This window comes from Lampetra planeri, unplaced genomic scaffold (genome assembly GCF_965212315.1).
Source record: "Lampetra planeri unplaced genomic scaffold, kcLamPlan1.2.h2 scaffold_458, whole genome shotgun sequence".
NCBI lineage: Eukaryota > Metazoa > Chordata > Hyperoartia > Petromyzontiformes > Petromyzontidae > Lampetra > Lampetra planeri.
Genome location: NW_027615281.1, coordinates 1 through 52,638, shown reverse-complemented (window position 1 = coordinate 52,638; position 52,638 = coordinate 1). Strand labels below are relative to the sequence as shown.

The 52,638-nt window shown below is 39.9% G+C and overlaps 1 protein-coding gene across 1 annotated transcript; it reads left to right on the top strand.

The window, feature by feature from the left end:
* Positions 1 to 3,752: 3,752 nt before the first annotated feature.
* LOC144741188 (AF4/FMR2 family member 2-like) lies at positions 3,753 to 44,876 on the top strand (the record flags this gene model as incomplete). The annotated part of the gene is given in 25 exon segments (XM_078623801.1): positions 3,753 to 3,797; positions 7,371 to 7,388; positions 7,390 to 7,458; positions 8,684 to 8,720; positions 10,296 to 10,356; positions 14,050 to 14,104; positions 18,761 to 18,798; positions 26,409 to 26,526; positions 27,376 to 27,481; positions 27,585 to 27,735; positions 27,936 to 28,151; positions 29,271 to 29,412; positions 31,387 to 31,971; positions 32,294 to 32,425; positions 32,507 to 32,622; positions 34,770 to 34,986; positions 35,499 to 35,632; positions 36,953 to 37,016; positions 37,524 to 37,660; positions 38,822 to 38,893; positions 39,752 to 39,845; positions 40,868 to 40,920; positions 44,101 to 44,219; positions 44,222 to 44,326; positions 44,755 to 44,876. Coding segments are annotated over 25 exon segments (3,006 nt in total), but the record flags the coding sequence as incomplete, so codon positions are not given.
* Between the last annotated feature and the right edge of the window lie 7,762 nt (positions 44,877 to 52,638).

Genomic DNA, 52,638 nt, shown 5'->3' with positions numbered 1-52,638 from the left:
GACTGATTCAGGTGAGGTAGGAGCAGGGTGACATGGAAAACCTGCAGGATAGGCGGCCCTCGAGACACCCCTGGTTGACAGCATTTTTACATTTCTTGACCTCAGCTGTCTGTAAGTAACCAAGTGATAGTTTCCATTTCAAAACTATCCCAAACTTCTCTTACCACATTAAGATCTGTGTGTTTTCAAACACTCAAGGTATATGCTGATGTAGATTTATGTCAATATGTATGTAAAATGTTATTTCAGCTCATAATTAGAGACTCTACATAAGAAATAAAAAGATGACACATTTCCTGACTATGAGAAACCAACTGGAGAAATAATAGGTTTACAAGGTTTACTAACAATATTTGGTCAGCAGGATCACACTCACAAAGTGGTTTTGTAGCCATGGCAATAACTTCTATGGATGGAAAAAAAATATTATGTACCCCAGTGGTGCACCAGCCCATTTTTTTCCCACTGGTGTGTTCAGGGAGACAAGAGGGGTCGCAAACAGACATACTCTCACAAACATTTGGTTAACTTACAGTAGTTTAACTTTATTGTCCCCAAGGGGAAATTAGTTATGAGGCAGGCTTCCACACAAATACATAATGACAACATAAAAAAAACGAAGCAACAATAATTAAAAAAAAAAATCACACAGGAAATGGAATTTCAAAGTGAGATCAAATCAATAATACATACATAAGTACAAATGCAAAATGCACAGTACAAAGAGATAAGAGCAACGACACAGTCAGTACATAATTACTATTATACATATCAATGACACTGGGGATGAAAGATGCATGGAGACTTTTAGTCCCTGAAACACTCAGGCACTCTCTCACTCAGATACACTGACCAGAAGGCTACAACTCAAACTTCCTGAGGGAGGAGTGGATGGTCTGGACAGACGAATTATGGTGAGAGTCGACATTGGTCTGACTCCTAGCTGCGATTTTGTTGACAGTTAACAAGACTGTTTCCAAACCAGGCAGTAATACAAAAGGAAAATAGAGTCAATAAAATATAAATAGAAATCTCTCTCTCTCTCTCTCTCTCTCTACATATATATATATATATATATATATATGAAATATAAATCATAAGAAATAAAGTATTTGCTGCACCTAGCATCATTTGTGTGGCACAGTTGCGCTACAGATCACACATTTGGATGTTGTGCATGACCAAATATTTGTATATATTTCTCAACATGACAGGGGGCTTGGTGTTGATCTACTAAAAACAATCTCATATCTTTCATTTATATAAAGGAAAGGCACATCACACCAAGCCACTAAGTCACTCACCACAGGCCTGTGATCCTGCTCAGCATAAAGAAGTCTCCCAACTTGACATTCCTGACACTCATTAGTGCACATAAATGTGCAGGAAGGGAGAGAGACAACAATCCTGAGGGAACAGGTGGATGAGAAGAGCTTATTTTAGAGGATGCCCTTAGCTCATACACACTGTGACCTATAGAAATAGTGAATGAGCCTCTGTACAAGCATGAATGGCTAGATGTTTTGCATGTGATTACTAGCTTTGTTTCCATTTTGTAATAGTTTTTGTTAGATGGTGCAAATGGAGCACATGTGTGTTATATAGTCAAAGGTGAGAGCAAACATCTGTGAGATGAGTTAGAGTCAAGCCTCAGGTCTCTAACATCTTCACTCACCAGCTCTGATTTCCTGTTGACTCACTGTCTAATAATCTAATGTTGATGCAGAGTAATGTGCTCTTGTGAAGGCATAACTCATGTGCAGAAACCACTCAGATGGATATTTCATTAGTGAGTTCAAGCAGAGTTGACTACATGTGCATGCGCAGGCACACACACGCACACACATACACACACAGTCTTGCTGCTGTTGTTTTGACAGTGTGTGATTTGAGGCTGAGGTTGATGTCATTGTGGTGACTGGATTTTTCTTCTGTTCTTGTTGGTGCTGTTAGTAATGGTGTTTGACAGAGGTTATTGTGTTGTAAAATGTTAGACATGAGTTCATCAAGGAATAGCTCTCAAAGGCTCTCCAGCTTTCATCTCTTACAGCGGTTTCTCCATTTCTTCCTCCTTCATTACGGAGCTTGATTGTTGGATTGGTCGGAGCCAAGAACCAGCCAACAAACTGCTCTATTTAGATTTTAATGATTATAATTTAGCAGTGGATATTAATTCTTGTGTTATGCAAGTTTTAGGTAAACCACGTGTTTCCAGCAATGATGACTTGACATAAATATTAGAGCTACTGACGTGACAAAGAACATTTTTACTTCTAGTTTCTATTCAATTCAGCTTGTGTTTCGCATTTGCATGACTTCTGGTGTTATTTCCTCAACTTTTATGATCATGGCACTGAATGATAGGTTTATTTCCAAACCTGGTGTAAATTCCCATCGATAGGACTAGATCCTATTAAAAAAGTATTGTATTGTATTGACACATTAACACAAATTAGCAGCTTCAATCTGAGTAGTTTCATATGTCTCAACTGAAAGTGCATTTTTTTTTCCCTTGAATGAAACTCCAGTCAATCCCATAAATTGTACAGTTGAAATGGCCCAGTGGTTAACATGTCACATGGGGCAAAACCCTAGGCATAAAATAATATAAAATACAAAAATTATCTTTACAGACATTCTGCAAAAGATACCTTTCCACCATATCCATATGTGTAGAACAGTAGAAGCATAACGTGGTCATGGAATAATTGATGAAACTGCATTCATCTATTTAAGGGCTGCATAGTTGTGTGTGGCGTTTTGTTTTGTAAACTTAGCGATGGATGAAGTTTGATGGACTGAAGTTTGAATTGATTATTATCTGCAGTGATGTGTAAGACACAGTCACGCCAGGCAACTAGGTTTCCTGCCAGGGCAGTAGCTGTTGTTGTTTTCAAGACCAGTGGGTGCATTGTTTACAGAAATGTGAACGGTGCAGTGTCCTGATCGTCCCCTGGTGGAGACTATATGAGGTATGGTATGGTTGTATTATATTGTATGGCATGTAAAATACCATACAATTCAATACAAACACCAACATTTTTTGTCCACCTGATATATCATTCAAGTGCTATACTTTATTTAACCACTATTATGATTGATTTTAAGTAGGCATTTGATGCTACAAAAAGAAAAATATGATTGACCCTCTCTTGAGATTCATAGGAAAGGCAAGAGGGAATGTTGAGCACCAGCTTTCATCAGTCATAATGGTTTGATCTGTGACAAAATGAGTCTGCTCTGCAGTAAACTCTTTGTTGACTATAAAGGTAGATGATACCCCTCAATACCACAGCTCCATTTCCCCAATCACTCATATACAGATGGTTCTGAATGACACTTTGTGTGAATAATGTGCCTGCATACTGAATTATTTCTAATGAATGTTCAGACATAAACATACACTCAACACAGTAATTCAATTATTATAGTACTAGGCAGCACAGGCAAGCTGTGTGATATGAATATATATATATATACGTATATATAAATTCAGTAAGAATAAATGTGTGTTTATAAAACTTTTCAAGGAAAGAAAAAAATAGCTTTTTTCCAAGGTCCAGTTTAAAATATCACTCAGTCTGAGTTCCCCTGCATATGCAAGAAGAGAAATTTCCGCTTTTTGTTTCTCTGTCGACAACTATTCTGTTTCTGCCCGACTCCTTTTTGTTTTATGCCTCACATGTAACATGTTGGTGCTGTAAACTACTGTTGAAGTCATGTCTCCTCTGTTTCTCCTTTGTTGTCTCCAGGTCAGCCTTTCAAATGACTCCAGCTGTGTTGAAGAGATTTTGCGGGTATGTTGCGCATGCACACACACACACACACACACACACACACACTGCACTGATGATCAGCTGTTTTCTGTTTGCTCACGAAGGCCTTCGTCTCTGGAGGGAGACTGATTTTAGGAAGGAAAAATGGGGAGAGAGAAAAAGAGTAACAAAGGGAATTAGACGGTGTGTGTGTGTGTGGGGGGGGGGGGGGGGGGGGGCTGGCTGGGGTTCAGTGATTAACCAAGTTTTTTTTCTTTTGTTGGATGACATCATGCTGAGATCCTTTTCCACAGATTTCTCTTCACGAACCTTTTCTATCCTTTTGTTTTTCTCTATCTGCAAATTACGATCAACCCCCCCCTTGGTTCTTGGTTTTGTTTGTCCATCCATCCATCTATCCATCATCGTCCCGCTTATCCGGGGCCCGGGTCGCGGGGGGCAGCAGCCCAAGCAGGGACACACCCAGACTTCCCTCTCCCCAGCCACCTCCTCTAGCTCTTCCGGGGGGGACCCCCAAGGCGTTCGCCAAGCCAGCTGAGCGACATAGTCGCTCCAGCTTGTCCTGGGTCTTCCCTGGGGTCTCCTCCCGCGGCTGGGGCATGCCTGGAACACCTCCCTCGGGAGGCGTCCAGGGGGCATCCGATACAGATGCCCGAGCCACCTCAGCTGGCTCCTCCTCGATGTGGAGGAGCAGCGGCTCTACTCCGAGCTCCTCCCCCGGGTGACAGAGCTCCTCACCCTATCTCTAAGGGGAGCGCCCGCCACCCGCCCTGCGGAGGAAACTCATTTCGGCCGCTTGTATCCGAGATCTTATTCTTGGGATTCTCATGACCATAGGTGAGGGTAGGAACGTAGATTGACCGGTAGATCGAGAGCTTCGTCTTTCGGCTCAGCTCCTTCTTCACCACGACGGACCAGTACAGAGACCGCATTACTGCGGCCGCTGCACCGATCCGCCTGTCAATCTCACGCTCCCTTTTTCCCTCACTCGTGAACAAGACCCCAAGATACTTAAACTCATCCACTTGAGGCAAGGACTCTCCTCCAACCCGGAGGGGGCAGGCCACCATTTTCCAGTCGAGAACCATGTCCTCGGACCGCCCCAGCGCATGCTGAAGGTCCTGACTCGAAGGAGCCAACAGGACAACATCATCCGCAAAAAGCAGAGATGAAATCCGGTGGCTCCCCAAACAGGACCCCCTCTGGTCCCTGGCTGCGCCTAGAAATTCTGTCCATAAAAATAATGAACAGAACCGGTGACAAAGGGCAGCCCTGCCTGAGACCAACATGCACCGGGAACAGGTCCGACTTACTGCCGGCAATACGAACCAGGCGTATAGAGATCGTACAGCCCTTAGCAAAGGGCCCCCAATCCCATACTCTAGGAGTACCTCCCACAGGATGCCACGAGGGACACGGTCGAACGCCTTCTCCAAGTCCACAAAACACATGTGGACTGGTTGGGCATGTCAACACAATTGGTGCACTGTTGAAATTAATTTGTTGTTTTTAGGTTTGTCAAACGGAACGATCAGGGAATTCAAAATGTGAGGTGAGGTGATTCAGACCTCAATTGTGCAAATTCACTTAGTTACCGTAGAAGTAGCTGCTATAACTGGCATGATGCTATATAGATATTGCATTTGCACACTACCCAATTAATGCAGAAATTTCAATATATTCTTGAATCCACTTTTGCAACATCATCAACCACCAAGTGGAGTATATATTATAATATATACTATATGTAACAATGCTACTACTACTAGTATTACTACCACTGCTAAGAATAAAATTTCCTGCTGACCATACTTTAAATCATGTTCCTATAATGTATCTATCTCCCTGGCCATAAACAGATGCCCTCCCTTTTCTTACGCAGATGTGATAGTTGCTTCACTGATTTTTCTGTGATTAAGCTCTAATTCTGTACCACTACAGACTGTCTGAATCCATGTAGCCACAGCTTATGGGTAACTGGTAAATGGCTGCATATTTATATCAGGCTTTTCTTAACTTTCACAATGTTGCCTTACTTACCTATTTACAGGCACACTTGCTGGCAGAGGTTGCTATAAGTTCTAAGCTGCTAACACACATTCACAGACTGGACAACCCGCTCTACCTCCTAAGCTACATGTGCCACACCCTGGCACATCTTCAGTTAATGACCACAACTACCACCCTATTCAGTATTCTATTTCATTTTCTTTTATTGATGTCACTTCTAAATAATGTGTTAGACCTGTAAACAATTAAATACAATTAAGATGTGTGTGATGCAGACATAGTTGTCCCTTGTTCCAGTTTTTATTTCTAACTTACAGCACTTCCTCAACTGACCTAGAAGGGGGACCTCTGCCGAGGTGACCTGTGGGTCATTGTATTTGTCAACTGTGTGAGGGTGTGAATGGGTGTTAATACTCTCAGAGTGTATTTGCAGTTTTTTTGTTGCACTACACATACTTCATTGCTATATTTTGATGTGAGTCTGCTGTTTGGAAACTAAGGGGAGACTATTGTTCCAACTGGAACAATTCAACGAAGAAGTCTATGAACAAATCAGCCACTTACTACGTGGCCTTGACATCGCTCCCACCCAGTTTAACCCCCATTCACACCTTGACTCGAACAACACTTACACAAACGACAAAATAATAACGGACATGTAACCTTCACAAACAACCCTTTCGAGGTGAAATTAATAAACCAAGCCATTCAGAGGTGAATTTTCAATGAAAAAATAAATCAAACACAAAGATCAGTGAGGTGAAAATACACAGAAAGAAAGTCTCACAATGAACATTGATGGTAATTGTACAATTTCTTTGTATTTAGGTTTAATTAATAGTACTGGCACATAATGGATAATGATTCAACATGACGATAAGCTGAGAGTCCCACTGATGTGGATGTGTGTCTGTGACTGCCTGAGATAATCACATCCCATGACATCAGGAACACATTTAGACGCAGCATACACATACATCCAAATGTATGAACACACGCCTTCAGGAGCGGCGTCTGTCAAACATGGGAACTTGTCTAATAGTGTCATGATGATGTCAGAGAAGAGCTGCCTAGCAACATATCATGTGTTGCAGGCCAAGTATAATACATACACACTCAAACCAGGAATTCTTCCGTAATGCTAACACACACACACACACATACACACACACACACCTTTCCAAGCTTACAGAAAACATGAGTCATCTACTGGAGGGGATGAGGAGAAGCACAATGGGACTTGTGATGTCAATGACCTTTAAAGCCCTTTGACTTAGTAACCAACAGTGAGTCACACAGCACGTCTTGAAGCTTAGATTTTGAAACTGAAAAGTCTTCGATTAGTATTATGAGGGATGCCGCTGCAGTGCTGCATCAAGCTACTTCTCTCTGGACATTCAACTTTTCTGTACTATGTTCTCGCAAGTTTAATCAAAGATAACCAACCAACTAAATAACTAACTCAGTCCCTGCTGACTCCCAACATGCCTCCCACCTTATAGAAAAAGTCAATTGTGCCAGTTCTTCAGCATCACTATTCTTTTCAAAGTCATAGACAAAACAAACCTGCTTGTGTGTTTTTAGGAGATGACCCATTCATGGCCCCCCCCCTCTCACAGCTATACACACCCCTGGAAAGGCTGAGCAGACAAAGTTTGCCATCCCAAATAAGGTTAGTAAGAGTTTCTTCCTTCACCACACCAACGGAAAAGCTGAGAATATCTGCATTGTTTGAGACACTTGACCAGTAAAATATCCTGTTTTACTTGTCTGACAGTTAAGAATGTTTCACTTTAACTCCCACATTTATTACAAGTGAGTAACAGCTTTCTCTCACTGCAAAATGCTAATTAGATCCATAAACTCTCTGTTGCTGTCATAGAACTTGATTACTCGTGCAATTTAGTGGCGCAGATGACAGCCAATAAAATTACAGTTTTTATTGCACGTTTCATTCACATCCTCACTGAGTTTCTAGAGCTGCATGGAAGTGAACATGCTGCAACAAATAACATTTTCACAGCTCCATACTAGATTGTGCAACACCAATATCAATTAATGCATTTTTGAGAAATATTTTTTGAACTTGTTGATTAGTGAGTAGTGGTAACATGTCAGAAAGCTAACTATCTTTGCTCGATGGCGAGCTCGTCATTGTTAGCGGGTAAGCTTAGAGCAAAAAACACCCCGAGCCAGCATGCTTATTAACAGTAATCTGACATCACTTGTCTGACATCACTGAGGAAGTGATGTCAGTTGGTATAAACAGAGACGCCTGTTAATGCAAACTATGTACTCACACATGTTGATATAGGATATGAACTGGGCCATAGCTGTACTCTGAAATAAACTGAAAAGAGAGAATGTCATCTACTTGGACAGTCACCATCGGCAGTCAAAAACTGGGGCAAACTAAAAGAAAAGATTCAAGTGTTGGGTAGAGAGATGGTGGAAAAGTTTCACTTCAAAAAAGGCTTCGTGACACATTGTTATGTAAATAGTGTGAATAAGTGTCACATAAATGTTATGTTGTTTAACACTCATCTCAGAAATGTCAGTAATATTCTGACTGGAACAGCAGGTGGTATTTCTCTTTCTCCACAGTGCTTTTATGAATCACATTTAATACGAAAAGCCTCTGATTGGTGTCGATGTCAAAAGAATGAAAACAGGTATACACAGAAGCAGTAAATCTAACCTACTATTTAATGAATTAGACTCGACTGCTTTAGCTCTTTCAGTCCCCAGCATCACCCTAATCCCTCCAGAGAGATCAGAAGATCTGAATATTGTGTAATGACATTGCTGCATTGCTGTGAAATCAATAACGACATCTGTTGGTTTATTCATTCAACACATCTCCCTCTGGCTTTTTCTATCTCGCCCCATCACTCTAGGAGTCACAGCATGTGACCCCAGGCTACAACACCCAGAGTAAGTTTCCCAGCATCAACACTCACATACACGCTCCATGGTGATTAACACCAGTGAGGCTGCAGAAGCAGAACCACCCACGAGAAATGTGGAAAAGCTGCAAATGATTTTGAAATGAGCAAATACCCTCAATGACAGTCAGGAACGCTTTCCTTTGATCTTGCTTTGTACATCTGGACAAGTAATTAGACAAATGTGTACTCAATTTGTTCATCTGATTGGGGATTAGAATCCGTGTTACTTTAGATTCGTGGAAATTTATGGAAGTCCACAGACATCTTGGAACCTCTCAGTTAATCCTCCATCATGTTAGTCAGTCTGTACTGCATGTGTGATCATATGATCAAACTATATCATCATATAATAGTTCTAAGAAACTCAATGAAAAAGATGCAATCATTGGATGGTGAGGTCTGTCTGAGACACTTGTGGGGTCTGTTTGGAGACTTTTGAATGCTGCTCGAAAACACAGCATAGACCAGGATACCAGGACCACCTTAGACATATTTTCCATAAAAAGGCCATATTCCCTCTGCATGAGTAAAGCTCAATTTAATCACATTATTTTGAGAGCTTTGGTCAGCGTTTAATTGGCATATGCCTTTCTAAAGTAACTTTCCGATCAGGAAGTCATTTATTGTAATAATATATTTTTTTTCTTTCTATGTAATTGAATGAAGCAGAAAATATAATCCAAACATAATAATTTTGAAAAGGTTTGAAGATAGATACATATCTGAAATAATGGATAAAACAGAAACTGAAGGTTTTACTTTACTTATTTTACTTAGTTTTACATTTCTTATGGACAAGGAAACTCAACAGAGATGACAAAAGAAGAAGAAATGATGAATAAAACTGAACATTCTGATTGTGTAAGAATAACACAAATACTTCTATTAAGTACATGAACAGCTGTTATCTTCTCAGTATTTTCTCACACAGGGGTCACCTAAAAATGTTTTTTAAAATATAGAATTCTTTTCCTGTGTGATATTTTGTGAGGAAATAACTTGAAAGTTTATTTGTTTGTGTTTATACTTTGAAGATTTAGTACCTAAATACACAAAATACCGTTTCATGTAGCTGATCTAAATCTCCTACAGGTGTGGTCTGGATGTTTCATGCTACTTGTTTTTTACTGGGTGAGACAATAATTCAGTTCAGAGACACTGTCAAACTCTGGCTTGCATTGACATTAATTAGTTGTTTGTTGTGTCAGAATTCTGGAAATACATTTTAAAGATTCCCTTTCATCTACCCTTTCTCTTCTAAAAAGCCTCCCCTCAAGTTTACATTGTCTTTGAAGACTATGGGGCAGTTGGAGGTTATTTCTGTCACTTTGAGCAAAATGTCTGTGTGCTTAGATGGTTACAAGGAATACAGGAGGAAAATTCAGCTACATCCTCTTTGAATTCTGCCTTTTTGTGCAATTCTGATTACAGACACATGCAAATCTAATAACATAAGTACAAATCAAAATACCCACTGATGACATCACGAGACGTCTCTGTGATACTGATAATAATAAACTGTCTGCATGCATAATAGTCACTGTCGTCTGTTGTGTTGCAGAGCGATGTACTGTATCAGCTAACAAGCCTGCCACCAAACCACCAACTGCACCACAGAAGTCGTAAGTAACTATCTCTATACCACACTCAGAACTAAACACACACACAAACACACACACACACACACCTTCATGATTTCATCATGTTCTTAGACTTTGGCCTCAGCAGGATTGACAGAGAAAGAGTCATTCAAAAAGTGTGCTATGGTCATCCAGAGGCATCTACCTGCTATAAAATATGCTCATACTCAGCCTCTGACACTTCCACAGCAGATACGATTTGGTCTCTTAGTGAAAATTGGATGCCTGGAGGTGTATTTTAACCATCTTATAGTCAAGCGCAGAACTGCTTTGTTTATTAGTGTGAAATAATTATTTGCTAAAAGGAACTTCTGCTTTACCACAGCGATTAAGGTGTTTTATACAGTGGAGCTCAACAATGTAAAGTGCTCAGGATAATGAATAGGTCCACCTCGTCTATATTCAAGAGAAACTGTGCTACTGAGGATAATTGATATATGTTTCACTGAATGTTTACATGGTCTTACTATTACTGAAAGCTCAGTACTAATCATCTCTTGTACGTACAGATGTGCTTCAGGGTAAATGCTGAAAAAGCATAGTGTTACAGAAAATACTATATTGTTCTGCTCGATGAGGCTCTCTATAATCTGATGATGATTAGTGATTTACAGAGAATGACATGTACAGTTTGAGTAGAAGTATCTGCTCCAGTTACAATGAGACATGTGCTGAGAAAAGATACAAGACAAGATAGACACCTTATACAGATACTTTAGAAATCCCAAAGCATATTGCTGTGTCAGATGATGATTCTATTTTCAACAGGTTGAAAATACAAAAATCACACCAAAAGTGGATTTGTAAAAAGTATCACAAATACACAACATGGAACATATGGTGTCTGGCCCAAATACAAAATACTGATAGCAGTACCTAGTGGTGGCTGTCTATAAATTATAGCAGCAGGAATTGCAAATAGTAAAATGACTCCAAAGTAATTATTTTGCGAAGGAACTGTGGGCAGCCTTTGCCTCAGTTGATTCATGATCTACGTGAGAGCAGAGACAGCCTGTTCACAGAGGTAGAGGGCTGGGAAGTGAAACATGTTGATAGCGCTCACAGATTTAGGGATTTTCCAGCTTCACATGCTACCAGAATATGTCCACGGACAGATCATGGGGTACAGTTCAGTTGAAGTTCTGTAAATTCATCCTGACTCTTTTGTCGACAAAATCTTGAGGTATAGTTCTTACTAATGCCTCCCAATATCCTCTCGACAGCACCATTGATGTACATGCAAACACACACACATGAAATAATATATTCACTGTCTAATCATGTGATTTCATGAAACATCTCATCTAATTCAACGGTTTTCTTCTCTGACAGTTGGAAAAGTGGTAGACACCATTGTTACTCCATCAGTTTTGCTACTTTGACATATCAGACATCATATTTACTATTGTAGTCAAGGTATTTTGCTGCATCCATTGACGGCACAGGTGGCAGAAACCCCTTGGAGAAAGTCTGGTGTAAAACCTGGTTTGAAGCTCGAGTGAGCAGGAGGAAGACAGTCCTGACTTTTAACTGCTAAAATGCAGTGAGAACGCAAAGGGAATATTATGGAAAAACGTGCCAGTAATCACTCAACACATGCTAATTACAGGTTTGTAATGAGTCACTGGCGCTAAATCCAAAAGAAGTAGCTGAATAAGCCTTAAGAGGAAATAGTGTTGATGATCTGTGGGTTTGTTATGGCACTTTTCACTTTTCACATACAATCACATTCTCATGCAGCGACAAAACACTACCTCTGACTGAGAAAACAGCTTTACATCTGGTAGATTAGATAGATTATAGTACATCTGTCATTGTCTATCAAGTTTCTCAGTCATACAGTTTGTGGTATTTTTCTGGGTTATATTCATAAGCAACTCATTAACTAACAAACAAACTACAACAACAAACTACAAGTCCAGTTACCTACAAAGTAACCCAGCAAAATAGTTCTAGTATTATATTATCAAGATCTATCTTTCTATCTACATTACACTCTCATTTTCTATATTGATATCCATCCATAACAAATATGTGAGGTTTGTCACAAGTGCTGCAGGTCCAGAACAGGTCAAATAAATAATACATTAGTATATTGTATGTATAGTAGATGGACCTTAGAGGAAGGATTTTGCAGACTATTACTGTATGAATGCAACACAACTCCCAGCTGTTCACAATTCATAGTGTTGGAGTTATGTCAGTTTCCTTCAAAACACTTTTTGCACATGCGAATTTAAAGTATGATGTGGAGCGAGCAGTGGAGGACATCGGCACTTAGTGTGAGGGGAAACTGACGTTATGAAATGGTGAAAGGAGCATCACCCACAGAGGCTCAAGCAGCTTTAACAGAAAAAGAGTGTTTGCTGTGAAGCTGATAAATGAGGTTACTTAGACGCCCTCTGGGGAAAACAATACATTAACGGGCCCGACAATGGCTGTGTGTCTTCACTGAGAAAAGTGTCAGAAAGCATGTTGTGTCAGTCCAATGATGGGACATGGATATTACATTAAACAAACTCTCACAAGTAATGACGCACAGCTTTGCTGTTGGAAATAAGTCAACTCTTTTGAGAAAGGCAATTAAGAACGTGCACCTTTAAGAAATCAGATCCTTTCAAAGCTTCACCTGCTTTCGTCTTTGTCTCACTTATATCTGACTGCATCTGCACTGCACTTATTCTCACTTACATTCTGTTCCCTCCTCTTTCTCTTCTCAGCACCCCCTTCATTATCATTTCCATCTCACTTGCTATCTCCCTGTCTCCATCTGTCCCTTCTTATGAAGTAAAATAGGAATCCATTATTCATTCATTCAAACATATCTATCATCGCAGCACGCTGTACTGTGCTGCAGCGTGCTGCACTGTGGCCTTATCTGCAAAGCTTTTCTTATTGTGCTTCAGTCATACGACTCACATGGTCCCATCTGAAAACGCTGCAACTCTGGGGAGTGTTTTTTAGCGGCGCCAGCACTGACAAGAGTGGTTGGAGAGGCTGTACAAAATCCCCTTAAGGGGATTCTCCTGTCATAACAATAGCAGTACTATCTTAAAATAACAGCTTGTGTTGGAAGGTGTACATATACGTATAAAGCGATAAGACACAGGAAATTGTCGATCCACAGCACATAAATACAGGATAATTTGTGTGGTAAGGTGAAGGTAATGCTGTGAGGGGGGTCATGTTATCAGCGTGTGTTGTATATCTTGCTTTGCAAACTTAAACAAGCACATTGTTGGTTTACAGTATCTGAATTGTTGGACTTCTGCCTCTTGCGTGTGGGGAGCAAAGAAAACAATTAGACCAAACAGGTTATTGTTCTGATTAAGAGCTCATGTACAACGCTCAGCGAGGGACAGAGAACACTGTCGAGGGTCCAAAGAATTCTTGGCTGTACGAAAGTTTCCAGGTGAAAAAAACAATCTGGCTTTTTTTCTCTGAGTCCTAAAAGCTGAACATCTGGTAGTTTTTTTGCAGCCCAGTGTTCCATCCACTGTCCATTTCCTCATTCCCCCAACATGAGCCAGCAATGCTTTCGCTGCGTAATTAATCCATTAGCCAAGAAGGTTCTTCAAAGGGAATTGCAAATCACAGCACACTGCACATTAATCCTATTGCAAGCAGACAGGAGGTCACGGCTCCAATAACACATGTTCCTTTGTCTCTGTGCAGAATGTTGGAGGATGACCTGAAAATCAGCAGCGACGAGGAAGAGGCTGAACAACAGGTGAGCTCCCTCTGCAGTCCATTCATTGATTCATGGCTGCATATCTTCACTCTATCCTTCAGTAATTCATTGAAATACAGAACCTTGATTATACATCACATGATATAACTGTGCAAGCATCCATTCACAATTCATTCTTTACCTTATTATTTTTATTATAATTATTATATCTGTATATATGTATATATATATATATATATATATATATATATATATATCTGTATATACTGTGTATATATATATATTATTATTATTATTATTATTATTATTATTTTTTTTATCCACACAGTTCTTTCTAGTTCCCAGGATTTATTTTGTTTTGTGTAAACCAAATTATATTATATTTTAAACCTGTAGGAGAAAAATGTCTTTTCCACACAAATATAAAACTATAAATATCTTATCTTATTCTATCACTTCAAAAGATACAAAGAAAATGTAACAAAATATACAATGACTGGTATGTCACTGGTATGCATATTCACATGCCCCGTGAAATACATTTTAATAACTGTTCCCACATGGAAAAGGTTTCATAAACTCTGTGTTTTTATATCTCTGAGGTTCACATGCTCAGTGACCAATATCACCACCAGTGAAAACAAGACAGGGGCTTTAAAGAGTTTTAAAAATAAAAGTAAATTAAATTTCACATTCAGTACATTCACCACATGTGGGATGAAAGCATCTCTGAATCCTGTCATCTGAACCTCTTCTCCCCTTGTTTTTTAGTAGGAAAATTGGCTTAGGTGCCCTGCACTCCACTAATCACTATCATCATGCGGTCATAATATTAGAGAGGAGTTCAAAGCTGTTGGGGTCAGCACCCAATACACACACACAACCACGCAATTCACACTATCGCTCATTAAAGAGTCCATCAAATATTTTCTGCCAATAAAGTCATAGAATTTCTCTCATCCTCTTTTAACTGTCCCTTTGATTGAATAATTACTGTGATGCAGATGATATAATTATGAATAATGGCAGGTCTTTATGATGATTTTTTTAGTTATTATAATTATGATGAAAGTAGATCCTTTAATTACAGCTTGTGATGGTAGTTTTACTGCCAGAAGCAGGCTAGAAATATTACCATCCCACTCTGAAATGTTGTATTTTTGGATATAAATTTATTTTGATCTCACTCATGAGATGTCAAAGATATTGAACTATTTCTTTAAGCCTCCAACACAACCACCCACAATGGATATAGACAGCGACGGGAAAGAAAGTAGCCTGCAAACAAGCAAATAACTTTGAGGGAGAAAGACGTGCTGGGAGAGACACAAACACAGACTACAAGAACCAGAAGGAAAAGAAGGGAGAGAGAGTCAGAGAGGAAGAGAGGGAAGAGAGTGAGGCCAAGATGAATCTAGTGGTATTTTTCTGTGCATGCTGTTAACAGGCTTATAGCAAATGAGTGCATGGTGTATTATCAAGCTTTTATAGCCTGAAGTAAAAGACAACACACACACACACACACACACTCTCTTTCTCTCTCTCTCTCTCTCTCACACACACACACGCACACACACAAACACACACACACACACACACACACACACACACAGTGTCATTAGTATTCTGTAGCGCGGCACAGTGAGGGCAGCAGAGGAGTATGATGAATATGTTTTTGGCACAGAGCACAGACGAAGGAGAGGAGGGAATTGAAAGAGTGAGCAGAGGAAAGAGGGATGGGTGGAAGAAGAGAAGAAGAAGCAAGAGACAAAAAAGAAGAGAGATGTTCCTAATGACCTTACGAACTAAGAGAAAAACAGCAACCCAATTACTACCGCACGACTGTCCTTTGTCCACTATCTCCTTGCATTTCTCCCTGAAGCCTGTGATGACAGATCACCTTGGTGTGAGGAAGGTCAGCCTTAAAAGCTTTGTCTTTCTATACAAGTGCAGTTAGGAAAAAAAGACCAGCAAGGAAATGCAAGTTCACTACAGCTCAGCTAAAATATCCAACAGTGTTGCTTCACATTTCACATGTGGAATATGCATGCACTCCTGTGTCTGTGTGGATTCCTTCCAGGTACTCAAGCTTTCTCCAGCTTCCTTTCTCCAAAAGCATGCTGAGGTTAATTTGGCTCTCTAAATAGTCCGTGGGTGTGAATGTGTGTGTGAATAGATGTCTGTAGTTTCTTTAAAAATGTTGCTCTAATACTTATGAAGTTTGTTTGTTCATCATCTTCTACTTGCTCCTGTTAAAGGTTGAGGTTCATGCTGGCGCCATTCCCAGTTATCACTGGGTGAACACCCCAGGTACGACCTGGACAGTTCACCACATCACAGGGTTAACATGGTAGACAACCATTCACACTCACTCACATTCACAACTACGGGTAATTTAGAGTGACCAGTTAACCTCAGCATGCTTTTGGAAGTGGCAGCAAGCTGGAGTACCCGGAGAGATCTCACACTGACATCAGAAGACCATGCAAACTCCACAAAGAAAGATCCTCAGGTCAGGAATCGAACCAGGGAGGCAAAAGTGCTAACCACTGTCACACCGTGCCACCCCAAATATGAAGTTTGTTTCATAAAATAAAGGTTAACGCTGCTACAGCAGTAAAACATTGTTGTAGACAATCTAACAAGATTAATGCAAGAGGAAAATCATTTTTGTCATGCACAAAAGATTTGGTCTCTGATGCTTAGACCCTCAGTTCAAAGTGAATTAGAGTCTTCTGAAAGGATGAAAGGTTCAGCTCCATCTTTTCACCAGCATTGGTGGTGACAGGTTGGAGCAGAAGCTCTGGTGGTGCTGATGGGGAGTTGATTTCTTGGAAGGGCATCTGCTGCTTGGAGGGTTTCATCGGCGCTGGCCAGACATCTGTCTGTGGTTGTGTTGGTGAAGGTGGGTTGTGATGCCATTGCAGAGCAGAGAGAGAGGGCTTTCATTGGCTAAAGAAGACGGTGATGCATTGTGATTGGATGAATGTGCAATAAATGTAGAGAATGTGCAACTGCAACAAAAAAAGATCTTTGCAGACTGAACTTTTGTTTGAATTCACAGAAAAAGCTTTACAGTGCATGTCAACATGTTTATTTTTGCGGTTCAGTGGTTCACAATCATAGTGTCTCTCTTCTTCTACATGAGTCATTGGTTCCACCCTGCTGTTACAACTCATGAACATGTTTCCGATATGATGTTGATTTCCCAGAAAGACAAATACGCTTTGACTTCACTATAAAGAAGTAAACTGCTGATGATTATGGACCTGAACAATGCATGAATGCATGCTTTTTATCTATACAATCATCTATTTTACATAATGCAAAAGGTGTTTCTTATTACAGCTAATGATAACACTGCAGGTCACCTCAGGTCAAATCAGAGTACAGCGCTCTCTCCCGGAGGCATGAAGCAGAATTTATCCAGAGATAAGTAGAGAGCGGCGGCTTTCTAATCGACCTTGAAACAGAGAAAACTTGTAACAGATGGTCAGAGCAAACTGGACAGTCAGCACAATACAGCAAGCGTGTGTGGGGCCTTGACCAACAAGTTCATTACTGAGTAAATGCAGGCAGGACTATAAAGCAGGTGAACAAACAGAGAAATCTCATATCTTGGTTAACACGGGAAAGGAAAAGTAGTTTACTTGTCTGTTATCTGCTGCACAACCAATGCATGATCAAGCGTGCTAGAAAATATGATTTGGCTCTAGCAGAGATGAAATGGAAGTTGCTTCTTCAAGGCGCAATATGTGTCACCACGTATAAAAGTCTCCAGCAGACCAGTTAAATTCAACAGCTGCAGGAAATGTGAGAAATTTTCTTTTCTCTGCACAAGTGAAAAATCTAGTAGCTGCTGCTTTTTATACAACGCAAGTTTTGCAGAAGAGTTGCATCAGAAATTTAGGAGTTTGAACCCCATGTTCGGTTGCTGGAAATACTTTATCAAGTCTCTCAAACTAAGTTAAGCTACGTTGTGATGTCAAGAGAAGAAATTATTGTAGTGTCAGGGGTTGTCAATAGGCCTGATGTCAAACACTGGCAAATCACAAGATTGTGTACAAAAATGAGAATGAAAATGATCAAATTATTTAAAATAATTATATTACATCTAGATTGGGTATGGCTGTCAGGAGAAACAGTTCATGTCTCATCCTTTGGGATAATGATTTGTTGCTCTTCATTTAATTCCTAGTAAAGCTAAAAATATTCACACACAGCTCATCTCCATGAGCCCTGCAAATCTCCTAAAGCCAGAGATCTGAAGGGGTTTGTTGTTCAAGCCTGCAGCTACACATCGATCTATTGGAAACATTACTGGCCTTGGTAATCACCTTATTCCTTGAGACACAGAGAGGCAGAAAAGCAAACTAAAAGGCAGGATCTTTTAAGAAGTTGATCTGTTCAGCGTTAATGTAAACTGTCAATGAAGATCATAAACTGATTTATAGGATCAGTAAAAGCACATCTATGTTTCATCATTACTTTGTTCATACCTACTCTTAATGTTACTTCTTTTTCTATGACTTTCACATTAAGTAATTTAATTCCAGTTAGTCTTAGTTCTTTTGTCAAAGTTCAGTATTTTCTGCCTCAGAAACATTCTGTAAAAAATGGTTTGTCTATGACACAATTCACACATATTTAATGAATATTCAATAGTATTTAATAAATGTGTGTATGTGTTGACAGGTATCTGATAAGCCCAAAGCCAGAGCTACACCCTTAAGGTAAGACAGACCTTCTTTCTCCACAGGGATTATTTTCATATTTATATCTGAATCGGTAGTGTTTGCTGTCAAATTGAAAACCTAATTGCTGGTAAGCCCTCTGGAGTACGGTGGCACTAATTGAGTGTAACAGTTGTGATGGCAGGTGTGTATATATATACAGTATGTATACACACACACACACACACACACACTACTGTTCAAAGTTTTCACGTCATCCAGACAATCCCAGTTTTGTATCTTCTCTAATCAAGAGTTTTCATGTGTGCAAACATAATTGCGCAAAGGTTTTCTCATCACACAGGAGTGATGGTTGATGGAAAAGGCCTCTGTAGGTGTAGGTAGATATTCCATTAAAATCAGATGTTCACAGCCTAGAATAGTCATTGACGAGTCTGAATCATGAAACATTGTCGTCACTGAAGTCAACCAGGCACAAAATAAAATGTTACATTTTGACTGACGTTGACATTTGTTGACATTAATATTTACATCAAATTTAAACATGACTATGAATGGACATGCTATTACTTGCGGCGCTATATTTACATTGTGCAATCCAAATGAACAGTTGTCAATCTGCACATAACTGCTTAAATTTCTGACAGCGATAACCATGTCTTACATTTACTGTACATGTTTTGCAGCTGCACACAGAGCTGCCTTATTGCTGATTTAGGCACAGAAATAATTTTTTATGTAAAAAATATTCAGCTGTTGCTTGGAATTCATTGTGAAACCCAGACTAGTGCATAAGAATATCAAAATCTTTAATATATGAGGCTTGTTGTGTTAACACACTGAGGGTGTTAGTGTGCAAGTCTGTGTGTGTGTTAAAGAGACAGAGAGAGAGTATAAGGGAGAGAGAGAGAGAGAGAGAGTGCCCTGCGACTGTATGCGCCTCAGGCCATGTGTTACTCTGCTGCTGCTAATGAGGCAGTTCACTCTGCAGCCCAATGTACTGAACACCACACACACACACACACACACAGAAATGTATCCACTGGGACTGAAGATGCTGCAAGCGATATACTGGCTATATCCCTGATGGAAAGCAGCACACACACTTCTTCCCGGCCACCCACACTCCTTGCACCATGCGAACACATACACACAGATATATATGTTGAGAAATATTATATTGATCTTGGTCAAAAAATCCTTGTAGTTTGTATTGGTTGTTTTTTTATCTATCAGCAACAGAACTCAGATCCAAGACATCCATTGAACCTGATGAAGGGGGAAAGATCCACATTTTGGGGTAAATCTAAACATTTTGAATAGTCACCCAAGACTTGTTATATAAGTGTAAATAGAGAGTAACTGCCCTTTAAATACTCCTTGTAATGTGCTCACGCAGTGCAAGTCATTGTCCCGAAGGCACACAAAATGACAGAACTCAGACACAGACAAACAAACTTACACTTTATTATTTTGGAAAAAAAAAAAATCACACAAGGCTAGACATCAAAAGGCGAAACTAAGGATTCAAAAGGGGAGAACAGAAAGCGACACTCACAAGGAGGTGAAAAAAACAAAAAGATCTATATCCAAAACTGAAATTTCCCAGACGGGAGCGGGGGTAAAGGCAATTTAGTCAGGCTGAACAGAAAGCGCAAAGCTAAGGATTGGCTACACAAAAAGCAAATGGTATGAAACTTTTAGCAAGATAACTCAGGTACTCACACAAGGAAAACTTGACAGACTATGACTCTAGAATGCTTTCACGTACTCAACAGTAACGATCTGGCAGCAGACTTAAATAGCAGAGAGGGACAGGTGAAACAAATCAGGCAATCAGGGGAGAACGGGCAAGGTGGCAGGAATGAACACAAACAGGGATTATCATAATAAAACAGGAAGTGGCAAAACAAAACAGGAAGTCGACACATGGAATGACTGGAAACTTGACCATCATGACAGTGATGATTTGGAAGGACTGAGACGCAAAGCACCAATCAATTCATAACTGCTGTGATCATTTTATACATACTCTATGTGTATGATAGAAATCCATAAAACAATACCACAAAATGATTGGTTTTGATTCACCATCGATGAATCATCAATGAGTGATTTCATGGACTAGACGGACATAACTTTATATCTGGGCAACGCATTTAATACATGTCACACATCTCTGGCACCCAAAACATTCATTTAAAATAAGCATTCGACCAGCACATCATTTTTAATTATAATGACAACCTTGAAACTGTGGTGCTGTTTCCTTTGCTTCCTATCTTCAGCTTTGTTACCCAGGTTTTCTTCTTCAGATATATATTTTTTTGCTATTTCATGCTTCTGCCCAACCCTTGTTGTGATTTGTTGCCCATTGTTGGTTTAAAGCATATATACAAAGTGCTATGAACCACATTTTACATCATGCAAAGAACAATAAACCATGGTGAAATCCAGTTATCTCCGGTTTAATACCACGAAATTCGGAATGTAATTTGGATTGCAAATATCAGTATTACATCTACATTATTATTTGATCAATGATCAGGATCATAATGAATCATTCCAGCTATTAAGTCGACATAGTAGTAGACAGTGGTCCTTTTGAAATCCATAATTACCAACCTGAAACAAGCAAGAAGTGGTGCTGAACTCAAGACAGTGACAACTAACAAATGTTGAACATTAGAGAATAATTTAGCTATTGGAGAGGTAAATGTCCCGCTCTAGTTCAGCTTTAATACTCGTCGGACGTCAATACACTCAGTCCTGACACTCATGATGGCATGACGCATCACGCATATTAAACGTATGCGTGATGTTATTTTTGTTGTAATTACACACACACACACACACACACACACACCCTTGTTCACTGGGTCAAATAGCTGCTCATGTTTAGTGGGAGAAACACTGTAACTGCAATTACTGTACATGCAAAAATGACTTCCACCCACACCACAAACACTGATGAAATGCACACATGTGGCACACACTCATACACACAGAAGAGTGAGAGAATGTAAAGCCAGCTGTGTAGTGAGAAACTCCAGCAGTTGGAGGGACGAACCAGCAAGTTGAAGGCAGATGATGAGATGACGGATGATCTGAGTCCAGATGGCCTCCACATCTTCACTTTACAATCTCACAATACCGTGAGGACGCTGCATATTTTCGCTGCTTTTGTTGGACATTTTAAGAGGTTCTATTTACCTCTGAGGACTCACCCAGCAGGATCCGCTTACATCTCTTTTCTGTTTATCTGAGCTATGGCCTGTCTGGCTCTAAGCCATTTGCTTCATTGTCAAAGGCTGATGAATTCCGTTTTCCAGCAGAAGCGATAGCGGAAAGAAAAATACACCAAAAAAGGCTGCAACAGTCCTTTGTCAGTTGATTGTCTTCCTTATGTTCACTTCCTGCTGGTTAATTAATGGTGTCACAATCAAAAGTGAATTCAGTGTAACACAGATGGACCCTGGAGGCTTTCATAGACCGCCTGGAGAAAAGAATGATGATGAGAGGATGCTCACATCCTCCTCCACTGATATTATGTGAGGAACAAGACAGCAATGTACGTGTAAATAATTCAAACAATATTTATAGCAACTCCATTTAAACTGTGATATTACACAGCCAACTATGATTAAAATTTATATATGCAGGGCTCTAGCCATACAAGTACATTTTTTAAATTCATTTTATCCCTATCCAGTTATACCATATTTACAGCATATAATATAGGCAGATATGTACAATATAGATATGTATTAATTCATTTATAATTGAAGAATAGATACAAATTACACACATAGAGGATTGGCTTGAGGTCTCCTTGTAGAGTGGAGCTTCACAAACCTACCAAAAGATGAATGTATTCATAAACATTTAAGTGGTTATGCTGTATTTGTGTTCTGTTCTATTTCTAGTGAATGAAATTTGAAATTTGAAATGATCACATAATGATTGAGGAAATGTGTGAGAGCAGAAAAGGATTATTTTTTTTCTGAACACAGATCAGCAGCAGATTTGAGGGCAACATTAAAATGCTTTGCTATTAAAGCAAAACATCCATTGTTATTCAGTTAACTTTTATGCAATGAAAATGATTTACTGTTTACTATTTACTATGCTGTTTATGTTTACTATTTACTGTAATGTTTATGGGAAAAAAAACTAAAACAAAGATTGTCCTTTTTGTCCAAAATTAATCTTTTATCTAATTTTTACTCGCGAAAACACATGTATTTTAAAGTTTTAATCTCACAAGGCAAGATATAGAGTTAACAGACCTGTGTACTTGTTTCACTCTCCTTGTGGGCAGAATATGAACAGACACGTATAAAGGAAATGTGACCAAATGTGCTTGTCAATATTTGCGTGTAAAAATTGGTCAAACTACTGTTACTGAAGTTTGTTGTTAAAATAAGTTCGTTTTAACACTGTTTTCTCCTGATTCAGATATAAAAAGTACATTAAACTGTCAATGTGCAGTACGAGTAGCTCTGGGCGCCTTAGTACACGTTCAGATTTGATCAGCCACAGCTGCTTCCAGCTGTAGGATGTTTCTTTATTTGCTCCAAAAGCCTCATGTCCTTTTGTAAGTAGTTTCAAATGTGATGAAATTAGTGACAAACCTGAAAGGATCTGGAAACCTCCAGGCTCCTGTCTTTCATTGTCATTACTGAGCTGACCTGCAGGCAGTAGTGTTTTTGTTTGTTTCTCTTGTCAATAGCACCAAGCATGAATTCATGTCCATGTACGAGTCCCACTAAAACCCCTCTGGACCAGTGTGTATCTGTTTTAAGTGTGTTGGTGTCATGGTGATCTCATGGGGCACACAGAGTATATCAGACCTGCAGATCATTTTCTCAAGGCTGTGAGGCTTTCATTTCCCCAGTTGTGCTAGTGATTTTATCTCACAAATAAACATACACCAAAGTCTCAGCTGGAGCCTGGACATCTAACAAAGCCTATTTATGTTTTCTTATGCAACAAGCATACACATGAATCTATATCCAAAATCAACATGCTTGTACTGACAACAGAAAGACTCCATTGAACATGAAAGAGAAAATCATATTCAAAATATTGTTGTCCTGTCAATAATGAGAGCTGAAGTGTAAGCAAGTTGTACTCCCATATTATACTCTGTATTTTACACTGTATTGTCCATTTCCTTTCCACTCAAATATGCCAACATATTTATAAAAGCAAGTGGACATCCGTCAAGTGAGTCATCAGACATATGACACCATACTCTGGGATGAAGTTCTACCTCAAACACAACTTCACAGGAACGTGTCCAACATGTCCAGGGACGTGCTCATCCGGCTGTCAGCACCAGCTGGAGCTGCATTTTAATTTGGCGCCGACGAAGGCATTACATTATTTTCAGCGGCTGATTACAGAGAAAGGAGGTGGAAAGCGAGCCAGATGTAGTGCTTTTACACACATACTCATCTCCTTTCATCTTCACACTCCAACACATTTGTTTTTTTGCTGGCAAAATGAAAAAGGCAAAAGCACTCTAGTGAGAATCCCATTGAGGGAAACAGCCACTTTCTTTTCACATTACATAATGTGATTTAAACAAAAAGAAATATTCAGTTTATGTACAAAAACACAGGTCAAATTACCACAGAGAGTTCACGGATATAAATATTTCTGTGTGTGCTGCTCTTTTCTCTTTTACATTAGCAATTGATAAATGAAATACACATAAGACAATTGAAATTAGTAAATGCACAGATTAAACGGAATTGCCATCAGTGAACATGTATGAACATATATAAACTTCTACATTCAGCCAGTGGCTGTGACTGTCCTATGTGACACTCTTGAGAATAAACTGCTACTGGCTGAACAGATTATTTATACAAGCAATACATCTCATGTAGTTTCCACTCCGAGTACCAACACTAATTGGGCGGTGACAGTTCTGCACAGGCAACACACACATCCACAATCATAAATACATGGAGTTAAACTTGATGCACTGCCAATACTGTTTCAGCTGAGATAGTAACAACAAACTGAGCTGAAAATGTAATTGAAAGTGAAAGTGAAAGGGAGAGAGAAAGGGACGAAGAGAAGAGATGAGTAATGATAGAAGAAGAAGAAAAACAGGGCAGGGAGTGTATTCATAAAGTATTTGTCACTGTGTGTGTGTGTGTGTGTGTGTGTGTGTGTGTGTGTGTGTGTGTGTGTGTGTGTGTGTGTGTTGCCTAAGGAACAGTTGATGGATTTGCTGCTTGACTGCTCACACAGATTGGTGCCTGCTGTGACGGCAGCCTTGAACTGAAATTACATGCACTCTCTCGCTCGCTCGCTCTCTCTCTCTCTCTCTCTCACACACACACACACACACACACACACACACACACACACACACACACACACACACACCAACCAACCAAGAAACCAACACATATTTTTTTTTATTGTGCTAGTGCAATTTGTGTGTGTTTTTAAGTTGAGGTGAGCGAGTGTGTTGCCTCCAGCAGGCTATTTCAAAGCAGTGTGAAAGGATGGATGAACACAAGACCAAGCAGAGCAGCCGAGAAAATGACACTGAACTGGTTCAGAATGTTGTCTTTATGCCTTATGCAAGCCCATGTTTCATTGTTACAAATAAGCTACAAGGTAACTGTCATTACCCTGTCAAAATGGTGGGATTAGAAATGCAAACAACATATTTATTCTTGCATGAGATGATAGTTATTGTTATAAAAACAATAGCATCATATGCCTACAGTACCACTGTCACTCTGTTTACTTCCAAATATGGATGGACCAATAACAGCTGTAAGATCACAAATGTTTTTTTTTTTTTTCTTTAAACATAAGATATATCTTACGGAGCAGAGCTGCCGTCAAAATCCTGTTGAACAATTGATGGATTGCTTGAAGATGACAGTCAGGCATGTGATTGGACAGCAGAGCGAATACACACTCACATGCCACTTCATTAGGTACACGAATGCAGTCTAAACTGATGTAGTGCAACAGCTCTGCTCTCACCTATTCAGGATAACAGTGTTTTGATTGACACAGTCAGCAGTTAAATCTGTTTCATGCTTTGCATATTAAGATGATATGAACTGTGATTACTCATGATTACTCACAACCACTACGATCAGGTCAATATATCAGTTTAATACTTTGGTTCATAACCATACAAAAATGGAATTTCCTTGAACTTGTACTTTGTGTTAAGTGGTTGTTGGCAAATGCTAACAGGCTAGCAAACAAATTGGAAATGAATGTGACAAACATTAACTTAACATATGAATAAATGAATAAATAATGTACTTGTGTTTTAACTGGGAGCTTGTGAACATCCTCTGTCCTCCGCCATCACTGCAAACAGCCTCTGATAGACATAAAGATAAGACAGCTAAATGACTGAGTGAATGTGTCCTGTTGGTGTTTTGTATGTTTAAACAAAGTTAAACCTATGAAATCTGTTCAAGATTTTTCTAACTCTAGATATTATTGCAGCTGCACCATTGCTGTGGAGTGTGATGTCACTCTGTTGCCTTGGTTTTCCTCGGCATATATCTGCTGTTTGATCTCCATTTTGTTGCACCGTGACATGTTACATCGGGATTAAACCTGCCGTCTGTCTGTCTCTTCTCCCTCCTCTGTAGTGGAGGATCAGGGAGCAGCAGTGAATCAGAGAGCAGCTCAGAGTCCGACACAGACGAGTCAGAGAGCAGCTCTAGTGACAGCGAGTATAACCAGGCTTCCCGCACCAACACTCCAGAGGTACGATGAAGTGTGTGTGTGAATGTGTGTTCCTGTTCCTGTACTTTCAAAAATCATTTCTATGTGGAACCTGAAATTTATACAATTTACTGTTAATACATATTTTATTATTAAAACTATGCGAATATAATGTAAGAATTTTGCAATCTATAGATAGTTTAAAGAGCCACTTCAACATTTAGATTCAGATCATATTTATAGTTCATCCTTCAGGAGCTATAAATGTCACCCACAATGTATTGTGTGTATTTCAATCACAATATTAATACATTATTATCAATTTGCTCAATAAAGACATTCAGTAGTCTTTATTACGATAAAGACTGCTAGTACGATCATCTGTGGAACCACAGACTCTTCACTCGCTAAAGAAGATGTACCTTAACTGCCGCTACAACTACTGCCGTGTGTGTGTGTGTGTACATGTGTGCATGTGGTCTCTTCTCACAGCATCTGCTGTTCTGAAAATCATAAAACTGAAAATGGGAAACTAAATTATGGCATTATCACGTCATTTTTATGTCTCGGTGCTCATACAGATACATCCACTGATATAAGAGTGCAAACTCCATGGAAAGCGAAAGAAAAATCACGTTAACAGCTTCAGTCTATGCGCAAAACCAGATATGCAGAACGTAAACTAAAAATAACCTACAATGCCTGAGCAGAATGAACAGATGGACATTATGATCAGTAAACAACATTAAACATGTTCAGTGAAAAGACATCAGCCGCTGTAATGGCAGTGACACTGTGGAAACAGTCATCTGAACAAACTTAGGTGCTGCAGAATGTATTAATGTCAGAAATAACTTAATAACCTCCATAAAACTCCCCTTTCCCCTACAGCCTGAGCCCCCCTCCAGTAACAAGTGGCAGTTGGATAGCTGGTTGAACAAGGTCCAAGCTCAAACCAAACCCCTAGTCACTCCACAGCAAGAACATCATGGCACAGGTTGGTGGACGTGCAGAGCTGATCCAGCTGTGTGGAACAGAATCTGAAAGTGCAGTTGTTAAAGAGGTTTGATCTCATTCTCGTGTCATGATCGTCTGCCCAGCTCCTGCTGCCCAGGGACCAGACACTTTCTCTGAAGGGAGTGAAGCAGCAGGAGTGGGAGCGGTTGTCAAGACCAAACCCTGTGGGTCCAACAGCGCCACGGCTCTTGCTGCTCCCACAGCGGAACACAAAGATACAAGGGGAATGTCCTGGTATGAGTGGCATTTTTTCTCAAAACATACAAATGCAGCAGATTTAAGTTTGATTGCAATCATCCTTTAAAATGAATTTATGAAATGTGACAAATATGGAAATTATAGTTTTTACAACACCTAATATAGAAAAGATTGCGATTCCCTTAAATGTTCTCTACATAAAGAAATAAAGAAAAGTCGTTCTTTGATTTACACAGCCCAAGCAGAGAGAAGGCCAAGGCTAAGCTCAGCCAGAAGGCGTCAGGGGAGAGTCAGAGGGCAAAGATGAGGCTGTCGCCTGGACTGATGTCAGGGCCAGAGGTCACGACTCCGAGGAGGAACACTACAGGGAAGAAACAACCGAGACGGATCGAAAGGTCAAGTAGTGTGGAGGATACTCAGAACCAGACGTGGAGCAGAACGAACCAGCCAAGGTAAAGAAGTTTGCACTTTGGTAAAGTTGGTTTCAGCATCCTAAAGGAAAAAAGTCTATCCATCTATCTGTCTATCTATCTATCTATCTATCTATCTATTTTTTTAACTTTTATGTAACCAGGTGAGACTCAGTGAGATCCAGATCTAATTCTTTAGGGGCGTTCCCAGGCCAGCCGAGTGACATAGTCACTCCAGCATGTGCTGGGTCTTCCCTGGGGTCTCCTCCCCATGGGACATGCCTGGAACACCTCCCTCGGGAGGTGTCCAGGGGGCATATGATATATGCCCGAGCCACCTGACCGGTAGATTGAGAGCTTCACCTTTCGGCTCAACTCCTTAGTAGAAATCGACAGAACACTGGTACTCGTGAACAAAGCCCCAAGATACTTAAACTCCTACACAAACTAACTAGCAGCATTTCTTGCTGACACCATCTTATAAAACAAGGTTATAAGTTATCTGATTTACAAGCAGTTAACCACATAGTCCAAATTGAATTTAAGGAAATCTTCAACAAGATTTCCTATCATGTGTTCCTGGTCAAGAAGGGAATCTTCTGACAACGACAGTAATTACTGTCTGACCTTTCTTTTTAAGAATATTAATAACTTCCATTTATCAGCAGAGAACATCATTATTCATTACCTTGGCACTCAAAGATGTTATCAGAGTTGACTTTGTGAGAGTTTGTCCTTGCAGAACTCTGCAAATAAAGAAAAAAAAAACCTACATCATTTATTGATAATACATACAGGAAAAAAATGGTCTCTTTGACATTGAAGTTTGGAAGTTTCAGAGAATCTCCAAACTTTGAAAACTTCCCAACATTGTTATTTGTTATTTGGGTCTTCCTCCGTCCCCTTTTTCCTTCTTGTATTTGCACACCCAAACAACTTCAGCTGAACACATGCGGTGTCCAATTATTATTACATGCTTTCTGATGTTTTTTTCATTTTAACACACATCCCCCCACCCCCCCGGGGCTCACCATGACAAAACTTCAACTATGTTTGGGTGTTGTGTTTACTCTGCTGTACAACAGTCGCTGGAACAGTGGTGCCTGGCTAAGAGGCGATTCTTGTTCTGACTGTGACTAGTCGTATGTTTTCTCTCACTAGCCCTGCAGTGAGGGAAAAGGAACTGTTTCCTCCCTCCTTGCTGGAGCATCCAAACCCCTCCAGGCCACGTAGCAAACACCCCAGTGGGAAAACAGCCCCCAGGAAGGAACCTCGCAGTGCCACCAACTCCAACAGCAACACAGTTATTCCACCAGTGACGTCACAGCAGACCAGTGTGCCAGGAACAGCTGTCGCTCTAAACCAGGTTAGTTTCTAGGGTCGTCGTGTGTGAACTGTCTAAATGAACCAACAATCATCTACCTCGTCTTTGTTTAAGTTACACTCTAAGTAACACTCTTCTGTCATTAAAACACCATTACGACTCACCACTGACTGGTTTTATGAACGGTAAAGTGTGAGAGTCAGACAGATGAAGACATAGAGGTGTAATTAATGTAGAATGAGTCAACACTCTATTTACAACTGGGTTATTTCAATGAGGGAAGCAAAATGTGAGACTGACCAGAAGTGAAAGAGGAAGATAACATTAGAATTGACTGTAGAATGTAATACAATATGCCCATTTATGTGATTCAAATTAACAGTAATCCATATTAAGTCAATAATCCATATTAATAAACAGTATTCAGAATTAACATATTTGGACAAATTGTGTACAGTCGGTGTAATTCCAAATGTTGTCCAACGTTGTTTTCCGAGGATATCTGACCTACAAGGACCCCAAGTTCAGAGGATAGTATGAGTATGGTGGCATGCAGTAGTATCTGTCAGTATGTATGTGTTATTCCCCACATTTTTGCAGCATCTAAGTATTTGGTGTCCAGTTCAAAGACTAGGATACACATAAATGCTTGATTTGCAAATGGGTTTGTTGTTATGTTGTAGCTGTGCATGGAAAACGACCAACTATTTTATGATGAAATTGGAACACACACAACATGGCTTTCACCTGCCATTGACGTCACCGTGAGTTACCACCTCGGATGTCCGTTTCAACGCACCATTCCACCACCATTGCAGTCTCAACAGATGACTGTACAGTTTTTAGTCACCAGAAAACCTGAAAAGCCCCTGGACCCCTGAACATGTACAAACTCAATATGCACTTCCACCAGGATAGAAGACGTAAAGATGAGTTGACGCTCCGCTGACAGCATGTCATGTTTGGATGTTTGGATCTGTGCTGATCCTCCTAGCATCAGTGTTTCACGATGTTAACTGTTATTTTTCAAGGAAACAAAAACAATGTCAACATGATCCAAAGCAGCAAATGTATTCTTACATCAATAACTCGCAGATGGCAACTAATCCATAAAGCATTAGCCTCATAAAACTGACGTGACCCTGACACCTCTTCAACAGAACTCCGCTTCAGTCTGCCAGACACCCAGTCTCATAGTCCAACTTTAATTCATTGCTACAGTTCAGATGATTATTTCTTGTCTTTCTTTCCTCTTCGATAATAGCAGTCTTAAAGGAAGCAATAAAACATTTGTTTGATTCATTCTACAAAAAGGCCTGATCCAAATTTAAAAATTTAAAACATCTGCTGTGAATGCTGTCACAAGGCGTCATCTGCTGGTGTTATAGAAGCAAGGCAGAAAACAGTGCACACTGAGAAATGTATACACATACAAATACGTACAGTGGTACAGTGCTGGAACTTTGTTTTGCAGCGAACAGCAGAAGAATTTTCTCTTCTGCATTTGATTCTGTTTGATTTGATTACGTCGCTCTTTCTAGTTGCTGAATATATGTAGTGGTTGTCTGTCTACTGTTATTGAACACTTTGAGACAGTTTGCTTACTCCTTATCTGCATAACCCTGCAGCAATGGCAAGAATACACAGATACAGTAATATTTCTAATAAGTTGCTAGTAAATCTGGGAACACAAGGAGTGTGACTATTCAGTGAATTAAAATGAGAATATGTGACTGAAATGTTTTGAAATAGCAAAAATAGAAAAAAACATTGTGTTTCTCTTACACATTTTCCAACCTGATGGCCACAGTGACTGTTGTAAAGGCAAAGATTTGCAGCACAGCGTTTAAAAAATGGTGGTTACCCAATGGTGGCAGATATGAACAGTTAGGAGGTATTGGTAGATTATTTCATCTCTCCTGTTTGTTTCATGTCATCATTATGTATACACAGGATAAGAGGAAACACCGAGGCCCGTGCAGCAAAATCACGCCGAAGTCTCGAGAGTTCATCGAAACAGATTCCTCCTCCTCCTCGTCAGAATGCCAGTCGGATTCGGAGGAAGCCATGAAAATCCCAGCGCTGCCACCTCTGTCATCCTGCTCTGCGATTAACACACAGACTCTGTCCAACGCACACTTGCACACGCCTCTTCTCCCATGCCTGGGCTCTGCCAGCAGTCTGGGGCCGTGCACAGGGAAGGGACTTCGTGTCAAAGACAGTAGCAGCGTAATCACTAATACTAACAGTAGCAGTAGTAATAGTAGCATCAGCAGTGGTAGTAATGGCAACAGCAGTAGCTCTAACACACTAAGCATCACCAACGTAACTGGTTCATTTGGAACCTCTGTTCCTGATCCTGGAGGGTCGGGCGCACAGTGCAAGGAACGAGAGTCCATCTCACCACCTGACAACATGAGAATAGATTTGCCTGTTTCACCCCTGAGGGAGTACCAGGAGATCCAGAGCCTATGGGTGAAAATTGACCTGAGTTTGCTCAGCAGGGTGCCTGGCCAGGGTTTGGGGGAAATATCTCAGGTTGGGATCAAAGACAGGGATGAGAGTGTGGGAAGAGACGGAGAGAGACACTCAGAGAGGGAGAGGGTGGTGGGGGGCAGAGACAGACAGAAGCAGGAGGACAGAGACTGGTCAGTGCCGAGAGAAAGACAGAAGTTGCCCAAAGGGGAAAGACAGGAAGAAGAAACTGAGCGATTAATGCAGGACAGAGAGAGGCAAGGTGACAGAGACAGATTAATAGAGAGGGAGAGGCAGGCAGATAGAGAGGAGAGAGACAGGATGACAGAGAGAAGAGAGACCATATGCCAAGGTCTCGGGGTTCTGGACAACCCCCTTGTGCAAGATAAGAGCAATCCAAGGCTACTCGGGAGGACGGAGAGAGGAGAGGGGTGGGGGGAAGCACAGGAGGCAAACAGCAGGCAACATGCTGGTCCCAACAGAGAAATACACCAGCAAGAGCAAGAGAAAACACAAGGTGTGAAGTCCAAATTTTACTTTGTGAATACTTCAGTTTCTTTCTCTTACTCTCTGACTTAAGTGTCCTCTGTATCTCTAGTCGGACCACAATGAATCGTCCATCAACAGCAATAAGAAGCTGCGACTGGACAAAGACTGTCAGCTCCTCCCACCCTGCATCTCCCCAATACACAATCACAAGGGCAGCTGCACAGAGTAAGTTCACAGTGAGCACGATGCTACCGCCGAACTGGCTGTCACGCATCAAATCTTTGAGGAAAAGTTGGAGATAAAGGTATAATGCTGATTAAAACTTCAGCATGTAGGTTATGTTCATTCCCTCAGGTGTGACAGACTGTCCCAAAAGGTCTGTCTGTACCAAACCACCAACCAGAAAGCTGTGCACACCGAAAATGAAGAAGGACATATATGTATATATGTGCTGCAATAAATAAAAAGAAGTTATTGTGGCAGTTATTTATCATTTACATTAATTATCATTTACAGTTTTCAAGCTCATGTCCATTGCTGCAAATCGTTATGTACCTCACACATATATAACTAATCATCTCAGGCAGTAGATAAAGATGATAAATTTTATTTTATATTATATACAAATTTTAGTTTCTGAATCTGTGTGAGAACATCTTGAGGGATTCATTTCTAAATAGGATGCACTTACATTCCACTGCTCCAGTCTACTCACCTCTTGGTACCTTGTTTGTACGTGCCAACCTTCATGCTTCTTCCTCCTCTGCTCATTTCTCATCCTGAAACACTTAACTCCAATGAGTGAAGCTGAGAAAGCACCGGAATAGAAATCATGTTTTAGACTTCGCCGTTCTCACAGTGTTAGAGTTGAATCAGGTCTTTCCTCCACTCATCTGACTGCTCCTGGGACACTGGTAGAAATAATTGTCACTTTAGTGGAAAAAAAGCAGCGTGCTGATGAAATCATGGAAGTACAATTCACACTGTGACACTGAAATGACATAGCATGAATTTAAGCCGTCCATGTGAATTATTAGACTCAAACTAAGCTGGCTGTCTCTGTAAATAAGCTCTTACGTGACAGGCAGAGAGAAATGTTTTTATAGATCTGAGGATCATCTCACCATATGTATGTATGAGGGATGGGTGGAGGAGAAAGAGGGGCTGACCTGTTGTTGAACCCCCGACACTGTGAGCTTCTGTCTGTGGAGTATCTGTTTATCACCCAGGAGGCTTTTTATGGGAGCTGTAACGTGGATGATGTGATCACCCATTTCTGTATATTATCACCCTGTTTTCTTTGGTGAGCTCACATCATTAGAAGATGCATGAATGATTGTAATCTAACCAGTGAAATGTGCCTTAGCTTGAGCAGTTGTGTAATTTGAATTACAGATTAGGATCTTCACACCTGGCCAAGTAACTGATGAGTCACTGCAAATACTGCAGAGGAATAGTTGGCAGATATACTGTGGTCTTTTATCTGCAACAAGGTTGTAAAATTTTATTATCCCCTTAAAAGAGCAGCGAGCGCTTCTACCAGCCTACGTGCGCATGCACACACACACACACACACACACACACCAGAAATACACATGCACATTTACATACATTATGTCCACCACACATCAGATAATCTGTGCACAAACTGGGCTCATACTTTTCCTCAGCAACTAATTAGTCTTTGTCTCTCTGCCTCTGTGTGTTGTCACTAATGTCTGGGCCTGGGGTGTCGTTCAGCAAGTTCAGCAGTTATTCTGGCTGCATCAAAGCCCCAGAGTCTCCATGGAGAGGAAACACAAAAAAAAATATTATCGGTTGTGTTGCAATAATATGAGTCATAAGAGCTGTGATATGGCCGCTCAGCGACTGATCATGTGGGGGAGAAGGAAGAAGTATGTGTGTGTGTGTGTGTGTGTGTGTGTACGTGCAAAATGATCATGTTTATGTGGATGGATATCAATTGTTCACAATTTAACAGGTGATAAATATTAATATTAATGGATAGGTTTCTGCACCTTATTTAAGAAATTATTCTTATTTATTTGTGTATTTATTTATTTATTCATTCATTCATGTATTTATTTATAAGAGATTATTGGTCAAGGAAAAAGATTTCCTCTACAGATTGGTTGACGCTTTTTATTTGTTTTAGATAAATTCACAATGTTATTATGTACCTCTAAAGTTTCATATCAAAACTCTGGAAGGGTTCATCTTGGCATGATTTTCATGATCAACCCTCCTCACTTCAACTGTGTTACTCAATGGATGGGTGGTGTTCAGTCCAAAAATTCCCAGCCAGTGTGTTGTAAGAACGTTATATAAAAACTCAAAAATAACCAGACTGTTGTGTCCTCGTGTGTGTTTAGCAGCTCTCTAAACAGGAAGCAGCCTCGACGGCATGACGAGAAGCTGCTTCCTCCGCTCCTGTCCCCGCTCTCTGACGAACCCCCTCAGAAACAAACCTGTGACGGAGGTCCCTCTCTCAGTCAGGAGGGTGGTGCCACTGTGATGGCACCTTGCTGCACCACCTCCTCCACACACAGACAAAGGAGCAAAGCACCACCACATACAAGAAATGGTGGAGTAAGTTCAACTTGGAACACATTATTTCATGCACCACCTTGCAACAGGCACCGTGATGTTAGCTTATTAGAAAGAAATGACTTCTGAGAAAAACATGAAGCTATTCAAAATCATCTGATGTACTTATCATAACTACAGTATATTCCAGCATCTTAGAGATCAGTCACAATTGGCCAACTTTATTAATGTGAATGGACATTTGTTTAAGAAATTATAAACCCAGTCTGTAATGTTTTATTTCCTTTTTCTTGTTTTAATAAGCGTGGGTCCTGGGCATGGACATTATGTCTGTGTTTACTTAACTTTTACTTTTAACATAATGTTTTATGTCTGACGTACTGAGAGCTTTGACGCATCACCTTATGTTGATATCCAATAAATGAGAAGCTGACAATAATTGTACTGCATCACAGTAATACTATGCTACTTGTTTTCTGCCGGAAGCAGCATGATGCATTATTGATTAAAAAGTGATTAAACCTGAATATTTTTCAACGGCCTCCCTTCAACAGGAAATGGATCCTCATGGCGAGAAGGCCTGTGGAGACGGTTACCATGCCAATGGACAGTCAGACTCAGGGTTATGGTCAGATGCAGTGATGGAACCTGTTGAACCTCGCAGGCCAAGACTGTCATTTAGTGACATGTACGTACAAATACAGTTTGTTGCTTCAATTGCTTTCGTGTCTGAGTTAATGTTAATGTAAAGATAATCCTGTGAAGTGTCTGCCCCTGATCCATGTTCTTATCCTCAACATCAATGTTGTCCATGAATGAAAAAACCTCTCACACTTCCACCCATTTCTGTTGTTGACAGACAAGTGCAAGTGCACATTGTAGGTGTCTTGTTTCATCTGATTTATTTTGCTGCATGAGTCTCCTCCCTAAGTAGAGATAACACAGGCGAGTTATGTAAGACATAGTGGTGAGGGTTTGTGATATTCAGCACAAAAATAATTACTGCAGATTTCTACATGGAACCTGCCAGGCTGCGTTAATTGAAACATTTGTCGAACAAAACAGGTGGAGTGTGCAGCTTTTTAGAGTTTGTGGTGAAACACTGTAAAGACTGTTGAATGAGATAATAATCAACAACAGCAAATACGTTATAACATTGGTCATTACAGGTCGTGGTTTTGGTGTTTTATTGCTATAACATGACACGTGCTGTTTTATGACGTTTCATTCAGCCAGTAGTAAAACACTGAAGCAGTAACACTTCAGCCGATTCTACGTCCTGATCTGGGATTTCCATGTCAGTGGTCAGGTCTGCATCACTGTCATCAGCTGTGCACCTTTATCTGGATACAACAGTCCACTTCCACTTTTCATATTCCACTGTCCGTAAATTGTAGTTTGGGCATTCTCTCTAAACTTGTCTTTTTTTTATACATGACTTTGGTGTGCGAAAGGTCCTTCTGTCCTGCCCTCTTTCAGGTTAATGTACTTATAAGAATTAATCAGCACACATGTACATTTACAAAAGGATTGATCAGGACTAACTGTCGTCTTAACACCCTGTTTTTGACTGAACACATTAAGAAGTGGTATATTGTATTGGAGGGCAAAATAAGTGATCCCTGGCAGAGCATAAATCTGTCTGTCCCTGGCAAAGGATCAGTGGATGATCTGAGCCAAAAGGTCTGATGGACTGGAAGAGTTGTTTCATTTGTGGGTCGTGATAGTTAAGACAGCCAAAGATACACATTTTTGTCCTTAGTCAACTCCATGTTATATCAGAGCACATAAACACAGTATTCAACCTATTTCATGTACTCTGGAACCTTAATATTTCTGCAGAATCAGTGCTCAGAGGTTTAATGAACAGTCAGGTAACATATCATAATATCATAATCAGGCAACAGGAGCTTTCATGTTGGACGCAGACTAATGCTCTCTCTCTCTCTCTCTCTCTCTCTCTCTCTGCTGCTGTCTTTCACTTTTACATTTCCTATGTTGTTTCTAGAATCCACAGTGCAGACTACTATATGCAGGAAGCCAAGAGACTGAAACACAAGGCTGATGCTTTGGTAGGTGTTTCTACATGCAATCATGTCTCTCTCTCTCTCTCTCTCTGTCACACACACACACACACACACACACACACACACACACACACACACACACACACACACACACCACACACAGGAAAGGAAACACACTGAATGAGAAGGTGTGTCCAAACTTTTGGCCTGTACTGTAGACCACTGTACTATACAATTTGTTTTATTTGTTGCACATTTGTCTCAGTGGGACTGATGATGTCTGCAAGATTATACAGTATCAAAAGAATTATCTGATCCCTCAGAACAATGAAATGAGATTTATTTAACTTGTTATTTATCTTATGTTTACACGTTGTTTCCTCAGAATTATCTGGGGATTTGCATTTCAGCAGGAGATTATTCAAAGAGAAGGCTGTTTGCCACAATGCCATGAAGATGTTTATTCTCTTTCTGTCTCTCAGTTTCTGTTTCCCTTTTGCATAATCATTTTTTCTGTCATTCTTCTCTCCTTCTTTCCTCTTCTCCATCTAGACGGATAAGTTTGGTAAAGCGGTGAACTACGCAGACGGCGCTCTTTCTTTCATTGACTGTGGAAATGCGATGGAACGAGATCCACTTGAAGCCAAATCTCCATATACAATGTACTCGGAAACTGTCGAGCTAATAAGGTATGGATGGAATGAACAGAAAGACAATCCAGTCAAATGAAGACCCAGAATAAATACCGTAGCATTTGGTTGAGATTCTGAATATTCATCTGAAAAACGTATCATTTCTGTATTTGAAAGAATCATTACAGTAAAGTTGCACACTGAGCACCGAAATAATAATTTTGGTGGCCGAGGGGAGCTGCAGCACTTCCTGTATGTTCGTATTTCATATGATAAAATATACTATCAACGCTGTTTAATAAAGATAAATCGTCATCTTAAAACATAATTATTTCCAAACCATATAAGTAACATTAATCAGTTCTAGTAAAATAATACATATTCGTATGAATGTGTTAATAAGAGAAAATGTACAGCGGAGATCTCCAACAATGCCATTGTGATATTTAATGGATTCATCCCATCCCAGCATTTCTTTCTTTTCTCTTACTTGATCCCTTCAACAGCTTTTGTTGAAATGTGGGCGGATCGCTGATCTATCTGATTGTGTTTGCCTGTTTAGGTTTGATAGCTGCAGGGTCGCTAATGAGTGCAGATTATTGGCAATGTGTTTCAGGAATACTACTGTCCTTCCTGAGCTGCCATAGTACGTGAGTCTCTCCTTTAAAGACAACTTTGAAAGACAATAACAAACAACTACAGCTCGTGAAAGCAGACAGGAGGACCAATGAAGGACTAATGTTCGGAGCTGCACTCATCCATCCCGCTAAACCACCATGAGAAGAAAGCTGAATGTTTACCAGCTGCTGGTCTGCTGATCCGATGGTCCCCTGTGGTGGGGTGGAGGAGGAAGGACAAGAATTTTCTTACACAGATCAATAAAGTAAAAACGTGTAATTCCTTCCTCTCGTTTCTCCTCTCACTGGTGAATTTCATTTTCACTGATTAACCAGCACGCTAAGCAGTCAGACAGTGCAGATTATGTCACTGAGGGTGTGAGGCAGCAGCTGTCCCCTACAGCACCTTCTGAAATACCTAATCAATGACCAGCAGAGAAATGCATCCTTCCTTACTGAAGTTCATTTCATCATCAACTATCTCATCAATCAATTTCAATCAGTCCGTCTATTCAGACACAGCAGCATCCAGAACAATGTGAGAAGTGAACTGTTAAATAAACAGTCTGTTGACTGCGTGATGGGCGTCTGTGCTCTTCAGGTACGCCATGAGGTTGAAGAACTTCACCAGCCATTCAGCCACCGTCACTGAGAAGAAACTGGCAGTGCTCTGGTATGATTTGTTTTCTTTTTATACCTACAAAATATGTGTTCCTGTCCATCTGTTTGGGGGCCTCAAGTTCTTCAAGCAACTTGCACAGCCGCTGGGGAATCACTGGAGTCAGCCCCATGAGGACATGAACAGCCCTCTGGTACCGAGGCTTCAGGTCCTGCTTCCTTCGAAGGCTGCAGACTACGAACGGGCCAATTCTGTCACCGAGATCAGGAATCAAATCTGTCGTGCATCCTTTGTTTATCAGAATCAGAATACATTTTTAATTTCTGAAAAAAATAGTTATCTTTCTGATGCACTAACCAAACATAGACATATAAATAAAGTTGTGTCGAACAATGACAAATTAAGATGAACTAAGATTAATTTTTCAGTGATTTTTCAGTGAATATGAAACTTTCCTTTGCTTTCATTGAAGTTTATAGTTAATTTGATTTTAGTACTGAAGGGTTTTTCAGTTCCAAAAAGATGGACTGTGGTAGCTCCAGACGGAAAAAGTGAGATACAAACATACAAGTGAGGACGCAAAAAACACAGTCTCATCTTGTTTCCTCCAATTTCTTCAGTGAAATAACTGTGAAAATTGATTTTATAACCGTCGCTCACCATTTGCTCCATCAACTTTCTTTGTTTTTCTTTCTTACCATGAGTTTGTGAATGTACTTTAATTAACATAATGGTAGGACTGATTTCCCACATTCCTCAGTGAAGTTCAAACACGTCCTTGTGGGCTGGTGTGGCGTGCTTGACGCTCCAGCACATTTTGTGTGGATGACATGAAACTAATACTGAGGTTGGAGCTTTAAAGAGAGTTTGCACTGAGAATTCATCTGCCTTTTTATGGTTTTGTTTCCATAGTAACCGCTGTCTGTCCCTGCTGTATCTGCGGATGTTCCATCTGAAAAAAGACCACGCTGTCAAGTACTCGCGCTCGCTCATGGAATATTTCAAGGTAAAACACACACATTGCACACACACGCACACACACTTGGACAGCAGCTTTACTCCCTTCTTTAATTTTCTGGAAACCACGCAAAGCCAATTACAATCCCTCAAATACATTTCATATTCATTTTCATGGTGCCTGTGCATTAATTTTGCATGACGTTATTAAAATTCACTCGCTTTCGTTGATATTTTTGTATTAATTAGCTCCATCAATCATGACAGTGGATTGTAAGGGTTTAATGTGCTTGTTTTGATTAATTATGTTTAGTTTAATTAATTACTGAGGATGTCATTATCACAGTGCAGCATTGATGGAATTGGATCTCTGGGAGGCAGCTGACTGTGTGTGGAGAGTGTGTGTTAGCACTGAGAGAGCAGTAGTTCACTGTTGAAGAGACAGTTGAAGAAACATTTTTACCTGTGCTGTGAAAATAGACCTACAGACGTTTCATTTTATGAAAAGATTATATATATATATATATATATATTTTTTTTTTTATTTTATTTTTTTATTTTTTTTAATGGTAAATAATATACAATATATCTGAAGAAGTCAATAAATATATGTATGTGTATCTCATGTTTCCTGCTATAAACAGACACTGCATGCAGGTGTGAATAACCATTATTTACATGTTATTGTTTTATTAAAACCATCAGGTAGAATGTGAACTTTGTATGTTAAATATTCAGTTCAATTCCTATTTACTTCACAATTCACACATCGCAATGCCACAATCTACAGTACAACACCCTCTGTTCTGAGAGGAGTTTTTAAAAAATGTGGGTGAAAAACTGCTCCAAAATAGTTTTTACAAGGGACAATTAGTATAATTTATAGTTAACTTCTGTTTTTAAATTTATTTTAGTCTCTACAGTCAAGTAGACCATATAGTGTTTGTATCACCACCTAATCTCTAGAGGGATCTTTAGCATTAAACACACTTTAACTTTCACCTATCTGTCCGGATGTAATCGAGAAAATGTTGCGGGCATGTTTTGAGAAATGTCTCTCTTTGTGCATAGAATTCTGCCAAGAGTTCCCATCAAGCACCGTCTCCCTGGAGGATCAATGGGAAGTGAGTCCACACACATATACACACGCTTGCAGCACCACCCGCACTCCCTCATCCACATTGATAATTGAGAATTTGTAATTCACTCCAGCTCTGCTACAAATTTACTATGCAACCTCCTGCTCAAACAAACCCCTCAGGAAGTGACTGTGTGTGTGTGTGTGTGTGTGTGTGTGTGTGTGTGTGTGAGAAACAGTAATGATAGATGGAGAGAAAGAGGCGTGGAGGAGCTGAGGTTGTGAAGCCTAATGAGTTTGGACAGCTCTGATGCTGCCAAACAGCAGGAGGTGTGTTTACGTACAACGCAGGTCAGGGCACAAGTCGCTGGGTCAGCGAGGGTCAAGGACACACAACAGACACTGGATCGCTCTGAGAGCTGTGCAGCCTTGTGCACCAGACAGTTAGTATGACTAAAGTTCTCACCCAGTGACACCAGAAATGCAACCCTTTTAACACATTTTATTTTCTGAACATCTGAATCATAACTCCTGCTGTTGTTCTCTGTGAACTCAAAGCCACAACTGCCATTATTAATGGATAACTTTATTTCATTTATTTATTGTCAGATGTGATTCACTGACTTTACCCCAGGAAAAAAAGCCTGAGCATTAGTTCACTCTGTCACACACGTCTGAGTTTATGTTAAAGCTGCAAATAAATAAATGTGTATAAACTACAAGTTGGTTCCATTTCATTCAGTACAGTCTAGAGTTTGACATCTCATTGTTTTTCTGTGATTACTTTCCTATTGCTTTCTTTGCAGCACCAAACACAACAAATGTACAACAACAAACCATTAAAGAACAAAATAAGAAGTATATTTTTCTAAGCAGGTAAAAAGAAATCGATGCCTAAAGCTAACAATATATCACAAAATATTTGTAATTTAACTGCATCCAATATAATCCAATATCATCCACTACTCAGATCAACAGCATCGATGTATCAGTTGCAAACAACACCTTTTTTTTTTCTTTTGTGTTTTGATTGCTTCTGAATAATAGTTTGGCATTTGACACCGTTACACTGTGACATATGACACCGTATTACAGTCAAGTAACTGGATAATGCATTATTCACACTATATGATATAATTTTTTTAAGTACACGCTATTGTAGTATAGCATAATGACACATGTATCAAATTTGAATTGAAACGAGTAACAAGATGCAAAAGTTGTGTCATTTTTGTTTTTTCTATATTATTATGTGGCGTTTTCGCCTGCATGTCACTTTGGTCGACTGTCTTTTTAAAGTGCTATTGATGAGGGAAGCTATCGGCCTGTCATGACTTGACATACTCATGGGTCGCAAGACCTGTCTGTCAGCACTGTTGGTCGTTGTCTTTTCTGTTATTTTGGTTGAACCTTTGAGGCCTCCTGGAACTTTTTTTGTCAGAGCCTTTTCATTGTCCATGACTTTGTGTCATCTCATTGTGAGTTGTATCGTGTGTCTGTGTCATGTTTGGTAGCAATTACTTTTTTGATGACACTTAGTAATTTGTTATGGACGCGTCAGAATGAAACTGGGGTTGCTTTGTTGTGTGTTGTTTAGTAGTGAGTGCACTAACATGTGGATGCAATCTGCATTTGGTTGCATTAGCCTTGTCGGTGAAGAATGTGCAGTTGTGTGTATCCTGGGCCTGATTTACACAAGGTGTGTGTGTGTGTGTGTGTGTGTGTGTGTGTTGTGTGTGTGTGTGTGTGTGTGTGTGTGTGTGTGCGTGTGCGTGTGTGTGTGTGTGTAAAATGTGATCAAACATGCAAAACATGTGCACGGTGAGCATACTAAAATGGCACACAGAGGTTTGCACCTTTGAACTCTGCAAGAAAGTGCATGGTCAATGAAATGGTGCATACTATATTTAACATTTAGGGTCTAACTTATCAGCTACCTATCCACTGTAATGAATACTTCCATCTGATATCTACAAGTTAACATTAATACCACAAACAAATATATGCACACCGTAATATCAGAATGTTGAAAAGGGCGAGTAACTGGACCAAGTCAAGTTTTAGGTAAATGTAATCTAAAATAGCGTTCACACCACATCCATTTCTGTCTCGAGTGTATTTCAGCAGAACAGTGATATTCAGTTTACCTGCTACGGTTGGATCTGTCAGTAGTTTTGTAGAATTCGGATCCCTACTGTGAATGTATGTGTGTCTGTGTTTGGGTCCCTTTGACCCTTTTCTCTCTGAGAAAACCTTCAGCCAGCATGACACAGCACTGACAGGCTCTTGTTTTCGATATGTTTTTAACCCTCTTTGCTTCTTATTGTTCTAAGCAATGATGACAGCGTGACTGTGAATGTAACAGCAGAAATCTCCAGCCTTGTGTCTCTTGTGCAACCTCAGAGCAGTCCCCCCACCTTCTCCACCCACTACCTCAATGAATCTATCACAGTGTTTATATGCTACATTAGCCCACCCTGTTGGAGAAGATTGGTGTTACTTTAATACCTCCCACAAGCACGGGCTGGCTTCAGAAGGCAGGTCACTGTCCACAGTAAAGCTGAGGACGCACTACACAACTGTCACTGTCGTTACTGTTACCTCTGTTGTTCGTTGCCAGTGGTTAGCACTGACACTTTGCAAGAAGGTCCCAGGTTTGATTCCTGGCCTGGAATATTTCTGTGTGGAGTTTGTATGCTCTCCCTGTGTCGAAATGGGTTCTCTCCAGGTTCTCCGGCTTACTCCCACCTCCACCTGGTCACTCTACATTATGTGTATATGTGAATGTGAGTGTGAATGGCTCTAGCACAACAGCGATTCATAAGTGGAGCAAACGAAAGATGATGAATTAATGAATAAATATTCCTGCTAATTTCAATCATCTTCTGATGCCTTGTCCCTCCTCGTCTTTTTCATTGGCTGTTGGCAAAATGTGTTTGCAGTTCGGTCAGTAAGCAGTACACACATTGTAGGTTCAAACATGTTTGACTGACCATCACCGCTCTGTGAATAGCAGGTAAATAGGGAAAAAAAACTTGACGTGTGTCCCCAACGTCAGTGATGTCATTGGCAGCTCATATATATAAATAAGAGCAGGTTCAGTCTCTTCATGCAGACTAAAAGCATTGAGAAAGATGTCCAATCATTTCAACTCCTCCAGCACAGTCAGTTCCTGTTCTACTCTTAAGGTCTTAATGGGACTCAATGCCTTGTTTTTGTTTTCCAGAATCAATGGGACCCCGTCCCCTCTGTCACTCAGCCCCTCCCCAGCCAGCAGTGGAGGTGGTGGGGGTGCTGGGGCTGGATCTGGAGGTACTCCAGGCTCCTCCAGCAGCGTGGCTATTCCCAACGGATTCACCACATGGCGGCCAGTCACGTCAACATCACCAACAACATCCTGCGGAGCTATGAACACTGGGAGACAGCGGACAGACTGGCCGCTGATAGTCTGGGTAGGACTTTTAGATCAGTATGTGCATTCTCAGCCTGATGCTACAGTGGTGCTCATAAAGTAAACAGACACCCCATCTGAGATGTCATCAACAATGTAAATGTTAAATTGATTAAAAAAAAGACATGAAGCAACGAGATCAATATTCATCAAGGTATCAAGTTTAGAAAAGAAGAAGTATCAGTTGACAGTTTCTGTCAAGATGCAGACATTGATTAATCTTTATTAAATGATGTTTTTCATACTTCTCAGATATAATTTTGCAACGTTCTATAAATCATTGCTCTTGTCTTGGTGTGAATGAATGAGTCTCTTCATGCAGTAGCAGCATGAGAGAAGCACCTGAACTGTAGCTGTGTGTTTCCGCTCAGTCGACGCAGCAGCAGATGTACAGTAACTCTGTTCTATCTCTCCCTCGCCCTCCTGTAGATTTCTTCCAGGAGCTGGACTCGGTGATGGAGCCGTTGAGTCAGCAGAGCAGCATGACTGAGCTGGTCCAATACATCAGGCAGGGACTGCACTGGCTCCGTATCGAGGCTCACATGCTGTAGGGACCAGAGACAGCTAAAAAACTGGGTCTGGGAGCTAGAACTGCAACAACGAAGTGAGATGAGACTCAGAAGGCTTCAGTTCCTACACATGACCCAACAGCACACGCAATTAAACAAGACAGACTAGGTGGACTGCAGAAATCCTGATGCAATTACGGACAGGTACAGGAACATCATTTGGGTATTTTCACAGTGCAAATTGAAGTATTAAAACAAGGACAAACAGCTAAAGAGAAAAGGTACTACAGTAGGTGTTTTCAGTGAGACCAAAAGGTACAGTATTTGAGAGGCTGATGTTATTAAGGAGACTGAAGGCAGGAAAGAAGCTCAACAATGGCTCAGAGGCGCTGCAACAGTTGCCAAGAAATGTGTCTGTGATTGGTATTAGAATTAAAGGTGCACACTAATATTGATCCAAGTGCAAAAGTAGAGGTCCAGTTCATTAGATCAGGGCCACACTGGTAAATGAAAGAGGCTGAGCTACAACCACTGAAAGTGAATTAATGGAAGCGGCTTTCCGTTCAGGTCATCTTCAATTCGAAGTAGCGAATCCCTACACAGAAAGTCTGACAATCAGACTTCGACTAAAGATGGCTGAAATGTGGCAGTTTAATGTGTTACACATTTATTGTGCGAGGTTAATGAAACTTGTTGAGTTTCTTGAGAGTGTTTTGCATCATCAGAGGAGGTGCTCATTATTTCCATTAAAGATGCAAATACAAGAACATCTTCACTGCACACTGACTTCAATGAATGTCAAAGTCACATATCGTGATGCTGTGGTTGGTCTTCTTTCATTTCACAAACTGCATCAAACTTTGTGAAAAATGAATGTTGTGAAATGAAAGAAGAGAAAAATTTTGCTTGTTGAATTTGAACAAGATCTGGGTTTACAGCCTGTTCAGAACAGCCAAAACGTCCTGTGCACTAAACCTCCATATATGGAGCCTAACACCAGTCCTTCTAACATCAGAGGAGAGATTTGTCAACACCCCAGATGGACGCGCTGGCTGGGAGACTACTAGTGAACAGGGATGTCACATGCCAGAATTCTGAAAACATGACAGAAGCAGTTCTTCTTTGGCACCAGGAGTACAGAAGTTACCACTGTAGTTCTGGTCAAGAATACATGTGGAATGATTGAAGAAAGTGGAGTCCAGTGTTTTCATTACACATTAAGAGGAAAAATCATGTGAAGGGTTAAGACTATCCACCGTGTGTCTTCACACCAGAGAAAGTGTCTCTGTTCATCTACAAGACATAAACAATGGTTTTAATTAGCAGCATAAATGACAGCGATGACACCTTGCTTTGTTGGAACCAGTGATTTGAAAGATTTTAAGATTCAAAAACCTATGGCACAGACCGGAGCTTATATGTTAGTTGTATGAGCAATGTGTTCGGAGCTTTTCCAGCAGTCAGAGAACCAGAAATGGCAGAAATTGTAAAGATACAAATTGGCCTCCATTTGCTTCTTGACTCTGTGAACTGCTCTGATTATTCAAGCTCATTGCCAACATGCATTCGATGAAAACATTTTCCATTTTTAACTCATATTTGTAAATATTTGACCACAGAATAAATAAGCCTTCATCAGTGAAGAGTTTTGACGCAGATGTCACACTGGTGTCTTCAGGTTCAGCACTCTCCAACTATACTATATTTTTTGGGTCGTGATTGGCATTTCCACATCAGGAACTCTTGGGTTGATCCTCATCCTGTCAAGTAGCTTGGCGGGTCAGTGTTTAAACAGAAGTTTTAAGATGTGGATGAAAACCTTGATGTTAAGATGTTTTCAAGAGGAAGCGTGAGGTTGCAGTCCAGGGAGTTAATTTCCGTCCGTCGCTTCCTACGATCAAGGAAAGCTTTTGTCTCATTCTCAACTCTTACATTAGTTGAACCTTTGGGCGATTCACTCAGTTCTAGTTCCCATAGTAACCCACCCACGAAAATGTCAAACACTTACGGAGGAAACTGCAAGACTCTCTCAGATTTGCCTCTAATTAAGCCCCCACCCACATGCAGACCATGTAAACAGGGGTGAATGTCTCACATTGGCTTTTCTGGCCTCATGTGAAAATCTGTGCAACTCTTAATTAGATCAAAGTCACCTGGGGGGTCATCTTGTAGTGGTTTTAATACAGTTGTTGTGTGGTGTTGTTTTGTGTATATGTGTACAGCTGATTGTCAAGTCTATCTAAATCATTACCTGACTGGTAATTACCTGACAATAACAATGTTTGTGTTCCGCAATATAGACTGTGGACTCCTAAAACAGTGTTGTTTTTGTTGTTGTTTTGTGCCAATTCAGAGCGAATGAATGATTGAATGATGAGATAAGAACATACGCTTCTAAATACTGTGTGTGTGTGTGTGTGTGTGTGTGTGTGTGTGTGTGTCATGCATGGGCTACAGCTGCATTGTGCCAAACACAATCTGACTTTTGATGCTTTATTGCACATGAATATTTTCTGTGCTAAAAGTTTCATGGGATCTGTGATTGCAGCTCATCAAGTGTGAATTTTTAAGTTTTGGATCATATGACCATCATTGAACGTATATGGAAGATAATGCAAATGTGAAGATTGAATTTTACTTTGACATAAGATAAAAAGAAAAACATAAGGAAAAAAAAAAAAACGTAAGTGCCTCTATTCATGCCCAGTGGGAATTGCTCTATTTATTTAAGAACAAAGAATGACTCTAAATGATTTTCCATACCATATTGGTATAAATATGAGGTTGTTTTTCGTAATATCAAATGTGTCCGTGATCTTTTTTCTAGTGTTTATGATGACACCAGGGTTTGGCTTTAAAACAATGTGTTGTTTAAAGTATCAAATTTGCATCAGTAGCTGTTCTTTTCGATGATTTGCGTGTGTTGTCTGATATTTTAAAAAACGCCATATCCATCGCATGCAATAAATGACGGAGCTTCAGACAAACTATTGTGTCCATTTTGAAAAAGAAAAAAAAAACACAAAAACCCCTCAATGTATTTCTTGTCACATCATTTGCAACACAAATGTCCCATGTTACCTGAAAAATATAAAATGTGTTTGGAAATACAGCAACAACAACAATAAGTAACAACCTTAACGTATTCATTTAGCGTTTTTAAAATACTAGTTTCCTTTGTTGCTAATGGAAGACATGAAAGATGGTCCCAACTTTATATGTCTGTGTGTTAAATATGAGACCCTAGCGGGCCTTTTAGCTTAGCTTAGCAGAAATCAAATACCTGGTAAAACGAGGTAAGTTGCTAACATTGCTGATATAGTCTCTATCCATAGGAAAACAACTTCACTCCATAGAGACTTCACTACAATGTATTTTTCATATTAAATCAACCAGTTAATTGAAATTAAAACAGGCTGACGTGGTCTCTTCTGAAAAGGTCCCATTGCTTTAAAGGAAGCAAACATGGGTGTCGTCAAAACATTTCCTTTATACACTGCGAATAAAAAGGTCAAACCATAAGTTGAATGAAGTGATAAATTGTGATTTTAGTTATATTTGGGCATTGACTGCAGTGACATCAGCCTGTTTAACTAATAAGAGCGAACTGCGGTGCTGGTAGATGTCAGAGCTGTAAGAAAGTCAAACTAATTATTTCCCTACACAGATGTTGGAAGTTTGCGACCATGAATTCCATATACGACCCCGCCCTTCCCCATCCAAAAAAACACAAAGATCCAGATCGCCCCCCTGGTGGCTGGTTGACATACACATCATTAATGCTGCCTCCTCCAGGTTATCAGATGGGCCAAAAGTAAACTGAAAGTAGATGTCAGAAAACATTCTAACTGTAATTTATGCCATTTTATGTGGTTGCACACTAATTGACAGCTTTTGCAGTCAATTAATGCCTCTTCATTTCCTGATTTCTACTGCACAGACGATATGTCAGCTGTATATTAACTGTTATATTTTGATTTCATTCTCAGAGAGACAAAACAGTTTTTGATTGCTACATGTGTATCACACAGACATGACAGTTGTACGGCCATTTCCCAAAATGCAAATGTATTTCTTTGAAATGCACTAATCTGAAAGCCTAAACATGTACCAGTGATTGTTTTTTGGACAACAACCCACTTACGGTATATCTAAATGCCTTAAAATATGTTTTTAGATTAATGAAACCAAATTAGTTTTTGAGTGCCACTATAAGCCAATGAAATACAGCCAACAAACAAAAGTTACTGTGTGAACGACCTCGGCCTTAGATGTCAGTGGTTGATCCACAGTGTTGCTCAGTCCGATTCAGTGATGTTCAATGTTGTTTTGTTTAGTTGTGAAACAGTATCATTACAATATGATTAATGTTCGCTTCATCTATTGTTATTCTCTGGATCATATGTAGCGGTAATTTATCCCTATACTGGTTTTAGAATGTCAAAATGACATCATGGGGGTCATTGTTGTTATCCTATGATGATTTAAAATCATCATAGGATAATAGGATAATGATAGGATAATGATAGGTAAATCATCCATGCAACAGTTTGACTGTATGATTTATTATTATATGTTAGTCCTAAAACAGGTTGGACATTGTCTCAGCCGGATACATGGCCTATATTTATTGATTGCTATTTATTAAGTATTACTTCACTTCCTGACACATCCTCACTGAGGTCAGCGTCAAATGCTGCAATGATGTTCATAGTTTTGTTTGTTGTGTTAATTTCCACAAAATTCCAAACCTACATTGACATTGGTATGAAATTGCAAACTGTGTCATACAAATTGTTATTTTGTTGTTTTGTTGTCATCTGCTGAGAGAGCTGCTTCTTTCTTTCATTTGTAGTTCACTGCCCTCAGAAGTCCCATCAGTTATACAACAATATCCCAAAGTCTTATGGTCTAGGTTAGCCTAGGTTAGGTTAAAACATTGGATCATCATGTAACAGGGTTCAGTAATTTTAGTTTAAACAGGCAGTGAAGTCAAAATGTAGTTCAGATGTCACTGAAAAGCAGAATATGCATGATTCTTCATGATGTGCAGTATGTCCTTTACACAGTCACATGGGATCATGTTGTAGGTGCATGTCCCTTTCATTATTATGCAGTAGGACAGTTCAGTCATCTTTTTACATATGGTTAGACGAGAATATGTATGCAAGTCTCATATCTGTGTACTAGGACATGAGCTGCAGGGTAAGAAACACTACGATCAGTAGTAGTATTACAAGGGAAAGTGTAGCAGCACAAGAGGGTTGAACTGAACTGCAAATCAATTTAAGAATTTGATTAAAGGAACGAAAAATGAATGCTCGGCGATGACAGTGATAACTTCCCATCTCTTTGCAGTTTGGGAAAGAACAGAATGTGATCTTGAACTGTCTTTGTTAAACAGCACTTTGTAAAGTAGATGATTTACAGCGCACTTAATGTATGACCATAATGTATTAATAACCATGACATCACTTTTAAAAAGCTATTCAGACAGCTTATAACCTTATAACCTAATCATTTTAATAAACACAAAGTCTGATTGTAATTTCATCTAGTTAGGAAGTAATAATCCATCGAAAGCACATTAATCGTTTGTCAGTTTGTTTTACTTTTACCATATTCTCATACAACCCGTTGAGCTCTCCTACAAATTGAAATGCATTTTGTACCAAACCACCAATCAGAGGAAGAGGAATGTCTGTTTATTTGAAAGTTGTCAGTTGCTCAGGCAGTCATGTGAGCTGTTCATCCGAAAAGTGTTGCCATGGTAACATAGACTTGAGATCATGTCTGTGGATTCTCTGCACGTGCACGGCAGCCCATTCTGTGGCACATGGAGGGGCTTCAAAGGCAATTTTTAAACTCTTTCAGAGGTGCGATTTGCATCCCTCCTCCCAGATCCTGTCTCCTGCCCTGAAAATTATAAATTGCCTCAGTTTCAACTTCTCAACTCTGAAATCACAAATCCTAACAGGTGTGTGTCACTGTTTTGTCAAATAAAAGAACCATTGATTGGAGACTGGTGGTTGAGTTAGCAATCATAAAACAAGACAAACAAACCAGAAATTCTCATGATTTGTGTTGGTGATAAAACACACTCACGTCAAAAGCATCTTTTAATGGTTTGACCACAGTGAAGTTCACATACACTGGAGGTTGGGAGATAGGCGGAACACTGTGCCTGAGATTCAGCCTAACAAATCTCTGTTGTGACGTTCCATTAACGGCTAAACGCGATTTACATCAAACTACATGGATTGCATTGTATTATTCAATGTGTTGCACAAACTTTGTTTTTTTTCTGTTGCTATCAGTGCTATCTTTTTGCCTTTGTATTGTTCTTTTATATTGAAGTTGTTCTGTGTGATGATCAGAGATGTAATGCATCCACTGTTTTTAAATAGTTCATGTGTGGTTTAATGTATGAATTAAAATGTTTGAATCAGTCCTCTTTCTTGTCGCATACTTGTATTTCTATAAATTCTATTTCTATTATGAAAGTACCACACACACTCATTATATTGCATCAAAGCCAGTATAATTCTAATTTTGTTGATAAATCAAATAACTTTACGTGTGCAACCAACAGAAAATTTGTATCTTTAGCTGCCCTTTTGCTCAACCATATGGAGCATTTCAATATTTTTGCATTGTTTTTAGCTATGGATCATGAATTCACAACATGCAGAAGTTACAATAATAGCCTTTATTTTCTTATCCTCTTTCTATATTTTATTTTACTTTAGAATGGAGTCTGTGCCTGTGTGTGTGACAGCTTAGATTTCCAGGTTTAATTGTCATAGCATCACACACAGACACAAACCCCATGAGTACACATACATACTGCAGCAATAAGTGGCCATTATCCATAATGGTAAATCTGACATGTGGATTGAAACAAACACACACACACTGTGCTGCTGTGCGTTAGTCAGTGCTATAATATCACGATGAGAGGTGATGACTCTCCACTCTACATCCTCTCAACAGCTCAAACATACCAGCTTTATTCTTGGTGACATTTCAAACTGAAACAACTGAATGTTTCCCCTTCTTTCGTAGCAGCGTGAGGACTTCCCTTCTGCAGGACACCAGCATGGAGCCGGAGGCCTGACACTCGCTGAAAACCTTAAAGAGATCCTCAGCAAAGATGTCCCAATACGCCTTGCAGAACTCAACCGTGAGGCCATCGATTCCTGGGGCCCCCCGTCCTGCATGCCCTGCAGGGTGGCCTGTAGCTCTTACCATGTAGTGTTACATGGTCACACCTAGACTACAAAAACGCCCCAAGATAAATGAGAGCCTTCGTCAAGAGTGGCAGTATGCACTTTCTGGTAAAAAGCTTTTGTTTTTGGTAAAATACATTACATCATAAAAGCAGGAAGTGATCAGCAAAGACAGCAGGCAGTATATCGCAATGCTTAAATGTATTGAAACATGTTTGAAAAAAAAAATACCATCTAACCTGGCTGAGGAGACCCTGCTCTCTCTCTGAATTGGGACCAGGTGGACTGCCAACGGCCTAGGTGCATCCTCCATTCATTCCTACACTGTGTGTGTTTCTTATAGAAAGAGTACGTCTGTTTTTTTACATTTTAGCTGTGCTCTTTTTTTGCATATCTGGCACTGTTGACGTTTAAAACCCTCACTTCAGAGACATCCACGTTGGGTGAGATAGTAAAGGCAAATGCGAGAACTGAATGAATTAAATGAAGCACGTCTCATCGTTACTGATTTGTTTCTTTGCCTTCAGTACCAGTGTTTTGATGCAAAAAAATTTCCTGTGGGGCCAGACTTTTCC